Source organism: Siniperca chuatsi, linkage group LG5 (assembly GCF_020085105.1).
Source record: "Siniperca chuatsi isolate FFG_IHB_CAS linkage group LG5, ASM2008510v1, whole genome shotgun sequence".
Lineage (NCBI taxonomy): Eukaryota > Metazoa > Chordata > Actinopteri > Centrarchiformes > Sinipercidae > Siniperca > Siniperca chuatsi.
Window position 1 is genome coordinate 11,391,610 of NC_058046.1, and position 70,467 is coordinate 11,462,076.

Here is a 70,467-nt window from a genome sequence, read left to right on the forward strand (position 1 = left end):
GGAACCACCAGAGAGTATTGAAAGGACAAGCGGGTTGATGCACTGCAAATGTTCTTTTCAGTTTTGCTGTTTTATGTTAATAGTATCGATTAAAACAAGGGATTAAGGGATTGTGAACTGTAATGTGTTAATGATTATCGATGGAGTATCTTATTTCGTAACTGAGGAAATAGAACGTTAGTGCATTAAATGTGACTCCAGGCATTCTTTCAGACGGTTTACTAGAATCATCTTAATGCATTTCTTATTACCTAAAATCACCACAAACAATGTAATGATCTTTTACTTAGAACCTTGGCAATAGCTATGTACATTTCATGCTGTCTGCCAAGGGCTGCGCTCCAGTCTGTGCGTGTGGGATGTTTTTCTCATAAAATGTGCCATACAATAACCATATATATTGACAGAGCGGGGTTCTTCTGCTGTATATAACATTACTAAATATATGGCCTATACAAGATGTGATACAGTTATAGTTTATGGTGTGGTCTGGAATAAAGAGCTCTGTGTAGCACAGCAGATAACTCCTAGGAACCTGTTGTTAGTCACTTCTCTTTGTGGTGTTGAACTGAATTAAAAGATTTACTATTATCTTGATGATAATGTCTATGTTGTAATATGAGTCACAATCTTGACTGTTCTTCAAATCTTGTACTGCATTTTTGTTTGTTTTTTTTGGCAAACTTCATGTCTGCCTTGCTTTCTGAGTGTGTGTTAAACACAGAACAGATTTTTCGCTGTCACCTTGCAGGTCAGTTCATCGACATCATTCTAAGCTTTTAAAATATAATTGATTGGTCCAAGTCTCCTGTTAAAGGCAAAACCAGACTGTACTATTTCCACTTTAGTGTGGCATCCTAATTCCCCAGAGATTATAGCACTGATGATAGAGCTTCTACACAGTCAATATTTTAAAATCTTTGTGTCTTTCTGAGGTCAAATTCAGTGTGTTGCCTCTATGTGCATTATTCAGGGGGAAGTCTGAGATCACAACACATTTTAGATGTGCTTGTAGTGTTGAATAAATCAGTGTTGTGTTTGGTGCCTTAGATGTTAAACAGCATGGGGAGGGGAAAAAACACTGTTACACTGTTCATACCACAGTTTTGGCTATCTGTCTCAAAGAAGAAGTATATCAACTAAGAGGAAAGAAGAGGGCAAGATTGTTGCTGTCATGGGCCTTTTTTAGCTTTGATGATAATGTCAGGAGGTCAAGTGTAGGATGTTTTTACACCTCACAGAAAGCCAAACCTGTTTTCTACTCTGACAGCGTCTCACACAACCTGCCAAACTGTTTTCCAAGGGCAGTTTAGCCTTTAAGAGAGCTCTCAGAGGTCCTTGTCGACATAATTGACCGTGTGCTTCCGCTGCCTTAAGAGCTGACCTTAACAGACGTGTCAGTCCCCTCTCTTCTCCTATATATCCTTCCTTTCACCTGTCTTTCCTTTTAAAACCACTGAATGAAGTAGCAGTGTTTGTTTTGTTTGGAGGAACCGACCCAAGATGCCGGAGGTGTTGACGTACTCCAGCAACACTTGACAATGAGTGGAACTTAAATGATGCCGTTTTACATTGTTAACCAAGTAACTGTTAAGGGGCTGTGGGTGCTATGAAATGAAGCTCAGCTGAAGACAAATACTTAATGAGTACACAGGGCCAGACTCTCCTTGTCAGTGGAGCAGTTCCAGAAAGATTAGCATCTTGGCTCTCTGCATTTTAATTTAGAGAGATTTTCATATAAGCACAGGAATCACAGGAACAACATGAACTACATAGTTGGCCAGAGTATTCCCCAAGCTGTTGTTTTGAGCATTTAAATTCTCTTCAGTCACATTTTTTTGCCTGCCTTACTACTGTTAGAATAGGGCCTAATTCATCCCGTGTTGCCATGTTCTCATATTAAAAGTAATAATAACAGCTTTCAATGCTTTCTGTTGCATTGTAGAAGAAAGAACCCTCCCTGATGTGTGAATCCTTCTCCCCAGTCAAGGCTTGCAAAGATCAAGAGGCTGCAAAATGTTAAAAGACATGTACAGTATTCATCACATACAAGATCTACAGTAAAATGTGAATCTGCAAAGTCCATACTGAGCCTAAGAAATTGTGAAAAGTTATATAAGGTGTCGCTTATATAGATATACTACGAAATCATTTTTCAGTTGAAAATCGTATATGCAGTGATGTCAGACAAAGATTGGCCTTGTGCATCTTTGCTCCCTTCTGAGAAGGAACTAATCTTTTTGTTTTGGCAGATGAAAAGGTCAGAGGGAGTCAGACTGTTGCCTCTGGAATCTTAATCATGGTATTATACATACTAACATCTGTAGGACGCATTGAAACAGACAGGTACCTCATCTAAGGGTCAAACACATAGATCAGCTCAGTCGAGACTTCCTTGTTTTCTTATCTTTCTATTAAATTGTCCTAATGGTTCTGCCTTGAATCAGGTGCTTCCTGATTCATCAGATCTCTGAGGGAGGGTTTATTTCAGGGAGCATTTCCTAGTTTTACCTATTTATTAGTCTGGATATCATCATTCACAGTGTAAATGGTGTGTCAGCCAGTTCGTGAGCCAGACCTGGGTTACACATATGTAATCTTCCAAGATGAATTCAAGACACTCCTGTGTGTCTCCGCTTTTGAAGTAAATCTAGAAATATCTATTGTATACTGGCAGATATTTCTGGGCCTCAATTTCCTCTGTGTATTCTGTAGTATTAATAACACACACACACACACACACACACACACACACAGTTTTGCCTTGCATAACACAAGCAGACATAACAGCCGGGAATAGCAACCCCCAGATTGGTGGTTTTGTCATTGCATGGATGTGCAGTCTTCACAAAAAAACATGATTTGAAAATAATAAACTAAGATAGATAGATAAGAGTTTTACAAAAGAGGAACAAGAAATTCTTTCATGTCTATAATCTTGCCCTGACAATTTAGGATCTGGCCTCTGCGTCTGACCTTCCATTTTCTTTGGTCAGAAGAAAAGAGGTAGACCACAGCCTACTTTAGTTGCCTGGTTACAGTTTCCTCAGGGGTTTCAATGGGTTTCCTCCAAGCTGACACAGAGTGCCAAGCTGTTAAAGGCACTTTATTAAACACTGACAGAGGAAAGACGCAGGGCTGAAGCAGTTTTAGTGTTGCTGGCTCAGTCAGATGGTTCTCCTGCTTGAAAGAAGGACGACAAAGAAAGTGAGACATAACATTTATTGCTGGGGATACTTGATGACACATACAGTACCTTTCCTTTTGACTTGCATTGGCTTATCAAGGTGGTATAATTGTAAGCAGTCACTGTAAAGTAATGTGGACTTTTTTACAGCAGACATTTTGACATGTCATGGCAGGAAAAGCACTGGTGTAATTAATCTTAATGATGGCTGTATTTCATTTAGGTTTGCCTGGGCCATTTTACACTGGCATGGCTTACTAGGACACTTGAACGAAAGGCACTATTAAAGGCATAGTTCAACATTTGGGAAATATGCTTATTTGCTTACTTGCCGAAAATTAGATGAGAAGATTGATACTACTCTCATTTCTGTAGAGAAAATATGCAGCTGGGGCCAGGAGATGGTTAGCTTAGCATAAACACTGGACACAGGAGTAGACAGCTGTCTGAAGGTAACAAAATCCGCCTACCAGCACTTTTAAGCTAACTTAGCTAGGACATTATATCTCGTTTGTTTAAGGCGTACAAAAACATAGGTGTAAAATGACAATTTGTCGTTTTATTGGGGGTTATATGCTAGATTATCTCTTGACTGGGAGCAGTTGCTAGGCAACCAGTGGAGACTTGAGGAAATTACTGGTCCTGGCCAAGAAATAGTCACACATAATTCCCGTAAAAAGGTTTTTAGACTTTGGCTTTTTGTATGTAATAAACAAATGATATATAACATGTTAATTATTGAGCTTCAGAGGTCCTGGTAGGTGGATTTTGTTACCTTCGGACAGATCCAGGTTAGCTGTTTCCAGTCTGTATGCTAAGATAAACTAACCGGCAGCTGGCGGTAACTTCATATTTATTGTACAGACAAGAGAGTGTTATTGGAAGGAAGAGTTTGGCATTTTGAGAAATTTTAGCTTTAGCTTAGCTTATCATAAAGCCTGGAAACTGGGGGAAACAACTAGCCTGGCTCTGTCCAAAGATTACTGGTTACCACTAGACAGAGCAAGGCTAGCTGTTTCCCCCTGTTTCCTGTCTTTACGCTAAGGTAATCTAATCGGCTGCTGGTGATAGCAATTTATTGTACAGACATAAGGTATCAATCTACTCATCTAACTCTCTGCAAGCATATTTTCCAAAATGTAGAACTATTTCTTTAATGTAATTAGCTACACCTGTGCTTCCCTGCAATGAGAAGTCAGAATGTCTGCAGTTTAATGACCTAGCCTTCTTAATTAATTCTCACAAGTTTAGGGGCCAGAGTCTGCAAGCATTAAACACAACATTTATTTAGACTCCACTGCTCAGCACTGCAATTATGGCCCAATGTTCTCTTTTATTAGTTAATCTGTTTCAGACTGGTATCAGAGAGACTAATTAGAATAACCTGGTGGACCTTGCAGCTGTGGGAGTACAGGCTCAGCAGGGTCTGTATCTCCAGCAGGTATTTTCTTGATTATAGTGCTGTTTGAAATTATCAAATGCCCCACTACTCTTGTCTAAATCTAATAACCCAAGTTAGGGCTGCTTTGATGTTTCCACTTTTAAAAAATGTAAATAATGTTCCTTGCTGCAAGTAATGTTTCTGATATGATGTCTTTGATTTTAAAATGGAGGGTAGATGGGCACTGAGAGTTATTGTTCACAATGGTATTGATCTTGAGTAAATATTTTATGTCCTGCTGAGCTATTGCCTTTCGTATATTTATCCCTTATCAAATCACTTTCAATAAAAGACAATACTTGACCCATATGGTGTCGGGTGTATGTTCAACAAAAGTAGCTGCAATCTCATCAACAAGATGAAACCCACAGATGTGATTTTCTGTCCTGTGTGTTTGCTGAGTAACAGCAGAGTGACAGACAGATTGAACTACTTTGAAAAACACACTTTCCATTGAAGATAAGAGCGTGACCCCCCCATATGCTTGTCAGCAGGATATTACAGGCTGTTGTATCACTGTCAAATCCCCATGATGAATGAACTTCGATTCGTTATTCAGTTTGTTTAAGTTCCATACACTATTGGCAAACACACACATGTCCCTTGGTCAAATAATTTTCATGTTGCTTATCCAACCATGAATAAGCACTTTTATAATCCAAAGGAGATTGTGGAGTGTGCACGAAACAAGCCAAGCAAGCAATGAGCTATTATAATACGATAAATTGGTTTCAGACACATGTGCTCATGAACAAACACAATAAAGTACAGTAAATGACAATAAATTACATTATTGACAGGATCTGATCCAGGATCTGATCCAGTGAAAAATGCTGTAGATAAAATCTCAGCTGCAGTCAGAGAGATTGTCTAGACTGTACAAAGTTTGGATTTTATGGCAGATTATTGTATGAATCAGACAGGCACTACAATACTACAGCAATGAAGGAGTAGAAACTTCAAGGTTGAAGTTTCATGTTGTTTTCAAGTGCCATCTGGTGGCTGAACACTGAGCCCCTGATCATTTAACCCTTATGTAGTGTTTGGGTCAAAATTACTCATTTTTTTTTTTTTACTAAAAGAAAAAAATATACTAAATACTTAAGTCCTTCATCTGGTGTTGATTTGGTCAATTTGACATTTGACATGACAATGGCATTGCGCGTGCTGTGCTCATTGGCGTGGCTTACTGGGACAGTTATTGGAATTGAGCCATCGTGGACGAAATTTCTTTCACTTGTGCTTTTCCTGCTATGGCAATTCAAAATGTCTGCTGTGAAAAAGGCCTATTGCCTCAGCAGGCTGGTGGATTTTACCTTACTGCCTCTCCTAAATCTCTAATTAACCACGCACATATGTTAGATGGTGTTGGACATAACCAGTGGCAGAAGTATTCAGATCCTTTACTTTAGTAAAAGTACCACTACATTAATGTAGAAATACAAAATACTAATACTAAAATACAAAATCTTACAAGTAAAAGTACAGAAGTATTACCAGCTAAATGTACTTAAACTATCAAAATAAAAGTACTAATTTTGTAGAAAAATGTCTCTTGTGACTGATATATTATGTTTTACATTATTAGATTGTCAATACTGATACATCAATTTGTAAGCAGCATTTTACTGTTGCAGTTGGTTGAGATGGACCAGATTTTACAGTGGTGTGAAAAAGTGTTTGCCCCCTTCCTGATTTCTTATTTTTTTTCATGTTTGTTAAACTTAAATGTTTCAGATCATCAAACAAATTTAAATATTAGTCAAAGATAAGACAAGACTAGACTACATCGTCTAGTCAAAGATAACACAAGTAAACACAAAATGTAGTTTTTAAATGAAGGTTATTATTAAGGGAAAACAAAATCCAAAACTACATGGCCCTGTGTAAAATAGTGATTGCCCCCTAAACGTAATAGCTGTTTGGGCCACCCTTAGCTGCAACAACTGCAATCAAGCATTTGCGATAACTTGCAATGAGTCTTTTACAGTTATGTGGAGGAATTTTGGCCCGCTCATCTTTGCAGAATTGTTGTAATTCAGCCACATTGGAGGGTTTTCGAGCATGAACTGCCTTTTTAAGGTCATGCCACAGCATCTCAATTGGATTCAGGTCAGGACTTTGACTAGGCCACTCCAAAGTCTTCATTTTGTTCTTCTTCAGCCATTCAGAGACCCCACAACAACATCCAAAGAACTGCAGGCCTACTTACTTACAGTATGTATTTTTTTTAATTCTATATTAATTAAAAAATGGCAATTATGTCCAGGACAAACACCTTTAATGGATCCAAAAAGTGTTTAACACCCATGGGATAAGAGGATGGACATACAACATATAAAAAATACTGCATTAAATAATAATCTGTCAAATATTCTGTTAAAGCACTTAATTTTGCACAGCACATCAGCCATATTCTTAGCAAGCGATCCTGCACCCAAACATCTATGTTCTGAATATGAAACACTCTTTTGTGTAAGGGGGAGATATCTCATCATTAACTCTGTTCTGCCATGGTCCGTTTTGTCAAATATTAAAAAAAAATGTTTTAATGACAGTGGTTTTCTATATGAAACAGAAAGAAATATCACAGAATATCCAATATTTGAAAATGTTTACTTTAAATATAAATCATCATAGCAAAGGCTGTAGTATAATCTTTAATGTATCTAGTGTAGTCAGAAACACAGAAACATTTCAATTTTATTTTTAAGTTGTTGAAGTACAACTTACAATATTTTAAAGAATCAAGGAACAATTAGGAGTTTCCAATTGACCTGACCTACATGTTTTTGGTGTGTGGGAGGAAACCGGATCACACAAGGAGAACATGCAAACTCCACATGGAAAGAAGGCACTGATCAGAGAGGAACGTCAACAACTTCTTTCTTTGAGGCCACAGTGCTAAACACAGAGCTACCGTGCTGCCCATGAAGCTGAAGGGGAAAGAGGGAGATGAAAAAGTGATGGTGGATAGGTAAGGAAGGCAGATATGGAAAAGAGGTGGATGTGTAATGGAAGTAATATGAAGTATATGAACAAGGGTAGAGAAGTAAAAGGAAGAAGAAATGAAAATCAAAGAAAAGAAGGGTACAGATGAAGATGACAAGGAAAAAGAAGCATAGATGGAAGGAAGGTTAAGAGGATGGTGGATGTAAAGAAAGGAAGATGAAAGACAGGAAAGGTGGAGGAAGGTAAAGGACAGGAGAGGTGGATGGTTAAAGGAAGGAAGATGAAGATGGAAGGAAGAAGGCCAATCTCCCATCCACCTAGAAAGGGTGGAAGTTGAAAGAGATGAAAGGAGGATGGAAGAGGGAGGAAGATAAAAGGTAAAGAAGGTGAAGAGGTAAAGGAAAGGAGATGAAGGAGAGGAGGGGAAAATGGTTGAGGGAGAGGAAGGGTGGAGGGGAGCAGAAGGAAGAGGATAGACAGGAAGATATAAAGATGGGAGATGACCCTATCTCCCATGCAATAAGGGTAGTAGATAAAGAAATGAACGAATGAAAAGAAAGGAAGATGAAAGAGAGGAATGGTCAGTGGGTGAGGGAGAGATATAAAGGATAGAACTGATGGAGAAGTAAAGGAGAAGAATAAAGGACAGAAAGAAAGATAAAAAGGAGAGATTAGAGTACAAGAGAAGTAAAGGAGAGGATGACTGGTGGGGAGGAGGAAGAATATGATAGACAGGAAGATGAAGAGGGGAGGGGATGGGAGAGGGCCCTGCATCTCCTATCCATGAAGGATAGAAAGGATGGAGAGGTAAAGAAAGGATGTTGAAAAGTATAAAAGTTGGAAGGGAGAAGGAGGGAGATGGAGAGGAAGTGTGGAGAGGTAAAGGAAGGACAATTAAGGACAGAGGTAGGGTGAATGGAGAGGGAGGGAGGGAGGTGAAAGATAGAAAAGGTGGAGGGTTAAAGAAAACAAGATGCAATATAAAAAAAGAAGAGGGAGGAAGATGAAGGCAATGGGAGAGAGAGGAAAGTTGAGATAAAGGGTGGAGAGGCAAAGAAATGACAAAAAATTAAACATAGGAAGGGTAGAGGGGAAACGAAGGAAGATAAAATACAGGATGATTAAGGTGAATGGGTGATGGAAAAGAAGGCTGGAGATGAAGGAGAGGAAGGGTGGAGAGGTAGAGGAAGGAAGATGTAGGAAAGAAAGGGTGGAGAGGATGAAATAAAATAAGTGTAATCACATAAAGTAGGAAAGATGAATGAAGGAAAGAGGGAGTGGAGAAGGAGAAAGATAAAGTACAGGAAGGGTGAAGAGGTAAAGGAAGGAAGATCAAATAAAACAGAAAGAGAGAAAGAACAGAGAGAGAGAGAAAGCAGGAGAGGAAGTTGGATGGATGAAAGCCTTCCTCCTCCCATCCATGAAAGAAAGAGAAGGGTGTAGAGGAAAAGGAAGAAAGAGAGAAAGAAAAGGAAGGAGAGAAAGTGTGGATGGAAGAGGGGGAGATGAAATATAAAGCAGTTGAAGCAGTAAAGGAAGAGGATGGAGGAGAGAAAAGTGAAGAGGGATAGGAAGGAAGATTAAAGAAAAGGAAGTAAATTGAAGGATATGAAGGGTGGATGGGTGGAAGGAGGAAAATGAAGGACCGAATGGGCGTAAAGAGTAAAAGAAAGGAGATCAAGGATAGAATAGAGTAGATGAAAGATGGGGAAAAAGATGAAAGAGAGACAGAAAGATGAAGAAAGAAGGGAGAGGGACCTACCTCAGCACAGAAAGAAACATTAAGGATAGGAAGGGTGGAAGGAAGGGGGTAAAGAAAGACAAAGGGTGGAGAGGTACAAGAAGGAGGATGAAGTAGAGGAAGGGTGGATGGCAGAGAGAGCAAGAGGAAGATGGCTGGATGAGGGCCCTCCTTTCCTCATATAATTAAATGAAGGAAGATGAAAGGGAAAGCAAGGAAAATAAAGGAGAGGAAGGGTAGAGGAGAGACAGAGAGGAAGATTAAAGACAGGATGTGAACACAGATGTGAGAGGGAGATGAGCGATAGAAAGGTGTAGAGGAAAGCTGAAGGATAGAAAGGATGGAGAGGTAAAGGAAGGGAGATGAAAGGACAGGCGATGAAGTAGAGCAAGGTTGGATGGAAGAGGGAGGGAGTTTATGGATAGCATGGGTGAAGATGGAGGAAGGGAGAAGGATGAAGAATGGAGAGGAAAGGAAGGAAGATAGAGGGAAAGGATCTGGGCTATGAAAGAAAGGAAAGGGAGAGAAGTAAATTAAGGAAGATGAAGGACAAAAAGAATAGAGAGGTGAAGGGAAGAAGATTGAAGGAGGTGAGGAGAAAGAGGAAAATTAAGGGGAGGAAGATCGTATGGCAGAGGGAGGAAGAAAAAGAAAGTGTAGAGGAAAGGAAAGGAGACAAAGGAAAGGAAGGATGGTGAGGTAAAGGATGAAATGAAAAGCAGACAAATGCTAAATGGGAGAGGGAGAAAGATGAAGAAGGGTGGGGGGGAGGAGGAGGAAGAGAAGGGATAGGAAGATAAAGAAGGATGTGAGAGGGTTACTACCTCGCATCCAAGAAGGCTGGAAAGGATAGAGAGGACATGGACGGAAGGTGGAAGGAAATGGAGGGAGCGCAAAAGGTGGAAAGGTAATGCAAGACAATTAGGAATAGGAAGGGTGGAGATGTACAGGAAAGGAGGGGAAGAGGAGGAAGGGTGAGTAGGTGAAGGAGGGAGATCAAGGATAGAAAAGAGGGAGAGGTAGACGAGAAAGTAGAGAAATAGAAAGGAAGATGAAGGAAATGAAGGGTGGAGGGCACGTGGAAGGAAGGAAGATAGAGCAAGGGAGGAGAGGTAAAGGAAGAATATTAAGGAAGGGCAGAGAGGTGAAGAAAAGAAGATAAAAGCGGGAAGGTATTAGAAGAAAGATGGAAGGCAAAGTGAGGAGATGGGAGATAGGATATGAAGGACAGAAAGGATGGAGAGGAGAAAGATGAGGAATAGAAAGTAAGATAAATGGCTCTCACTCTCCCATCCATTTAGAAAGGGTGGAGAAGTACAAGATGAAAATAAAGGAGAGATGGGGCAGCGATGTACATGAAAGAAGATGAAAGAGAAGAAGGGTTGAGAGGAAAAGGAAGTTGAAAGAGATGACAAATGGGAGAGGGAGGAAGATGAAGGAGAGGAAAAGTCAATGGGAGCAAAAGGAGAAAGAGAGGAAGGGTGAATCACTAAAGGAAAGAGAATTAAGAAGGATGGGAGAGGGCCCTACATCTCCCATCCATGAAGGATAGAAAGGGTGGAGAGGCAAAGGAGGGAAGATTGAAGGAGGAAGGAAGGAAACAAAAGGAAAATGAAGGAGAGGAAGGGCAGAGATGTAAAACAGGGAGAATGAAGAATAGAAACAATGGAAAGAAACAGGGAAAAAGATGGAGGATAGATACAGTAGAGAGGAAAAAAGAAAGATGAAAGGGAAAGAAAAGAAAAGAAAGAAGATGGAGAGGAAAGGTGAGAAGGTACAGGAGGGAGGATGCAGGATAGAAAGGGTGGAGATGTAAAAAAATTGGAAATGACTGAGAGGAAGGATAGAGATGTAAAGGATAGGAGATGAAGAACAGAAAGGATGGAGAGGAGAATGATGAGGGATAGAAAGGAAGATAAATGTCTCTCACTCTCCCATCCATTTAGAAAGGGTGGAGAAGTACAAGTTGAAGATGAGGTACAGGAGGGAGGGTGCAGGATAGAAAGGGTGGAGATGTAAAAAAACAAAAACAAAAGGAAATGACAAAGAGGAGAGATATATGAGATATGTAAATCTTACCTTGTTTCTTCTTCTGTGTCTGTTCTCTGTTAACTGGACACAGATTCTGAATGAAGAAACAGATGACTGTACAGTAGCTGGTTGTAAATTTCCACTGAAGACAAGTGTTTCTCAGTCCAGGTTCTGAATCCAAGTGAGTGATCTGTGTAGAAGCTGAATCTTATAATGAGGAGCAGTTTTTAAACTGTGTTTTGTCATTTTAGTTTTCTCTGCCAGTGGATAAAAAAAAACAACTACTCACCTATTTTTGTTTCCAAAGTCTACATAACAATCTTGTCATTTGTAAAAACTATGAAAAGGCCATGTACAATAAATGACTCTTTGTTGAAACGGCAAATGAATGCTGTCACACTAAAGAACTTTCAAACGCACTAAAATACACTGTGGTCTTCCTGCTTACTAGCAGTTATATTGACAAAACCATGATGTACACAAGGCCATCACATATACTGAATGAAACAACGAAGTTCTCTCTTCTGCAGTTCATCATTTTGCACTCACTCAGCATGTTGTCTGCACACATCATCACCTGTGTTATGGACAGAACAGACCAGAGACACAGAGAAGATACTGAGATAATTTATTGGAACACAAGGAGTATGAATAGGTGAAGATGATAATAATAATGTCCTTTAAACTGAAAGTAGAGGAGCTCTGGGGTGATGTAGATTCACACAGGAGAGTAGAGTCACACGGGGCCGGGAGCTGAAGCGACACACACGGGAGACTGGAGAAGACAGAAGACAGGAGCCGGGATCGGGGTTCTGGGTACTAGTAGCCGTTTTGCGGCGACGTAGGTGAGTCCTTGGCGTTGAGGAGGCAGGATCTGGAGCTCTGTCCTTGTTTCAACGAGACCGGACACTGACTGAGGTGAGGGATAGTGCTTTATAGGGGAGTGGAGTGCTGATAAGGTGCAGGTGTGTAATGAGTGACAGGTGATTGGAGTTAGTAATCGGGTGAGGGAGTGCGGTGTGTGTAGCGTAGTGGCTGGTGAGAACATGACAGGCTGTGACAACCTGCAAGCCATTATACAGTTTATTTGTTTATTAATATCTCGATTAGCTTCTGCATCGCAGCCGCTATTCTTCCTGGGGTCCACACCAACTTCGTCTGAATCTATCATGATCTAACAGATAAATATAATCATTTAACATAGAATGCCCATGGAACCCTTACACACTTCTTCATTACTAAAGTTTCTTCTTAATGCTCTTTTAGCGATTTTTTATAACCATATATTATTCTGTTGTGTAATATGAGCTGGGAGTGAATTCCATTCTTGCATTGCTCTGTATATTACTGTACGTTGAACTGATGTGGTTTTGGTAACGTAAAAACATCCTCCAGCAGCGTGCCGGTATAAGTGTATCTGTACTAAAGGATAGTTTTTTGTTAAAAAACAATCAATGGAGTCTTTGTTGTTATAACATTCCTAATGAAAACCATCAATGAATACAGCAATCTATTTTTCACTTTAAACCAAAAGAGACATTCATGCACTTTAGTAACATTTGTTCTCAACCCACAAGAAAGAGCTATACGTGCCACTCTATTCTGGACCAGTTGCAATTTTCTCATATTACCTAATGAAGTATTGGACCAAACTACTGAGCAATAATCCAGGTGAGATAAATACAAAGCTTGAATAACTTGTTTGGTAGTTTGTTGTGTCAGATCTTTTGCACCTCTAGTTACCACTCTGTGTTTGTCCCATGATCATTTATTTTCCATGATAATGCCCAAAAGTGTGGCTTCTTCTACCTGCTTTATTAACATGTTATTTATACTGCAATCAAGCTTTGGTTTTGAACAGAATTATTACTATTACAACACTGGTTGTTTTAGAAATATTCAAAATAGGTTTACTGATTTACTGTTGATCCAATCTACAACCTACTTCAACTCCCGATCTAGATTTGTATTTAAATCACTCTATATATTGTAGTTATCAGCATACATTGCGATATGTGCCTTTTTTAATACTAAAGGAAGATCATTAGTAAAAACTGTGTACAGGAGTGGCCCAAGACAACCTTCCTTGAGGCACTCCATGTCACATGTTTAACATCTGAATAACTTCCATTACAGTACACCATTTGCCATTCACCATTAATTCATGATCAATGATGTCAAAAGCTGCAGAAAAATCAAGCAAAACTACTCCTATAATTTTCATCTTTTCTATTTCCATAAACCACTCAACTCAACCATTTGAGTCAAAGCAGTGGCTGTCAAATATTTTTCTCTATATGCATGTTGGAAATTAGTGATTAAATTATAATTGAAAAAAATGAGATTGAATCTGTTCTTACACAATTATTTACATTGATCCTTAGCCAAACCAAACCAACAAATCAGGTGCCAAACAGCACAGACTTATTTAGAGGTAGAACAGAAAACTTTGATTAAAGTAAAAGTAGCTTGTATTTCTGATTTGGATCCTGTCAAGCAATAACCACAAAAAATATGATGCTAACATAGTATTTTATTGTAGAATCAAAGAATCGTCATTTTTTTATATGTTCTATGTCCATTTTCCCTGTCGGTGACACTGCCCTAAAAGAGAACAAGAGATTAAATGTGTTGAAATGAATTTAAACTTTATCAGAACCATGAGGTAAAGCCTCTGGCAGTCTTGACAGTTTGACAGATGCGTCAACAGAATAAGTAAACAGAATTACAAATGAGCAAAACTTACGAGAAATCCTTTCATTCTGTAAATTTTGGCAAGAGGTGATTCCTCTGCACAACCCAAAACACTGCAGGGTGTGTCAACGTGTGGAAAGCCATCAACTATCTGTGGAAGAAAAAAACATCACAATGAATATGTGCAAAAGGAAAGAGGAGCAACCAATGCTTAAGAAAAGTGTGAGGAACCATGAGACTGATGAATGCTTACATTGCCCAGAGTGTCTGAAAGGCTGTCCAGTTCCCTCTTCCCTCCTGGGCTCAGTCCATATGACCAGTGCTGGCAGCAGCCCTGTGTCACTGTCCCCACAAGTAGCAGCCACAGTGCCAAGGTTTTTGTAGACATTCTGAGGGGGGAAAAGCTTCATATTGCACATATAAGCACATTACTGATCTTTTTTAAAATTTCTTTAGTTTAACCCCAAATATTGTCAGTTCTCAGCCCTAACTGACACTGCTCAGATTTACAGTATTTAGCCCATCACTGAATTGTTTTTACCTTCTGTGCATCAGGCAGGCAGGCCTCTCTGATTTGTTCTTGTCTGCTGTCCTTTGTGAAACCTGCTACACACTATTTGCCAAGGTTTATATAAGCCTATGCTGCTTCCCTTCCTCTTAGCCCAACACTACACAACAGGGGGTGACAAAGTGGGATTAAGCAACACTTACTGGCGACCCACAGAGTTGTTTAAAAGATTACACTCGGTGTGTGTCATTTTTGCCCTTACACAAAAAGAACAAGTTACATGGGACAAGCTTTGGCCACAAAGTATCAACTGTTTTCAGCTATTTCCAGTGAACGAACAAAAACACTTATTCATTCACAACTGAGACACAATAAATGATTAAAAATCAAATGACAAAGACTTTCTTCTTCTTCATAGCAGTTTATTTATAACAGTCATTCGTGGAAATATGTTTCCACGGTCGAGTGCAATAATAATAGATAGGGAGACCTACACCACTCCCCGTCTCAAACACAAACCAACCATTGCCCCATATTGCATTCAGTGAGATGTATTATAATAAATAACCATAACTCTTCCATTGATTTTCACGCTCAAGGTGAAATACACAACATGCCTTCATCATTCATCCTCACAGGCCAGGTACCTACTATTGAACTGAGTGAATAGTATTGCATCAGAGCAGCTTTGAGCTACAGCTAGAGAAACTTCACCAGTCCAAGACGAGTATAGCTCTTCACACATGCAAACAGACACTGTGCAGTAGAGAACTGAAGTGAGATCCTTGACAAAAAAGCTGACAACATCTGCCTACTCTGATAATGAGTTTTTTTGTGTGTGGAAGTTTTGGAAACACTGGATTTGATTTACATATGATTACAAGCACCAAACAGTTTTTGGTGAAAAGGTATAACATGTTACAAGTTAACATACACTTGTGCAAATAAGTTCAAAGCATGATTAAGTGATATACATCGATACATGGAGTATGTTTCCAGGCAAACCCACTTTGACAACATGAACAATGTGAAAATGTCTTTCTTTTAAAGCACACCAAGTTGGATTATTTTCTCATAATGGGAATCTGAAGAATAATGAATCACATATACATTACAATAAGCAGAGCCACAGTCAAATGCATGCAATTGTGGATCACTCGCACACCGGATTAAAAAAAGAGGTAGATTCACTGAACGCAAAACAAGTGAAAGCTTTTTAAGAACAAAATATTTAAAAGTAGGAAACGAGAAACCTCACAGCTATAAACCATGTATTGCATACCCAAGCTGTGTTTAAAACTAGCCTGTCGCATAGTTTTATGGTGCACTAACAGCACTTTTAGCCTTTCAGACTGTGCTATTGTTATGGCTTTGGCTTGCATTGCTTCCTTTATAATATGTTGAATCCAGCAAAATTAAGTTACATACTTAAAGAGGAATATATAACGACACAGTTATTGTGTCCGCTTCTATTTCTGCTACAGCAGCATTCAGTGAAGCTCAGTGCTCTGAACTTTACTGCACACAGATAATTGATAAATGATTTTGACTCCCATTAACATGTCAAGTAATATAAAGTGAATATAAATTATGTAAAGCATTAAACGAGTATAGTCATTGGATTGCATCCAGACACATCTACATACACTAGGAACGTTATTCTGTTTTGGTGATATATGCAGCTGAAAACATCCTACCATACAAACATACATAGACAACCCTGAATAAATTCTAGTGCAAGATTTAAAGCTAACATAATATAGGTGGAATGCCAGGGATGTGCATACAACTACCTGTACTGCAGGCAGGTAAAGAGGGATTAAAAGTAGGGAATATACTGTAGGAGAGGCTGGAGGAAAAGAACAACAAAGAAGCCAGCTGTGGCCCACACCGGATTTGTAGGTGTGTGTGCTGAGTTATCTGACACTCTGTGACATGTGTAGAGGGGTCAGCATCTCTTCAAAAATGGCTCCTTTCACATTGGACCCTCTCAGATTGGCTTCTTGTAGATCGCAGCCAGACAGGTCACAATTCTGCAAAAAGGCAGCAGGGACAAAACTGTGGCAATGTAACTGTAAAGTGTTATAAATGATTACTTGTTTTGTCCGATCAATAGTCTAAACATAATAATAATATTCATTTTTCAATCATAAAAGACCTGGAACCAATTTAAATTTTTGGCATTTTGCTTAAAAACATGACTTAAATCAATTCTCCAAATTGTTGCAGATTACTTTTTTGTTTACCACTAATTATTTCAGCTCTAGTGCTATGGCTTAGTCCTGTTACTTTTTGTAAGATACCAATGGCTTTCGTAAACCCTCAACATTTATGATTGAAATGCTGTTATCCTACAGGAAAAAGAATTAATGACATTTGATATATAAATTGATCATCACACACACACACACACACACTTCAGGTTCAAAAAGCTAAAGATGTACTTTGAATGCAAGGCACCCAAAAACATACTAATCTTACAGTCTGGCTAAATCAAACTGAAATCTCCAGTTAGGAACACTTTTATTTACTTGCAAAATTATATTATATTCCAATTAAGATAAAAAGATTAGATTAATTGTACTCACTGTATTCACTGTTTATTTATTTACAGGAAGGTTCACCCTTGGGTTAGTGTAAAATGATAACAGTCATTTTGGCAAAAGATGTGGGATGCACCAGAAATATATAGTATATTAATGATCTATAAATCAATTTAATAATATCTGCATTGTTCCCATTTTTGGCCCTAGAAAGTTGCCATAAGTAAGATTGCCAGCTGAGTCAACATGAGTGTTTTTATTTATAATCCCTTCTGATAGCCCTAACTCACCTCGAGATCAGTCCCTGCTAAAGTGGCTCCCCGCAGGTTACAATTCTTCAGCTTTGCATTTTTCAGAGTGGCCACACGCAGGTTGATACCGGTCATCTGGCTTCCTTCCATGTCAACTCCTTTCAGGTTAGCACCTGATTACAAAAACATTTGGTTAAAACATGACTACAAAAGTGAAACTTCCTCAATTACCTTGATGAATTGTGATGGATTACCTTCCAGGTTGGCCTTCAATCCTGATGGATCCTCAAAATTGCATCCTTTGAGAGAAGCTCCCTCGGCATTGGAACAGAGCATCTTCACCCCTTGTAAGTTAGCACCCTTCAAAAGACAACGCAAAAGTATTCATAATGTTCTTGTAGGTTCATATTGCGTTTCGCCCTACAAGAAATGTGTGTAAAGTTACCAGATTAAAGAAAAAACAGTCTGCTTTGTTGTTTTTTTAATGAGGTGAATGTGAGAGTAGGTGTGTGCCATTGGCAAACATGTTTAAGAACAGAATGGCCCTTCCTCCACACAAGTGAGGGGGCAGCAGGTGTGAAGTGGCCAAAAACCAAAAGCCAAGTCCATTGTTCACCATCAGAAAGGCCAACAATTAAAAATAACACAAAAATGACACACACAACTCAGACAGAAGAAGGAAATGTTTGCTTCCCCACAGTGAGATGGTGGGATGCATTCTGCACTCATAGTGCATCTATATGTGCACATGAATCATTTAGTGCTGACAAGTTAAAGAGTTTTCAGACTTACATCCAGGTTGGCTCCAGAAAGATCAGCTCGCTCCAGATTGGAACAGCACAGGTTGGCATGTGTCAGATTGCAGCGGCTGAGATTAGCCATCTTGAAATTGATGTAACGCAAATCAAGTCGGGACAGATCAGCGCCACTGAAATTAAGACCCTAAAAACAGAGTAATAGAGTCAAAATAGTAAACTTGATGGTGAACTGAAATGATGGGTAGATGAAAACATTTTCATTTAGCTGTACCTGACAGCGGAGCTCTGATTTGGTGGGTGTTGCCAGAAGAAAACGAACAAACTCCTTGCGAGAAATGGGAGAGTGATCCTCTGGTGGCTGTGAGTTCTGTTTTGAAAGAAAGCATGTGGTAAGTCATGATGCATTCAAGGGAGTGATCCCATTACTGAATGTGAACTATTTACCTACCACACTTCACATTACCTTGATTGCCACTTCCAGTTGTTCAGCAAGCTGCTCTATTCCAAAGAACCGAGCTTCCTCAAGGACACCTGGAAGACATTTAGCACAATGCTACAAATTGGTGCTTATTTTCAAATTCAATCAGGAAATTGCAGTGGGATTTTTCTTTAATTCTTCTTCATCATTTAGGATTTGTCAAAAAAGCTTACCTCGTATATTTATGCCTTCATTGATAATGAGCTGACCATGTCTCAAGTAGTTGAGAATAGGCTCAAAGTATTCAGGGCTGCGGTCGATTAGGTAAGCCCCATGCTCGTCCCGCTTGTTCCCCCACACATCTGTAGCAAACACAGAGGTTGACAAGGCCCATTCAAAAAGATGGCTCACATAAAACAAAAATGAAATGCTTACTGATTGGCTAGTCCGCTCTGTAGACATAACTTACCTTTCTCTCGAAACATGTGAGCAAGCATACTCTCTGGCTCTTTGCTGACCAAGGTGCTCCTGAATACAAAACGGAAACATTCAGCAAAAAAGACAATGTATGAAAATGAAACTTTAACCGAGAAAGATTAACATAAATATACACTGTGGTATAGCAATATCAAGTCTTTTGTAATGTGTTTATTACTGGTCAAAACAGCATTAAGACTACAGATACCTGGTGGTTGTGAAGGGACGACCACCAATATTAAGGGTCAGCCAATCAGTGTGTGCTCCATGCTGATCAGATGTAACCCTGGCTTCATGGTGAGGGTCTGTGATATATAAAATATATAAAAAAAGGGGAAGAAGACAGAGTCTCTGAGACAATATTCACACTTTCACTGACAGTGGATGAGATTCCTGCAGCAGACATGACAGCACTCACCAATAAATGGATCTCCTTCTGACACATACAACACGTCGTCATCTCTGTTAGAAACGCAAGATACACAGACAAGTCACAGAATGAGTTGACATGCTCATAAAGCGCTTGGCAACATTATTATTATCATCGTGTGAGCTTACCTTATAAGGGCAATGTCATCTATGAGACCACCCTTTCCATTGTATAAACTGGAGGCTTTAATTCCTAACTTATTACTTGCTACGGAAAGTAAGTCGGACAAGGCCCCGTACACTGCTACAACCTAAAAAGAAAGATTAAAAATCAGTGGGGTGTTAAGGATTTAAGTTTAAAACAAAATGGGTCACTCCTGTCTAATACAAGATGAAGTTATTGAGTCGCAGTTAGCGGTGTGAACGATGTTGGGCAAACTGTTACGTTTATATTACGTGTGGAAATAATGTCATAAAGACCAACGTTTACCTTGTCTTCATATGACTATTGTTGATAATACGTAGTAGGTACAATCTAATTTTAGAGTTAGTTAGCTATAATGAAACACGTATGTTCAGTGGAAAAAGCCAGTCATTCTGTGGCCCACACTGAACAGCCTGTGTTATTAACGTTACCTACCTTGCCATTTTTACATGTCCCGTTAACAAATAAGGTAACTCTTCTCATTCTTTAGGCGCTTTGGTTATAAGTACTTTGTTACAATTTCAAAAATAATGTGACGTTTGTCAGGTAAAACTTGCTTGCCGATTCAAGCTGGCTAGCTAGCTGCATCAGACAACAACACGAGACAAAAGATGCCTTCAAGAGCTATCGTGGAAAAAAGGCAGTCCCAAGAAGGTATGGCTAAAAGTCATAGCTAAAAGTTTAATATCTCAACTTCTCCCGCATTTACAATTAGTCTCAATTATTCAATTTATTGTCAGGATATCACATACATAACTTGTACTAATGGCAATGTGAGACATTAAAGGGAACGGTATTAGTCATATCATCAACAAATAATAAAAGTAAGTAGACAAACCGACCAAATCAGTGAGCACCTAAAGGGTGCCTTCTGACTGCAGCTCTGCAATTGGTCGGAACGTGTACACGTAGTAGGTACGCTTGTTTTAAGCGTCGGGTGGTCTGGTGCAAACGTTTTGTCAACCTGAAGTTTTTTTCGTTTTGTACATAACAAAAATAATGGCCATTCGCGAGGTTTCAACCTGTATCTGAATTTTAATAATTAATTAAATTTTTTGTTGTCATTCGGTTAAAAATTGGCCTCTTAACTTTGTTTTTGGGCTTGTGTATTTGGAAGCCAGCTGTTGGTGGAGGTAATGCACCACAAATTTGTCGACCACTAAAGATAGAAGAAGAAACACGGAACTGTTAAACAGCATCATGTTAATTCATGCCTGTAACTCTTAAACTAGTGTTCAGCTTTAGGACTATTTTATCCTGTTTGTGCCAAGCAACACAATGGCGTCTGATAGGCACCATTGTTCATGTTGCTCCCATCCAGTCTCCTCTCCCAGTGTTTACCAGACGCTGAATGAAATGGATTTTGAACGAGGTTTGTGTGTTAGGCATGTAGTGGAGTTAAACCATGGTACTAATAGAGTAACGGAATGCAGAAAATATATGTATCTTCTTTCACTAAAGGCGTTGACATCCTCCAAATTCAAACATGCATATTTTACCTTTCATTAAATGACTTGGGCTGAAAGTTATTTTCCTTCCTGACTGATCTTTTTAAGTTATGTTGTGTGTCATTCTTCTATGCAGGTATCTGGTCTGCTGCAATGGATGGGGACTTGGAGAAGGTCAAGTACTTGATCCAGAAGGGCACAGACCCTAACTTGAGAGACTCGGCTGGATACACATCTCTGGTGAGTTTACTGGGAAGATGTTTGGCTGTACGTGCTGTAGTGTCCACTGTTCTCGTGTATCTAAATTCCTGCGTCATTTTTGTGTGTTTTGTCTCAGCACTATGCAAGTCGCAGTGGCCATCATGCTGTATGCAAGTTTCTTCTTGAGAGTGGTGCTTGTCCATCTCCACAGACACCAGGCGGTGCCACACCGCTCCATCGATCAGCTTACTGCGGTCATCTGGATGTGGTTAGACTCCTACTGCACCACAGAGCAGATCCAGTGCTCTGTGATGATGATGGTGCATGCCCTTTACATAAGGTACAGAATTGCCAAAAATAACATAATAAAACCATTCCAGAGAGACAGTTGGATGATCATTTATCCACCTGCCTGTATTTTTTTCCCCTGTTAAATGCTTGAGCAGGCTGCAGAATGCGGTCATGAAGAAGTGTGTCAGCTGCTTCTTGAGCATTGTCCAGCACTCTGCAGCCAGGTGAACAAGAGGCTCCAGCTACCCTACCAGCTGGCACCTCAGGGAGATCTGCAGGAGCTCTTAAAACCACCTCGGTGACAACAAGACACACTATATGCATCTATAGCATCTATGCTATAGAAACCTGTAAAACCTTGATGTTGTGTTGCTGCAATTGTTAATGATCTCACTGTGGAATTAGCCTGACATACAGAAGTTCAATACAAGAGCAGAGCAGGCGTACAAGTTAACTACAGACAGACAGACAGGTACAACAGTCAGTTATGAGTGCAGAAGTTTCACTTTGAAATGAATGCACTTAAACCCACAATGTATGGAATTTGAAATGATCTGACTTTGAAAGGGCAGAAAGCAACGCATAAACACTAATGCCATCAGAATCTTTTGAAAGACACCATAATGACATAAGATTTCTACACAAAGCGCAACATTTTGAGTCAGAAAGCTCCTAGAGCATCCTGGAAGCTCCTTATAAGTGGCTTAGGGTTGATGGGTAGGAGTCACATGGTTGTTAGTCACATATTACATTTGTTCAGTGCAGTGCAAACACCAGCATTTACTCCCACTGCAGCATTAATGATTGTTTACTTTGAACACGTGTTAATGTGTGTGTTTGCCAAGGCAGTCTGTATTAAAACTGGAGGCCAACATCTTGCCCGCGTTGGGTTGTTTGTTCAGCTTTGTCTGGCAAATTTATGTGTAGTGATCCTTGCTGGGCTTTTTAAATCTGTGCCAGCAGGGGGAGCTATTGTTTTAAAAGCAGCATGTGTTTTTTTCCAGTCCAGCATGTGAATGAGCTGGCAGCTTACACACAGTGACCTCATTCGATCCTCCAAGCACACCGTTGGAAAACTAAACGGGGGTAACTGTTAGGAAGAGAGAAAAGCATCATTGTAACTGTTACAGCTGATGGTAAGACATCATGGATGGACACCACTGTTCAGCCAAGTTATGTTTATGCCAATGTACTGGGTTATTTACTGTGTATTAATGAAGTTATCAATCAATCAAACACTGCAACAGATTTGTAAATGTTTTTAAAGGTAATTTTGACACATTGATATCATTAGACATGTTTTAAAATTTGACATGGTCTTTAGGAACACTCATGCTAAACCTACATATTTTGCTAGTGGAGTGTTGTACTGTAGCAACATGTCTCAACTGCTTCTACTGTACTAGTTTTATTTCTCTGTAAGTATTTTAGCAAATTTTTGGGACCTACTGCTTCTAGTGTAAAGCATTTACACTTTTCTACACTGAGAACAGATGTTGATGGTTGATAGTCTTTGTATTTTTGGTTAAGTAATGACCTCAAACCACACAACTGTCCACCAACCTGGACACTCTGGCTGCTAATTTGTTATAACCGCAGTTACTGATATTTCTTTGTGTATCACTGTGATCTGTAATGTAAGATTAAGCAAAATTAAATAATAGCGTCCTCACAAACATTGTTTATAGAATTTTTTTTTTGTTTTTACTTTCAAACTTTTTTTGAAAGGATTAGGAGTTATTAGCTTTTGTCTTGCCACTTTCACTGAAATGACTCATTCTTTCTTAAGTTATCAAAGGCAGGACACATTACTGAGTGCTTTTTTAACCAGTATTAATATGCAAAGGGACCAAAAGATGGAAGCCTGGAGGGTGAATAAAGGATGTTGATATTTCCATATCTACTGAAACAGATGGAAATACTTTCAACTATTGTCTCATGTACTTACTTATTCAAAGCATGTTCAATAAGTAACACATGCACATACAAGAGTCAGATACCTTTTCCTCTCAGCCTTCCCCAGATGTGCAGAGCAGAACTGCACTACTTCTGCGCTCCTGCAGTCCGCACAAACACGCGACAGAAACCTCTCGCTGCAGTCTGAGGAACTTTCATTGGGTCCGCTGGTGGGTGGTGTTTCCAAACTACCTTCAAACCACATCCAGTGCCGTGACTGGAGGGGTGCCAGGCCACATCTGGAGCTCATTGCAGCTGACGCCACACAGCACAAGGAGATGGGGTGTCGGGGTGGGGGGGGGTGTAGTGTAGATGGTGTGGGATGGGGGCATTTTAGCTTGAAGAACTAAGCCAAGAGAGCTGTTTGTGCTCAGTGACAAGTTCCTCCTTCCACACAGCTGAGGAGCTATAACTAGGATCACCAGTTTTGAGTGCCACATGTCGCTGCCCCCCTCGGAGATTGGTTAGAAGATATGTTTAGTTTGTTTTCTAAATGGCAGGAAAAACAAAGCACATTATGCTATTTGAATCAGAACAGCATTTTGACTAGCACACAGACTATCACACCCGCCCACAGCACCTTCTGATTGTTCCCTTGCCAGGTTCTATGTAACATAATCAAAGTTGATGTCTTAGATTTGCTAGCAGTGAGCGAGGTAATGAAAACCCTCTGTGTCACTGGGTAAAACCAGAGGAATATTAAAGGGCCTCATTCTTTTTGGATAATTTTTCATGAGCTGGTTTGAATTTAAGAGCTGCTTTGCCCTTTTATGTGGAAACGATCAGAAACTGGCCTGTGTTGGGTGAAAATTAGCAGCTTTGTCAGAAAAGAAAGACCTTTTCCATGCTTAAAAAAAAAATTCTTTCGTCAGTACAAATGTCCACAACAAGTGATGTCTAGGCTACGGTGTGATTTTTTTTTTTTTTTTTTTTTTTAGGCCTAGCTTTTGAGAGCTTTCTCGTACTCTGAGGACTTGGAGAGGACTCCACAAGATGAGGAATTTGGATTACAGCTCTGTTTAGTAAGATTTATTTGGAAAGCAATGAAACTCCCTGGCCCTGGAACCCACTTCCACCATAATGAGCCCAAGTTAAACCAGGACTGGATGTTATTTTCCTCAGAAATAGAAGGTGGTCTGTGTGCCATGCTTGCATGGATGATTTGAAGTCAGTACTTGGGACTTTATTTTAAAACTGTGTTTATTTCTCCAGTTTTAGAATTATGTTTAAGCTGCAAAAATAAGTGTTTTTTGTGGCTAGAAAAAAAATCACCATTGTATTCCACTGTGCCCGATAGCAATTTCCTTCATTTTGGTGATATCTGGATGCTTGATTTCACAGATAAAAGGGTCATCTTTCCTGTGTCCACCTGTACAAAATTAATGCCATTCTCTGGCCAAGTAATCAACTAAATGGCTGGCAGATGGGCACACATTAAGAAGTGGAGTGCCAGACTCTGACATGGAGGACTGCCCCACGTTGTCTCATCTGCATGGGGGAAGTAGGAGTGTGGGTGTTGGGTGAGGGAGGCGTGTGTAATCAAATCTACGGGAGCTGCTCCTCAGAGATGCTACATAATCCAATTTAGGTCCACTCCCACTTCAAAGCAGCATGTTGTCTGCTGGTTGAAGTGATGTTGCAGATCTTACGCTCCCACTTTCCAGGTCAGCGGGTGATGCGAGTCATGAGTCCAGAGGCCACAGCTCAGCTCTTCCAGGCAATCAGCGCTGTGACTGTGGGAAATGTCAGCCTTATCAGGTGATCCAGCCAAACACAAATCGGACCATGTGATACATGTTTTTTGTAGATGTAATCAACATACTTATTAGCTTTATATTTTGATCTGAAAGACAGTGTTTTCAACCACATTATAGATCTCCCAGTCATTTAAAAATTGGATATGGAAACCATGTCAGTGGAAATTGGGTTCCTGCAGCCACACTTGGACCAAAATGCAACCAACACATCTGGACAATGTTGAAACGTCCCTACCGGCAACCATAATCATGTAAAAGTTTCCCCAGGAAATTGTGCTCAGTGAACATGCTGTGATTTTTGTGTTATTGTGGGTATATTTGAGGGGGAACGTTTATTTTCCCAGATGTTTTTTTTCAGACTCTGTGGTGGATGGTTAAGTTTCTTTTTATTGATTATGGAGATGTAATCTTCTCAAAAGCAGGGCCAGACAAACAGCCCATAAGCTGTACCATATGAGTCTGAGGACAATTAATGAAGCTTTTGGGATCATATATCTAGGTCCCATCATGTTGTTAGAAATCAGATTATTATGTATCATCTGCCACATCTGCAGTGGAACTCTGCAAATCGACTATTTATGCATCTTGTTCAGTGCAATTGAGCTTTTCCAGCATGTTTTTCATGTGTACAGGTTTACTTGTCATCCACCCTATGGAGTTTTAACCTGCATGCCTATTTTTTATGTGTTCTGTTTTCCCTGTGTAGTTTATAGCGAAGGCTTGACAATTGATCAAGTTTCTTCAAGAGACTTCTGTTGATACAGTATATACACACGTTTTACACAATATATTTCCTAGTGCAATGCTCTGATAACATTTTCAGTAAGGTTAGTTTTACACAAGGATGGAGCAGTTAAGACTCTGAGATAACATAAAGCAGAACAGTTACCCAAACTCATCCTAAAAGTCGCTTATAGTGCTGAATCCACAGAGAGACTAGCTGGTGATCATAGTGGAGCATTTAGCAGCTGAGCCAGATATTTCCCTCAGGAATGGAGACCAAAAACAGCTAAAAAGAGAGTGAACAATGGACTTATATTCACCAGGTGGGCAGAAACATGACCAATGCTGAATACTAATGTCGTATCTGCTTCATGTGTAAATAGGTAACTGTTTGCTGCCCCCAAAGAGGCCAAAATAATCTGTTATTGCAGGATTAATAAAAATTATAGCAGTATTTTGTATTTAAATATGCTGATGTGGTTTAATGGTCCATCAGCCACACCAGTACTGGCTATCTAACACGTTTCAATGTCATTCAACTTCACTATGTTTTCATTAGTGTAAAAGTGCTAATAAAAACATACAAAACAAGTCACATATTTTGCATTATAGGTGCATTAATTTTTTTTATACTTAAAGTGAATTTTGCTGATAATATTTTACTTTTACTTTAGCAACACTTTAAATGCTTAACTTGTAATGGAGTATTTTTACAGAGAGGTATTGCTACTTTCACTGAAGTAAAAAATCTGAGTAGTTCCTCCACCACTGGTGATGTAAAAGGAAAGGATCAAGGAAAATACTTTAAAAGATGTTTTCTAATAATAATACGTGGTCCAGACAAAGACTTTGGGGAACTGAATAAGAGTTATATCCAAAACTGACATCTTTGATATATTAGGTCCGCTTTTATTCATTCATTGTCAGAAATGGACCATAAAAGGCAGACTTTATGTAAAGATAAGATCCTGCAAGCCCTCATTTTGTATAAATCAGATCAGATAAATCAGATTCTTTATAGCCTTCAGACATCATGGGAAATATACTGCAGTTGGAGCACAATAGAAGGGCAGAACTAAATAGCTGCATTTGGTGATGATTATTCACAACTACAACAATGCAGCTGACACCACATTTGTTAGGATTTCCTCTACAATAACAAACAGCAAAATATTCACAACTGCAGTGACAATACTCCCATTCAGTGTGAATGACTGGGGAACGCAACACCGTGCTGCACGTGTAATTGAACAAGATGGTTACGCTGATGAACTAAGACTCATAGAGGCACGCCGTCCCTCTGTCAGCAGGTGCCGGCACACACTAGCCCATTCATATGCGCATTCCTGTCTCTCCACTCGCAGCCCAGCAGGTTCCTCCCGGCCACTCAGGACAGGGGCTGATGCACACAAAGGGTCTTCAATCTGCCTCAAGACAACAGCCAGCATAAAGGCCCGGAAAGCGTTATGTCAAAGAGCAGGCTGGGGGTGGTGAGCTGTGCGTGGGGGGGCCTGCATAGAACAGGGGCACTGCTGATGGATGGATGAGGGCTGGGCTCAGGCAACGTAGTGGAAGGCCTGTCCGATGTTTTTGTGCATAAAGGAGGATATTTGTACTTGCCCAGTAACAATGGAATGCAAACACAAAAAGCGAGGACAATAAAACACCACTTTGGGGCGATGAAGAAGCTGCTAGGGAAATCATCATGCAAAGCATCCCTGGGGGAGATATTGTTCACTCTAAGGATTGCATGACTTTCTGTTTGTTCTCATGCTGATGTGTGGCTTAGCCTGCCTTCAGTTTGCTTTTGCATAAGGTATTCCTGGCTTTAACAGTGTCCGGCACATTTCCTTATGCTGAAAGGGAGCGATCAGAAATGCCCCACCTCATCTTAAAACAGACTGTGTTTAGACTGAGCTGTTGTCGGCCATGTCTAAGCGAAGGTTCAACTGACTTTAAAGCCTACGCAGTACTGGTGGTCCTATCTCAGATAATGTAAATGAGTAATTTAAATTATTTCATCCTTTGTACACAACCTGACAACATTTTTAGAATTTCCTTTCAGGTGAAAAGAAACTGCACTGTGTAATTATTAATAGAAATCATAAACTTTATGCCTTCACTTTATAGCCTTTCTGTTAAGCCCTGTCGGTAAGCTCACCTATATATTTCTTGAGCTACCATGGCATGTACACATCACAGGGACAGGTTAATGATTAATGACTGGAGCTTTTTCAAATTAGCCCCACATAAAACAAGTTCTGCTTTCATTCTCGTATGTGTGCCAATGAACCAGCATAGAAATATAGACAGTATGTCTCCCCTGTGCTGCTACAAACAACCGAAGACCATCTTTTATTGGTCTGCAATTGCTTTGTCTCATTTAGTCTCATCTGTTTTGCACACATTTTACCACCCTTAGCTGTCACTGTTCAGAATGGGGGGAGTTTCAGATATATCACTCACCTCCTATCATCAGAGCAAAACAATAAGCAACCAAATTAATAAACATGTTCTGCCAAGGCTTTCGTGTCCTGTGTAGAACTTGTTTTTATCATTAACAGCTTGATGCACATCTCAAGGGAACTTTTTATCAGTGACACAAAAAGAAAAATAAATGTCTATAAAATGTTTGGTTTAAACTGTTGTTGCATCAAAGATCTTCTCAGTCGTGTGTTGATGCTCTGAAATTCTAAGATGTGGCTGACGGCAGCACATGCAAATTAAACTCTCACTATTAGTTACCCTAATAAACATGCTTGCTTTTTCTCTGGTATGTATGCGGTTGTCAGAGTCACACTCCATCTGCTGCACGGTTAGCAGCTCTCTTTGAAGTTGCAAGTTAATTTGAGCTCAAAGTGCATTTGACAAAAAAAGGCAGTTTAGAAATGTTAAAAGTTGTAACATAAAGACAGTATGCCCTTTGGCATCACAGTCAGTCACTATAACTTAAAGGAATAGTCTACATTTTGGGAAATATGCGTAGTCACTTTCTTGCCAAGAGTTAGTTTAACTAACACTTTATATCTTGTTTTTTAATCCATACAAAAACTGAAGTGTAAAAACAACACGTTTGGTGTTATGTGTTATGAGCGCAGTCACTTCCTGGAGTCTCCCCTAGTTGCTTGGCAACCTCACAGTGATGACCAGACTCGAGGAAGTCACTGCACCCGGCCAAAAATATTCCAGCAGATAACCTCCAGTAAAACCACACAACAACCCCTGTTTCCAGTCTTTGTGCTAAGCTAAGCTAACTGGCTGTTGGCGGTAGTTTCATAGTTAGCGGACAAACATGAGAGTGTTATAGCACTCTTCACATCTAACTCTCGGCAAGAAAACGAATAAGCGTTATTTCCCAAAATGCTGAACTATTTTCCTTTAAATGAGTACCTCACCAATTTAGCATTGCACTCCTGTAACATGTTCAGACTGGCAATGGACAGTTTTTTTAAAGTCTCAAAGTCACTACAACAGAACCAGAGATATTGTCTTTTTTATTCCATGATTTCTGCTTGCAACCTGGCACCTACATTACCCAAAATGCAACTCGACCACCAACAGTTCGGTTTGAGATTCGGGTGTGTTATGCTAGTAGCGGTTAATGTAGCCTCGAGCCGCTAGCCTTAAGCATAAATGAGGAGGGAGCTACAGAGTTCTGGTAACCTCACTTCTTTCTAAAATGGGTGGATTTCTGCTTTAAGAAAAGTTAATGAAACTGAACAGAGGTTTTAACAAACTTACAAGCACAAGTATGTAATATTAAAAATGTGCACCTACATGTAATGTGCATTTAATTACGCTCCTTTTATTGAGTGCTTGAGTATGACAAAGCTTCTGTTAACAAAAAAAAAGGACTGAATAAAAAAAGAGTACATTTTAGGTAAATTCACAATATCACAGCATTTAGTATTTCAAGTATCTACATCTATCTAGCCCCTAAACTCTACTGTGTACTGGACTCAAAGGCAATGTTTCTGTCTTGATGCATTTTGAGACTCAGGATTGCTTTTGTTAAGTTTTTATTTCTACAGTACAGTACTTGCACTTTAAATTCATGATCTAAAATTTGAATTTCAGGTAGATCGATTACAGTAGGCCTATCAACGCTTAATTTAATCTGGATGAGTCAAAGAAGTCATACATCCTGTAACATCATGCCAAGATCCTCCTGTGTTTGCTGATAGGAGCTCAGTTTGGGGCTTGTGTTACAACCAATACAACAGCAATAAGATAATGTTTGCTTTCTCAACAGAGGACAGGTAGTAGATTAGTGCAGCGCTTTGTGTGAGGCTCAGTTGTTCTGTTTGTATGTGACTTTAGTACTGATCTTCAAAACACAGAATTTGGATCTCCAATAAACTAAAATAATAAAGTCACCTCATTTTGTGAACGTTCTTAACATCACAAGGTTAACATTGGAAGCATAGAAGATGAAAGGCTAACACATGTTGAAACACAAATCTGTTTCTTTGTCATCCCATTCTTTAATCTAACTACCAAGCTGGGCTTCATGTGTCTCTGCAGCTTCAGTCGTCAGTCATTTGTCACTTGTGACATGAAATCAAAGACCATATGAGCTCTTCAGATATGAACTATGTGTTTGATCAGGCAGAGCAAACTTGTTGTTTGTGCTGACTTGGCAGATACATTTGAAATTCTGATGCTCTCTGAAATGCTGCCAAAGCATATGATCTTTACGCCAGAACAATAAAGGCTATTTTATAGTTCCCTTGAACGGGAAGTTGATGAAAGTGCTTACTTTCTGTCAGTGAATTTGCATTCATGTTGGTTATCTGAAATCCTGCAAAGAAAACAATTCTCCCTCCTCAGAGACACACTCATATTAATGCCCACACATTCTGTCAGTGAGCATCTCTTTACTAGAGACGGTATAAAACTCTTTACACCTCTGATAAACCTTTGTCTTCTCACATCTACCATCTCTTGGTTTTAATGAACCTTTTTAGAGTACAATATACTTTTAATTTGGAAAGTGAAGTTGTTAAAGTTTTCACTAACAGCGCAACTTCTTTGTAAAATGCAACATTTTTATTATTGTTCTTTTATGTCTACATGGGACTTCTCTCAGTGATTCTAGAGAGTCCTTCCAAAGTAAAAGTGGCATTCAAATATAGTGTTTATGGTGTGTCTGTCGAATTTCATGACCTTATAGGGATCATGTGGCACTCAATAGTTTTACATTTATTTGATATTTCTTATGTATTATCATGTATATTTCTTATAGTGGTTTTGTTGTGATCCGGACTGAGTTTGTAATTTGTATACACTATGGTAGCTGAAATGTAACGCAGGAGTACTGTAATTATTTAGTCACCGTATAGGGCAGACCTGCGTCAAGTTGGAAAGTAACAGGCTGAATAATGTCGGACCTCCGGCTGTCTGATATTCAAAATAAAAGCTGCACTTTCGTCACAGAGGGAAAATATTCTGCATTTGTATGGAGCAAAACAACAATCATACTGAAATAGACAATGCATTGAATGCATTAAAAACTATTCACACTGCAATATGCTACACAGTATTTTCAGATTAATTCAGAGTTGAGGTTTTCATTAAATAACTTTAATGGAAACACACTATAGAACAACTTTGAAAAACAACGAATGAAGTCCAACTTAAACTCAAGTAAAAGTAAGAAGTAAGTAAAACATAAACCAATTTTTGTGTAACAAAATAGAGAATATGTTTCTTCTCCATTTCCTCATTAAAAGCATCCTCCCTGCATTACCATTCCCCAGCCATTTCCCCTAAATGTCTAATGTTTAAAACGTTTTTACCTTTAGAGGCTGCACAACTAAGTGGTATAGAATGGGAGCTGAAGATCACCTGGGCCTGCCTCGGTAATATTTAGCCAACTCTATTCACTTCAGTCCAGTAAAGTTATCCAGCCAGCTGCTGTAAAGCAACCATAGTTTGCCGGGTGTTGTTCATGTTGGCTTTTATTTCATAATTACAGACCGGAAGTTGTCCATGTTAGTGCCTCTGTCTTGACAGTGGTCCGGACGATGTGCACATTCTCAGATTTAAGGGGGGAGGTTTGGAGCAGCCCGGACTCTCGTTGTTTAACAGCATTGCTCCGCCAGGATCGGTCCTACTTTCTAGGATTCATTTATGTACCACTTTTGTTAGAATATAACACTGAACGACATTTCGTTTTCGGATATTTTGTTAGAGTGAGTTGAACAACTTTAGGATACAGTTTTCGGAGGTGAGGGGACTTGAGTTCATCGCGAGTTGAGACGTTTTGGGATAAAGGGACTACCAAAACTACCGCATAGGCTGCACTCGCCTAGTTTGTTCGGATCTGTTTAGGTTAGCTAGGTAAGATAAAAGAAGCCTGTCGCAGAGGAAGTCAGAACCCAACGCTCTGATTTAAAAAAAGCAAACTTAACGCTATAATACATGGAGTTTTTTCCGCTCCGTTGATTATTTGGGGTTTTAAGGAGTGGGGGACGCACATTCTTTTCTTCTGTCGCACAGGTTTGGCAAAAATATGCGCAAACTTGTTAGCCAAACGCTGATAGTTTGGAGTAAGTGAGCTTCGTTAACGGGCCACACATTTAAGTCTGGATATACAGTTTTTCGGGAAGTTTTTTTTTTTGCATCCAATCTCATCTCAGGAGTCTTCCTTATCTGACCAACACTGGCTGTTTCACAGCCCCCCGCCAGTAAGGTGAGTGTGTCTTCTTATTCCTTCACTCTTTGCTGAATGTTTACGTGCTAATGGGGTTAACCTAGCTATTGTTCCCCATTGTAAGCATTTGATTTTATTGATGAACCTCTTGTCCTGAAATGAGCTAATTAAAGAATTGTGGCCAAAATTGACAAGCAGTTATTTAATTTCATTGCATTTAAACCACCTGTTTTTCTTAATAAAGAAATATTTTTGTGCTTAAATTAGTGCATAAACTGTCTGTTCACGTACGTATTTTGCTGTCTTGAGGGACCTTAGAGTATGTTTGCGTAGTAACACCTCCTTCTCCTCCATGCTTGAAAATGAAAGGGTAGCCTACAAACAGTATCGTTAAAGCACAAGGCCCAAATGTTGCCTGCAGTCCTGCTAAAAACTGCTTTGGTTTTCTGTCTTAAGTCTCAGCAGGCGCCTTTAATCAGATTAGATCGTTTACTTGCAGAAATAATGGCCAAGTCAAGGGTAAAGCCTAGAAAGCAAATGTTTTAAACTGCACATGATGGCGTTGTTCCTTTTTTAAACAGTGGAGATTGGCTTCATGGATCCATAGCACCTTTCTGAACTTCTTTATTGGCTTGTGAGATATGTTTGTAGTAGTGCAATCAATTGTGTTGTATTTCTGCAAAAGTGATCCTGCTCCAGGTCACCTTATCCATCCTTAGTTATGTCTTTAACCCTGTAGCATTTATGTCACATGCTCAGACAAAACTATCAGACATAACCAGTAAAGTTCAGTTCACAACATTTCTTTTTTTCTTCTTTCAAATCATGTTACAGATGACTTATTCAGAAATGCAGTAAAGTTACATCCTTAAATTCTCAGAAGACGGCCATCATTACTACGTCTGTCATGAAGTCTGGGTCTGGAGGGGCCAGTCTGATGTTATGTAAAGCTCTAAATGTTATGATATAAAGGGAGAGGGAGAAGATGGATGGTTTAGAAAAGCAGCATGTCCTCAGGGAGTTCACCAGGAGGAAAAAAACTTTTCTGTTGCACCATATAATGGGAAGTGAAGAATAGTCCTGCCCTTTAATTTACTAGGCTGCTCCCCTGGCACAGAATTATTGTTAATTGAGCTGTATGATTGTATTTTACTATAACTAGATCCACCAAGAAATGTGGTGTGGAATTCAAAGTCACCTTGCAAGCTTTTGTGTGAGTCTAAATTTTAGTAAGGAGATTGTAGTTACTCATCCTTCAGTTCAGAGGTTTAGGATTTAATTTGATTTGTGTGCAATTTGTGTTTTGGGATGTTTTAGGCTGTTTTGAATTCACTGTGCATGTTAGTAACATCCAGGGATAGAGTTTTGTTTCTTAGTGTAACCTCCCTTGGGAAAAGATACACATTCATACTGAAAAGGACTGAAAACAGCACTTTGGATTTGTAGTGTCAGATGGCTTGACACTAATTGTCTTTACATTTGAGTGTAAACTCATGACACCTGATCTCCCTCCATGGCACACTGGTGGCGAACCACCGATTCAGATTGTGAGCTGCAAAGAAAAAAACAGAAGTGTCTATTTTTGTGAAAACAGTAGCCTTAGGGAAATGGTCTGATGCTCTTATGTCCGCTGAACTGCAGCCGTGTGCAGACTGGCCTGTTGGTGGCTGGGAGTGCACTGAGTTAACTGGGAAGGGGGCTACAGAATTTGGGAGCGAAGGAATTTTATGCATGAATGGCAGTGAACAGTAATTATGGTGCAGGCCAAGTTATGGGTTAGGCCTGTAACCTTTGTCTTTGTATAATGAGAGAAGCTAAATGTGTCTTGTGTGTTCTAATCTGTTTAGTTTAACCCCTTTTTATTTGCCAGATTTCCAGTGAACGGTTACCATCTCTTAAGAGCTTACAAAACCAAGTGGGATTTTACCAAACATGTGATTTTGTATGGCAGCAAAATGTCTTTATCCTTTCAAAATATATTCTTTTCTTTTTTTAATCACAGTCACTGTTTATTAGTTAAGGATCATTCTGGGTTTTTCTTGGACTTTTTTAAATTCCATTTTGTTTCTTTCTTCTTTTTTTTCTTCAAAATTGCTTCCTGAAAAATGTGAGCAACAAAACTCATGCCTCACCAACAATTTTACCAACAAGTATTAGCAATAATGAAAGATCTCAAAATGTAAAGGTTTTGAAAATGAGAAAAAAAACAACAACAGGGTTGTGCACTAAAAGAAGCATTGTAACACCAAATCTATGGATAGGTGTTGGTCTTGGTATTTCAGTTTCAGTCTACTGCTGCTAAGGGGGTTAGACTTGTCGGACAGTTGGTTAGTCCCTACACAAGTTAAGTCTGAAGCGAATATAGACCATTTCATCCACCAGAACCAGTAGATAAGCTTTAGTTGCTTAGAGGCCACAATAGAGGACTGTAGTTTTGGAGAGCTCACAGGTGTGAGATGTGTTTTTGTGTAATTTGTCTTAATTTTGTCCCTTGTGTCATTGCTGTAAATCAGAATGTGCCCTTAATGATTTGGCTGGTTTAAAGGGGGGAGGACTTGGTTTGAACGTGTTTTGTCCAATGTAGAGTCCAACTGGGACTTCATTTGTGCCAGTATTGCTCGAGTTTAAACAGTGTATGTGTAAGCAATACACATGAGAGAGATGTCTTGATTTATGAATATCAGTAACTTGTAAATTACCTCAAGTCCAAGTTTAAGTGCTGTCTTTACTTTAGTGTCCAAGTAATACAGAATTTTTGAGTAATGATATTTCTGATAACAGTATCACCTGCTGTATGCAGGTGTGCAAAATTTGTGCAACATTTATTTCCCTAGGAAGTATATTTAATATTGAAAAATAAACTATAAAAATGACAGTAGATACAAAGTAATAGTAAATTTGGATTAGTAAACATCAATGGAAATGAAATTACTGTACATAATAACTACAGCCCTACGGATGGTGAATATTGATAGTGATATTTGTGAGTTTCAAAAATCAACAATAACAACAATCTTGATTCAGATCCCTGATTTTTTTTATTTTTTTTAAATAGAATTGTGAAAAGAGACATGCTGAATGGGACATTTTGCAGTTGAAAAAACCAAACTATATAATGGTTACACTGTTTCTAAATTACCTAAATCTTAGTTTGGCATTACTGGATGGCAATGTTTTTAGATATGTATCGGCCGACATATATACCAAATCAGTATATCTGCAATAAGCAAATGGCCTGGTCGATTTATCAGTCTCGCTCTAATGGTAACTATAAGTAAAAGTACACTGAATAGAAATGAATCAGACAAAATAGAATCAGAATCCCAAATATTTTATTGATCCCCGAGGGGAAAGTCTTTTGTTACAGCTGCTCACTAACATGTCAATGCACACTTGAGAATAGAAGGAATAGGATTACTAAGCAAATCAAAATATAAAACACTATAATACAGGTAAGATAAATTAAGTACAAAGTGGATATAAATATTAAATCTTATATCCATATATAGGGGTCAAATAGAAACAAAAATGCAGCCTATCATTTTTATGTACTGCAATTTCTTTTGATAATATTTATGGTAAGCCAATATCAGCCAACAGTATCAGCCTGCCAATGTATCGGTCAGCCTCTGTTAAGAACTACTCACAAGTTCAAGATGAGTGTGCCCTGTGTGTGGATAGTAAGACACACTGTATGTTTAAGTCTTGCTCCCATGGGAGCGGAGAATGACGAAGCTTTGTGTCATACTTTTTGAAGAAGCTACTTCCTCCTCTATCAATTAGTGACGGTTGTCGTAGTGACAAGGGCCAAGAGAACGTGGTCGGCTGCTCTCTGCGGTTCCTTCTGTCTGGCAGCAGAAGCACTTTCTTGGAGCCTTCCCAAACACTGACTCACCGCTTACAGAGCCGCGATGACCAAGCTTCTTTATCCCCCTCGGAGCCCCCTGACCCAGCTCAGCTGCTGGAACACTAGACCATTCTTGGAAAGTGAAATTGAATTGGTTTTGAGGAGAACACAATGACTGTTTCAGTGAAGAACACACACAAGCGATTACCTCTTAAAGGAAACCACAGCTGCATCTGAACATGACTTTGTGTGAAAACGTTGAGGTCTCTTTGACCCAGATGTGACGCTGTTGTTGTTGTTGTTGTTTTACAGAATGGACTTTTGATATTTTGGATTCAATTCTGACTCCATTGAGTCTTCATTAACTTGATTAGAGTAAACTCTATAAACCCGCATTTGTTTGACTCTTCTTGACAACTCAGGAGCAAATGGTTGGGTCAATTTGGGCTTGGGGACCAAAACCAACTGTTAGGTGATAGATCTCTCAGCGTGGAAATGATGGCTCGGCGGTCTCTCTCGACAAGGGTGTCACGTAACAGGCTGTAGTTTTTTTGGCCTTAAACAAATTCCTCAAGGGGGGCTATGGGGGTTAGGGGCAAGTGTTAATCTCTGTGTCCAGATGCTGCAGAGGTGATGATGTGAGCAGATGTTCATGCGAGGGTCACCCACTGCACTGTTCCCCATTTCTGGAGGGTACTGTACATCCTTCAACCCAAACAGTGGCATAGCAGCAAAAACAAAAACTCGCATTGTCATTGTGTTCTGACACTTGTGAGTTCAGCCTTTGAAGTTTTGAAACCAAAACATTTAATTTCTAAGAAGTGAGCAAGATGTATCCACTGTTTGTTTGCTTGAGCCATCCGAGCGTGCCTGGTGCTCTGCAGTTTCTTATCAGTGTTTTTGTACAAGTAGGCCTGAATGTTGAAGTACCTACCTTGAACCTTGTAGACATACAGAATCTTCTCTTATTCTTTTCTGACGAGTGGGGAATTTCCTTGTCAACAAACCATTTGTAACACCATTTGTAAAAATGAGCAGTATTACAGAGAGTTTATTCTTCTGGTTTGTTTCCCTTTTGAAGAGCCACAGAACAGCTGTTTGAAGATTTTAATTGGCCCAGTTTCATTTTTTCATGTCAGAGTTTATTTTCCTCTAGCATAGTCCAAGCAAATGTTTCTTACAAACTTGTACCCTGAATTGATTTTGACCTATTGTTTTTCTTACTCATAACATACCTTTTGAAAGCATAAGTCTTGCTCACGTGGTCATGCATTCATTAGTTTTGTATTATTTCTTTTGCTTGTTTTTAGTTTAGCACTGTGAATGACCCGCTGCTGATGCCCCAAAGGTCTGAATGGAGTTCCAGTCGCAGAAAAGCCAACAGTTGTAGCCCCCTCAGCAGGATGCTGATGAGGCCAAGTATACTTCTGTTTCTGGCTTTATTCGCCCAAGTTTTAAGGACCCAGTGCCGGCCTGCCAATACTGATGAAGGTAAGATGGCTTGATAACTTGGAGCTACTCAGACTTCATTTATACACTGCTTTTTTCCTAGTAACATCATGTAACACTTTGAACCTATAAACTTATTCAGTCTAACTTATCTTCACTCTTGTCTTGATAATCAAAGCTTTGTTCTTTGTATGGGAATGTAACCCTAACATTCTCCAGGCTTTGGTGAAGTATGTGCTTTGTAGCGTCAGTGTTTCCTCCACCACCCCAATTTGACTGAGTCTGATGTTGTTTGAGTGCACTTTACTGCGTCAGATGTAGCACAACTATGTTTCTGACTATTAGTAATGCCCTTTTTCTGATTTTCCTGGCTAACTAAACTAATTCATACTCTGAGCTTGTTAGAAATGGTTTCCCATCAAATCTAAACTTTTGGTCTAATGATTTTATTTTGTTCTTAAACTGGACAGTACAACTTTAAGATTTCTTACAAAGAATTTATCCCGGTCTGGCTGTTGCACAAGTTCTGAAAAGGGGAAAGAGGCACTGAAATTGAATCCTTAGAAATGTGTCTCTTGGATACAGTCCAGCAGTGTAATAGCTGCCTGGACTTGTGGGTATGGGTTTGGATGTTTACACTCTGCAGTCGGAAGTGGCAAGCAGCTTAAGAATATGATAAAGCTCAGCATTATAATTAGAGTAATTAAGCAAGAGGGTCTCTCTTGGGCTGTAAGCCCTAAAATAAACTTGGTGCGGCTGTGTTTAAGCCAACAGTGGGACAGGGAGGAGTAAATGACTCCCATCTGTAGCCCAAGGGCAGCCCCACTACCTAGCAGTCCCTGCTTCTCTCCTCCTTTGTAATGAAAAGGTATTTGTTGTCACTGAGAGGAGTTAACTGCCAGGGAAACTATAAATTAGCCTGCTTTCTGAAAAAAGGAAAGAAGATGCTACTTTGAGCCCTCCCTTATCCTCAAGGATAAGGTTTCTGAGGAGAATGTTTGTCTTCTAAGGTGAGCCATAAATTTCCAGCAGGGTGGGGGAAGTCTGATGCATTTTCACTCCACCCAGTTCTTAATCACCAAATGGCCAGGTACTATCTATGCGCCTCTGTGCTTTTTCTCCTGCTCCCCCACTGACTTTTGCTTGGGAACGCTTCACTTTCCCCTCCGCTTCCCTGCTGGGTGACGGATGGCTTCAGCTGTCGACAAACAATCACAGCAGAAGCATTTGGTTGCATTCCTTTTGTCTTGGTTGGGGAAACAAAATAGTTATATGGAAATGGTCATGTTTTATGCGTCCTTCTTTGTTTGTCTTAAGGCTTTTTGTTGTGTGTTGTTCACATGAGAAAAGAATATTCTCTGAACAAATTTATTTCATTGAATTTCTTCAGGGGCCACATGGACAGCCATTTAAACGATTACAGCCTCTTGAAATTTTTCTCATCTGGAGAAACTTGACTGTGTTTGTGTCTTAATCGTTTCAATGTTGGTATATTTTATTTGGTTGTGACAGTGAAATGTCAGTTATTTATATGGCGTTCCCAGAGGATTTGTTTGACTCAATGCTCTGCTGTCAGTCAAAGTAGATGAGCCACTGACCCTTCAGTGGAGGGCTCTTAAAATCTGGAGCTGCCACAGTCCTGAGAAAGACTCTTTTCAGACAGTGATGGAGGCCCAGAGGAGCATGGCTTTGCTGATGCTCTGAGAGCGGAAAAAACAAGTGAACTGACTTGAAGGATAACACCAAACTCATTTTACTTTTTCTCTGTCAGCGTTCGTTTCCACGCAAGGATAACCAACTGGGTATTTATCGTAGAAAAGGTTTCAGTCATAGTCATCTGGACACAGACAAAACAGTGTCCAGATGACTACGACTGAAACCTTTTCTACGATAGAACACTCCTGGACGAATGAGGGACTACACCGTCCAACTGGGTATTGCTCATTATCTGTCAGTGGAATTATATTGTGAAGGTGCACTGTTATGGTGATAGTGACACAGATCAACTTCTATGCTTTATTGTTTAGTATAAAGTCTGTTTTAGCGGGAAACATAAGAATAAGAGGTATAAGATTCATAGATACATGCTATTTTACTATTGAAAAATTCAACATCAATGCTCAAAACTACTTTTAATTAGAATTTTGAAATAGTACTACATGAATAAATCTTTAATACACCGTTCAAAACAGTAGCTACAATTTTAAAGATGAAAAGAGAAAATAACATTCAACAGATGGTTAAAGCTATACAGTAGACATGCAATTTCATGCAAAGATAAAGTATTATGACCATAAAGCTATCACATAACACATATCCATCTGAAGATAAAGGAACAATAAGTTATTGTTGTCAAATAGCTACACTTCAAGCAAGTGTCAAAGCTTCCACATACTTCAGAAAAGGGAAATAATTCACTAGGTATGTTGAGTGTTTTATTGCAAAGGACCTGCTCCTGTATTGCACTCATAGAAGCTAAGAAACAAAATATTGTCATGGCCAAATCTTGTTGACCAACGTTTATGCACGATTATGCTGTGAATCTGGTCATGGAAAAAATATTCTAAACAGAGTTGATTAACATTTGTGAATTTAAATTCAAAAAAACTAAATATGTAAAGAATGAGCAGAATTTGTAAAGCAATTGAAATGTTTGGAAGAACTTCACTCTAGTCTTACTCTTGATGAATGAAGCTTTCTGATGCAATTAGAAACAATAAAATGATTCATCAGTTATCCTGATAAGTACATATGGGAAAAATCAGGCAGTGATATAACTAGATCCACATAAAGTTTCATTCATTCAACTTTATTGACCTCTTAAAAGAGGTCCTGGTTTTCATGTCTTTTGTCAATTAAAGCCGTAATGTAAGGCTAAATGTAGCTGAACTAATTTGAATGACATTGGAACAACTTTGCACTGCACAGTAATCCTTGTAGCTTCCAAGTGTTAATCCGTGCTGATTGTCAGCGGCCCATTTAGATATGAAAAGGTCCTCCACTGGAGTGCTCTCAGGAGGGACACTCGCTCAGTGAATTTTTTTTGGGCTTGCTAATAGGCATTGTCCTATTCTTTTGCTTCTTGCCAGTCCTGCCTTTTGTCTCTTATCAATCCCTTCTACATGTCACCCACCCCTTCACTCTGCTGTGGTCAAATCAACAGGGGAAACTTGCCACAGTTTTTCTCCTTGTGCCACCACAGAGCCTCAACCAGCTAGACTTTACTGCATTCAACCATCACTCCAGTGAGAGCAGGAAATCCCAGAAGTCATTCACGCGGCATATTGCTTCCTATCTTGTTGCCAGAGAAGGTTCCATAGACTGGCGCCAACTCTTCCTTTTAGCTGGTCTTGAATTTACAGACTAGTGAGCCCCCCCCCCCAGTTTAAAACCTCTCAATGCTTTCTTCTTCACAAAATACCTTTCATGATTTATGTAATTAGGCTGATTTTGAACTACGTCAATCAGTTTTTCCAAATGGTTGGAAGAACACGCGAGAGACTGTTCCAGGTGGGTTGCTTTCTGAAAATATGGCCCTTTTTAATCCATTTTAATCCAATCATAGCAGCAGGAGGATTAATTGAGATGAAACATCCTCAAATTCAAAGGAAATTTTGGAAACTTGGCACTTATCTGAGTGTGAAGAGTTAAAAATAAATTTACTGTGAGCGATTCAAGTGTGTTGGTATTTGTTAGCATCATATTTCTGCACTGAGTTGATCAGAAAAATAGTAGCTCTGTTTCTTCTTTTTTACAGTTGTAGGGTTGATTTGACTACATGTTGACTACACTACTGTCATATCTCACTCCAGTTTTAAGTAGGTTGTCACAGAAGCACAAATGGTCCTGGCTGTAGCGTATAATAAAGCAACAAGCACATTTTACAGCTTTTATGGGTGTTTTATGATGTCTGCAGCCAGATTAACAGCTGGGATGTTGACACAGTTTTATCAGTGGCATCTCCATTTAGAGGGCAGGGACAGAAACATACTTGCCGGCTCCCACACACAGCGCAGAGACCTTGTGTTTAAGGCTGTGTCCAGGTTGGATAGCTGTGGCCCATCACTAAATGCCTTTTCTGCTTTCCCCCCTTTTTGGTTTTGTTTTTGAGGAGAAAGTTGATCCTACCCCCTGGCCCCTTTTCCTGCTGGGATTAAGGGCCTGTCAGACATATGTGATCCAGGAAATACCTTTACTAGGCCCAAGTGGGGTCACCATAGCAACTGGCACTAGAACCTGCCGCTGCAGGCCCTCTCTCGCTTGCTCCTGTGCACATGCTCACTGGCTCGCTCTCCCTACTCCCTCTTCCCCTTTATTGTTTGGAGGCCTTTGTTGTGATGGTGGGAGGGATTAGTCAGGTTTGCTGATGTCGTCCCGAGGTTATGCTGTATAGATGTGCTTCCTGTTGTGAGGAAGTGCGTTTACAAACACAGTGTGCTTTGAGAACAGTTCAGAATAATCTCATCTTGAGGGATCGCTTACCGCTGTGGCATTTGATTATCAAGTTTTTCTTGTTATAATGCCAAAGGGACTATGTAGGAAATGGGAAAGGAGGATGAGTAAAATGACTCAGATTTTACATTATAGTGCTGCCACAGGAGATTACTTTGTGGTGCTACTTGGCTAAAACAACAGAACTATGTCAACTAAAGCAGAAATGATTAGTCAATTAATCAATTAGTCAGTCGACAAACATTTTTAATAATTGATTTAAGCATTTGAGTAACTTTTCAAGCACATAACTTTTTAAGCATTCCAGCTTCTCAAATGGGAGGATTTGCTGCTTGTCTCTGCTCTATCATTGTAAACTTAATATCTCAAAAAGTTTTGTGCTTTTTGAACAAAACATGGCATTTGAAGATGTCATTTTGGGCTCTGGAAAATTGTGTGCCATTTTTGTCATTTTACAGATAATTGAGAAAATAATCAGCAGATCAATCGATACTGAAAATTATCGTTGGTTGCAGCCTTAATGTCCACAAAATCAGGATGCTAATTGGAACGGTGTACCGTGTGTGCCTTTTTGGCATGGCTGTGATCCTAGAGCAAGAATGTCAAGCAAGTTGGCCAGTGATGATCTTTATCTTTGTAACTAGACAAACAACACCATTGTGATGGACAACGTGTCAGCATAATTGGGTTACCCCCTCCCCCTTGCGGACGATGTAGTCATTTAGAACAGGGGGGCTCAGGTGTCTCGCTCTGTGATGCCTCCCCTCTCTTCAATCCTCTAATTGAATTTCACCTTCCTTTCCCAAGTAGCTCCTTGCCTGCCTAACGATAGGGCCTTAACTAATTTGGGATATGATTTAATTTGAGGGAGAGGTTAGGCAGGCGGTTTTGCCAGGAGGAAATCAAGGAAGGACTTTTGTGCTGTCTCTTGGACCCTGTTTTATGATTGAAGTACTTTTTGATGTGTCCACAGTACAGATACAGCCCGTTTTGTGTGAGAGCTCTCTGAACATTTTAGACACTCTGTTCCCCATCAGTTACTATTTATTTAGTCAGATATATTGCGCAGTTTATTTGAATAGAAACAATCCTGGTGGTTATCCTACTGTGAATGACTTGCAGTATGTATTATATAGTTCATTTGTGATAAAGATATTAACTTTTTTATGTGTTCATGGAGCCATTATTGTGTTTTATAATTACATGAAGTTACTGAGTGTTGAACAACCTACTGAGCTGTTGAAATGTAATCATGTCCTACTGTTTTTCTTGGTAGTCTCTGTGGAAACGCAGGGAGAGCTGTTCACGCTCTATCTTGGGGAACGTCTGGATCTGAGTTGCTCTGCCAGGGACTCCTTCCATGCTGTCAACTGGACCAAAGACCACGTGGCAGTAGTGGATGGAGAACACACACGCATCCGCAACGGCCAGCTGGAGATCGAGACTGTGGAGCTGACAGACTCTGGTCTGTACGCATGCACCACCTTCGGCAACCACACTGTCTACTTCAATGTCACAGGTAAAGTCATGGAAACAGCGCTGATAAATTTGTTTGTCTTTTAAAGTCTTTTGTTATTGTTTTTGTCACTGAAGAGTCCCATTCTTTTAATCTTAGTGTAAAAGTAAATAATTCAGATAATGGTCAGGAAATGTTGCCATTACAAATAAAAAGTGAACAGTAAAGAGCTTGGAAATGTAAATTATTAAGGATTTATCACTAAAACAAACAGTGGGGATATTTTGACTTTGAAATTTTCAAACACGTTTACATGATTTTACACACCTGGATAAGTGTCACCTTTTATTAGAATATTCCAATTTTGAAAGTAACATCTAATCATTTGACTTGAATTTGTAACTTGTAATTTGTAAGTAAAGAGAGTATCCACTAGTGCAGTCTGTGCATCACTTAATGTACATACTGCAGATATTGACCCTTGTCTTCAGTGTATACATACATTCTCAAAGACTGCGCCCATACTTGAAGAAAAAAATGTCACTGAAATGTTGCTTTTTTTGTACATGTCTTTAAAAATTTGTATCACTGACAAAATACTGTGTGGATCAGTATGAATGGAATTGTTTGTCCTCACAATAACTTTCTGTTTCACTAGTTGATACCCTGGCCTCATCTGAGGATGATGATGAAGATGAAGAGTCTTCGTCAGAGGAAGCCAAACTGTTGGGCAGTCAAAAACTGCTGCGTAAGTTTGCTGATCTCTTCACGTTACTAATGCTACTGAAACAAATGGTCATTACTCGCTCGCACAAAGTCCCAGGGTTATGAGTAATTGTCATGGTCAGTGAATTGAGAGCTTTATGATTCAATTATGGTTCTGCCACGTGTGTGTGGGTCACACTTGGGTGAATGATTTCACTCTGAATCAGAGGGTTTTCACTACCTCAGTGACAGCTTTTACATAAGGAATGTCCCTGTGGTGACTAACCGTGGTTAACCTTAGATGTCTTCCAATTTGTCTATAGCGCAATTAAGACACTCAGGCTTCATCATCTGGCTCCTACTAGCCACTCTGCCCACAAAGAATCCAGCCAAGCATGGCAAGAATGCAGACCTTGAGCTTGTACTCTGACTCGCAGAGCTTTATCTCCCCCTGAAATTTACATAACATGACTTTACTTAACTGAGGCACTTTTTAAGCCACAGCCAAAATGTTTTATTTTATTTAAAGAAACTTGCATTATGTAATCCATACATCCATTTTCTGCTACTTATCCGAGGCCTGGTCACCATGGCAGCAGGCTAAGCAAGGTAGTCCAGAGGTCCCTCTCCCCAGCAATGTTTTCCAGCTCCTCCTGGAGGATCCCGAGGCATTCCCAAGCCAGATTAGAGATATAACCTTTCTAGCATGTTCTGGGTCTACCACGGGGTCTCCTACCAGTTGGACGTGCCCTGAAAACCTCCAAAGGGTGGTGCCCAGGAGGCATCCTGATCAGATGCCTGAACCACCTCAACTTGCTCCTTTTTTGACGCGAAGGAGCAGCGGCTATACTCCGAGCTCCCTCCGGATGTCTGAGCTCCTTACCCTATCTCTGAGGGTGAGCCCAGCCACCCTTCGGAGGGTGGCTGGGCTCACATTTCGGCCAATTGTATCAGTGATCTCATTGTTTTGGTCACCCATGATAAGGTGGCGATGAGGGGGCATTATGTAATGTCCTCTATAAAAGGAGCTTGAGGTTCAGGGTACTTACACTTATTTACTTTACACTTATTTAAATTTTATGCTTATATCCACTTTGTACTTAATTCATCTTACCTATATTATATTTTGATTTGCTTAGAACTTCTATTCCTGTGTGCATTGACATGATAGTGAGCAGCTGTAACAAAAGAGTTTCCCCTCGGGATCAATAAAGTTTCTGATTCTGAAAATGAGTTTTTTGAGCTATTGGTTTTAAAAAATACATACGTTTTTGCATCTATATCAAACACATAATTGTATTTGTTCGTCATCTGCTAATTGTTTTTTTTTTTGTTGTTGTTGTTTAGCAATGGCCCCACGATGGGCTAATCCAGAAAAAATGGAGAAAAAGCTTCATGCTGTCCCAGCCAGTAAGACTGTCAAGTTTCGATGCCAGGCCAGCGGAAACCCAACTCCCACTCTGAAATGGTACAAGAATGGCAAGGAGTTCAAGAGAGACCATCGCATTGGAGGCTTCAAGGTTAGTAATTAAAATATTTTAGGAAAATTGTTTCCCTTATCTTCTTCTTAGTGACACTACGTCCTCATTAGCATTTCTTATTGAATCACTCCAAACTCATTCGCTACGAGTGGAGATGTGTCTGTGATCTCATCTCCACATTAGATCACTACCCCCTCCCCTGGAGTAAGAAACGCCTCCTGCAAGTGAAAAGCAGAGGCAAGTTTCACATTTGACCTGAGAAACAATGTAAGATGAAACCCTATGCCACAAAAAGCAATGTTGTGCCATAGTAATTATACCTTTCAGACGGGCAATCCTAGCCACCCGTTTAAATGAAGAAAACATTGGCTGTCCTCATTCTAGGTATCAGTGCATCGTCTTTCTGTAATTACATCCATGCAGCAGTAAATTTACCATGATACCTACTGTATCTGTGATATATGAGGTGTGGTGTGTGATTTCTATTCTCTCTTAGAGATAATCTGTTTTTAAGATTTGGTCTGAGCTTTAATTCCATTCCTATTGGGCACAAGGAAGTTATGAAAGCCAGTCAGTGTATTAATCCGCATATGGTAATATGGTCATTAGGTAATATGGTCATAGGTAGTATTAGGAGGCTGTAAATATTGCTCTTTATGTACCTTTTACATTGACATGCAGTGGCAGTTGGAAGGGATGTATTTGCTTGTTCACAGAGACTAAGAAACAACCCTTCTCCTTTCCTGCATCTGCTCTTCCCATCAAGGTGTAGTCTAGTCTAACCTTGTCTTGTGCTTCGCCAGCCCATCTCCCTCCCTAGCTGGGACACATTTAGGAGTTTCCTCTCAGCTGCCTGCTCCCCTTCTCCCCCACCCAGCCAGGCAGCATACTTAACCATCTGGCTGCTGTTTTTTTTTTTTTTTTTTTTTTTTTTTTTTTTTTTCAGTCAAGGTGCAACGGTCTGCATCAGCGGCCGGGGACGTCTCTCATCCCCCCCACACTCTTGCTTTTATGGCCGAGCTTCTATTGTTCATATCGTCTGCATCGAGACGTGCAGGAGGGAGGGAATAATGTAGACCACATGTACATGAAGCCAAGCACAACACATCTGGCAGCAAGCAGCTGGACTCCCTCAGCACGTTTTTAGCTAAATGAGGGAAACCGTATGGCTCAGTCTGTGTATATGCATGTTTGATGTTGCCATTGCCTTAGAGGTCCGTTGGTTAATCACACACTGCCGGTCTTGGCAGATTTATGGAAGAAAAACTATAACATGTCTTGGGAAAAAAGAGCCAGACATCAGTTGGTGCTAATAAGACAGGTTGGGGCAGATGTATATAAAACATGTACCCATTTTCCTGTGGTCTTTGTTAGGTAGGACAAAGATCCGCTGTTGCATTGGGTGTTGTCACGGGAAAATGTAGTGTGTTATCTTGTTATCATCACATCACACATCATTGACCTTGTTAACCGTTGCTTTAAAATGAGCAGAATTTGATTTATGGCAGTTCATATTGGGAAAAATCAGATAGAGAAAAATTCACGAGTTCTTTCAAGTGTTTTCTGTTAAATGCAGTATTGCAGTCTAGCTCTATCTAACTTGCCTCGATTGGCTTCCTACCGGCCTCATTTATGCTGATTAGATTTGATTTGAAAACATTTTAGTGTTGAATTCAAGAACTGACAGTACAATTCTTAAGAGCTATTAAGTGTTGTGTTGCTTATTCTTGCCCTTTCTGTTGTGAACTAAAATGACCTGCAGTGAGAGATTTCTTTTGTCAGTGAAGAAATCCATAGCCACTAACAAATTAACACATACAATAAACGCTGTCTGGTAATACTCATTGGCCTAACAAATACAGCAGATTTCACTATGAGCAGAAGTTCTATGTGGAATGTATGATATTTGTTTTTGGTTATCACATCCTGTTCTGTACACCATCCACTGTAACTTTGGCTTTTTCCCAAACTTTTAGGTCCGTGACCATGTGTGGACCATCATCATGGAATCTGTAGTACCTTCTGACAAGGGAAACTATACCTGTGTGGTGGAAAACCAGTACGGCAGCATCAATCACACATACCAGCTAGATGTGGTCGGTAAGTGTTAACCGTAATCGTGTTGTTGGTATGTACCTTACCAGGTAGCTGATTAACAAATCAAATGCGATCCTTATCCCAAAAGCACAATGACACAGTCTTGGAGCCTTCATGCAGGGTGAACTGGGTCTTTTTGTCAGCCATTTGATAGATTAAGCCTGTTTACTTGTGGTTTGAGTGATGGATCCATGTAGAGGAGAGAAGTGATTACTCCTCTAGGACCTGCCCTGTGACTCGCTCTTACACCATTGGTTCTATAAATCACAGTCCCACTTCCTCCATTGTTGTCCCCTGGGCTTCGCCTGAACTCAGTAGAGCTCTAGACCCTGATGAGCAGTAAGATCGCTTCAGTGAGGGGAGAGTTTTGTCTCAAGTGCTTGCTAATTCCCCACGGACGTCAGAAAAGCCTGGACAGTTGACATCCTGCCAGATTCTTGGCTTGTAAGTTTACTTTGGAGAGTTATCAGTCATCAAAATGGAGCTGCAAGAACATTTCATTTCACAGTAACAGCTCCAGATCAGACACTTAACTTGCTTGCCCATCTATTGTGGCCAACTCTAAATAATTACACAAGCAGCATATAGCTGGAGAAGTAGCTGCTTAAATTCTCCATATGTGAAATTACACAGTATCAGATCAAATTATGCTGGTGACCTTGTTTGCCATCTGCCTATGCCATTTCCAGTAACAAAGCCGCGACGTGACAGAGGTTTTATTTGGCTTGTGTTTAAAAACAAGCCAAAAAGTCATGTGAATTTTTTTTTTGTGTGTTTGTCTTTTGATATTGCGTGTTTACTTCACTGCTCACCAAACTTCTAAACTAACATTCGTGTGTGTTTTGGTTGTCCTGCAGAGCGCTCCCCCCACAGGCCAATCCTGCAGGCTGGCCTGCCAGCTAATCGCACCGCTGTGGTGGGCAGCGACGTGGAGTTTGAGTGCAAGGTGTTCAGCGACCCTCAGCCTCATATTCAGTGGCTGAAGCACATTGAGCTCAACGGGAGCCGAGTTGGTCCTGATGGTTTGCCGTATGTCCGTATCCTCAAGGTAGGCGCTTACTGTGACCAATTCTGCCGCAACAAGCCAGTTAAAATCTATTTTGTAATGCAAAACAGGAAAATGGAGGAATTTGGATTAAATATTGTCCTTTATTGCTATGTCAGTTTTCTTAGATACCCAGTACTGTCTGTAAAAGGGATCCAAAGTGCATCCTTTAAAAAAAAAAAAAAATATATCAACTTTATCTTGCTATTGTTGTATTGCACACAAATCAAAAACTGCTTTTACTGAATTCTCTACTCTAATTTTATCCTGTGTGTGCTACTTTTTTTTTGTCTGTGCTGCACATGACATGTTTTTATTTCCAGCATTCTGGGGTCAATAGCTCGGACGCTCAGGTGCTGACCCTCTACAATGTGACTGAGGAGCACAGCGGAGAGTATATATGTAAAGTGTCCAATTATATAGGAGAGGCCAATCAGTCGGCCTGGCTGACTGTCACCAGATATGAGCCCACAGGTAACCACCACGCAGCAGTACAGGGACGACACAGTGGAGGTACTTCTAGGACCACCTGGGAAAAACTAGGGCCGTATAACTCGAGACAACCTCAGCTGTTTCTCTCCTCCCTCCCTCTGTTTCTCCCTCCCTCTCTCCTGCCTCAGTGCTCCTGACTGTAAATGACGCTATGGAAAATTCCCAGCAGAACAGTTGAAAGTGTTTAGTCTCAGGTTTATGTTGGACCTGTTCTCATTCCTGCCCCATGCCTGTGCTGTGCCCTCCTAATAAGGGCCTCTCTTGCCATCTTCTTCTATTACTCTCGCTCCCTTGCCCTTCAAAGTCCTCTGTACACAACTCGCAGGCTCTCTCTCCTCTTTGTTTTGTTTTTTCCAGCTGTCCTTCTCTGCTTAACTATGTTTTACTGACCTCCTGTTTGTCTAAGGTTCACATAGTTGGCAGAAGTGTGTGATTGAGAGTTTGATTGTGCCCTGTTCTGCTGTGGAGTTTTCCATGTTGCCCATCTCTTGCATGTAGAGATGAGACTGAGGTATTGATGTGGTGATGGGGTGGCCCAATATGGGGTTCAGCAGCGCAGACTCAACCTAACCAGCGCCTCCACTAACAGATACTGGAGGGCTCTTTCTGACAGAGTCCTCTGCAGGGACTCTCGTGGTACTTTTTGGGTAGATGGTGTTGGATTGAGGAGGAGAACGCTCCTCCATCCCCTTTCTCTTTCAGAATCCTTTACTCATGGTTCCCTTTCCCCTCTTGGGCCTCTTGTTGGGTCTGCTTCCTTTGTTATTTTCTAGACCGCTGGCCTTAACACCACGGACAAGGAAATGGAAGTCCTCCAACTGAGAAATGTGTCTTTTGATGACGCTGGGGAGTATACCTGCTTGGCGGGCAATTCTATCGGGTTCTCTCATCACTCTGCATGGTTGACCGTTTTTGAAGGTATCAGTGGTTCTGTCTCTCTCCTATATTTCCATTATTTCCCTTTTCCAATTCCAGCCTGGCTGTCCACCTTCACATTTGCCAGAAAAGGGCCTTGTCTGACTCTAGTTCTGTTGAAAAATGTGTGAGGAAGCCAGGGCAAGTTACAAGTACTAAAACTCCCTCCCTCTGTCCTCAGCATGGCTCCTGCTCCATCTAAACTCTTTAGATGGCAGAGTATGGGCCATGCTCTGCTGTCTCTTAAATGAAATCAGCAAATGCCAAACAACCCAAGAGCTGTCTGCTACCTGGTCTACCATGACAAAGAAATCAACATATTTCAACGTATTTTTAAAAACAAGATCACATAGAAGTATAATTAATGGTCTCAGCCAGGTAGAACTTTTATAGACGGGTTGTTTGGCAGCTCTGATCAGATTTCACTTTGAACTGACTCTACCATTCTGCTCTTTAACTGGTGTTTGCATTTGATTTGGTGTAAAGCTGATTTTCTTTGACAAGCGCTACAAATGACATGTATTCCTGATGTCATTTCCTGCTGTGAACACAGCGGCTGGCTTTGATAATTGGCTCACTGTAGTGGATGTGTCTCATTCCTGAGGGTTGGAATGGGCATTTGTCCAATTATCAAGCTGCTTGTCAGTCAGCCTCTTCACACAAGTGCAGCTCACTTGTGTTGCTGGTGTTGGTTAGGGGTGTAATGGTACGCTTCAGTTGGTATGGCACCCTTGGTTTGGGATGTATCGTTATACATGTAGTGCATCTAGCACAAATTAGTTGTATGTGATATAATGCCATATAATATGTCCATTACTTGCCATGCTTGGAGACTAATGAGTGCAAATGTGCATCTGAAGTTTAGATACAAATCCAAGCATTTTAGTAAAGTTTGAAAAAGCAAATGGGCAATTAGAATAACTCCTTACATAATTTATGTCTACTCCTGGAAAAACTAAAGCTGTCTTGTTAAATGAATGAAATTGTGCATTGAAAAAAATCATATTCAAATCAATCAAATTCATGTGTTAATTTCTTCAGAAGTGTTCTTTAGCAATACACCAGACAAGAATGACAGCAGTTGCATGGATTTAAATGGCATTTTTCAGTATTATACTACATTTGATTTTGTAGAAAATTGAATTCTGGTGTAAAGAATAAGGAAAAGGCCTAATACAATTAACTCCATCATTAATTACCTCAACAGGATTTAAGGCCATCGATAGACTTATGTTATGAACAAGAAATGCATTCAGAACTGCTTTGTGAGATCTAGCTCATGTGCACAAGCCACATCCCAAGCCAAGGTATGCACCGAACTATCTTTTTCACTGAAATATGGAATCCATTACACCAATCCATTCATTGGTATGAATAAACGTTGGTGTTTTCACTGAATGGGAGGAAAAAAACAAGATCTGAATTGGACAGTTTCTTTTAGTAATTTTCTTTTATAATTTGTGTAATATTTTTATTTTTTAGCAATTTACCACATGAATATGTTGTTTTCTTATAAATCATTGTTTGTATTACCAGCACCAACACACAACTCTTAAAATTGCATTACAAATGGAGTCAGAATTTGATATTTTATTGATCAAGTCAGGCAGTCAGCCTACTGTATTGAGCTCATGCTTTGTGGTATGCTGCTTTTAGACCTACAAGTAGACATGTAACGTGAATTAGACTATTTGAAGTAGAAATGAAGTGCAGTGTTGAAACATTGTGTGTTTGAAGTGTTGATACTGTATAAAAGTCAGATCCTTTGCACACTGTTACACTCATATATATCCATTACTTAACCATATATTAACAAAATAATATATATTTATGTATATATAAAATTAAAAAAAGGGTACGTCCCAACTATTTCTCAGTGATTCAAGAGATTATGACCTCTTCTCATATTAGCAAAAAATGCAGAGGGAAACTGTGGTTCAAAGAAGTTTTTGTCCTGTCTGTGTCAAAGGCTCTGGTTTTTAGACAGGGCAGCTGAGTGTTTTGTGTGTGCTTGGGTGGTCAGTTTGTTTTATTTGTGTTGCTGTGTACTTGAAAGCATGGTTATGTTTGGTGTGATTGGGTATATAAAGTCAGACCTTTCTGTGATAGTTTGATTTCATTGATGACAGCTGACCCCATCCCTCACTGCCCCCTGTCACCCTGCATTCCCCCCCATCTAGCTGTCCCGCACTATCCTCCAGCCAACCACACTTACCTGGAGGTTGTCATCTACTGTGTGGGCTTCTTTTTCATCGCTGTCATGATTGCCATCGCAATTATTGTCAAGATTCGCACCTCCTCAAAGAAGAGTGACTTCAACAGTCAGCTGGCCGTCCACAAGTTGGCCAAAAGCATCCCCCTGCGCAGACAGGTAACAGAAAGTAGATAGGGGGTTTGGAATATTAATATCTTTTCATCTCTTCTGTCTCTCTCCGCATGCCATTTGTTCTGTTTTTTGTAATTTCAAAGGTTTACAATGTATTTGAGCTGTTTGCGTAAATGTACAGATGAGCCAGAGTTTATGTTTATGCTAACAGAAATCTAAAAGCATGCATTCAAAGAGGTTTCAGGTACATTGTAGCTACTTGAGGTCTTGTACATCAGGTAAGTATGAGTAATTGAGGAGTATTTCTTCTCCAAGGGTACACCTGAGTGGTTTGGGTGGTTTTTACATGGTCCTATATAGGAATTTCAGCAACTACTAGTTTTGATTTTCTTTTGGTCACTATTGTCACCTGTGTCTTTTCCATTATTAGGGGAGTAATGTCACTCTTCTTTACCTCAGGTGTCTGTGGACTCTAGCTCCTCCATCCACTCTGGAGTGATGCTGGTTCGTCCCTCCCGCCTGTCTTCCAGCGGATCTCCAATGCTCTCAGGGGTGTCTGAGTATGAACTGCCCCAGGATCCCCGCTGGGAGCTTCCCCGGGACAGGTATGTCCTGGACAAAACCTTCAGCTGCACAAGGAAAGTGAAAGTTTCTCTCACTCTTCCTCAAAAAGCTGATGTTGAGGTGCCCTTACGCAAGGAAACAATGTGGTTGTACAGAGCAGCAGTCTGTATAAAATGTAACTTAACCTAAAAAAGGAGACTGTCTAAAATTTAACTTAACACAACATAATACAGATTTAGAGTTAAACTCCACTGACTGTTAATGACCGTCTCATGTGTCTTCTCCTCACAGACTTGTTCTCGGAAAGCCACTGGGTGAAGGCTGCTTCGGTCAGGTGGTGATGGGAGAGGCGCTGGGTCTCGACAAAGAGAAGCCAAACCGTGTGACCAAGGTCGCAGTCAAAATGCTGAAATGTGAGTTAGCTGTTCTTTTTAAAAGTTCTGTCATGTGGGTAAACTGTAGACTTGGGTGGATTAGTACTGAAACTAATGAGATGTTCTGGAATAAGTCATGGATTTGCAGAAAGGAAAGCTCTTCAGAGTAGAGTAATAGTGTTTACAGAAGCCTCATGTCCAGGCTCCAGGGACGAGAAAACTTCTAACACCAAAACGGTGATGAACGGATACTAAGAGACGTCTGCCATTGGATCCCAGCCACTGTGCAAATGGGAAAGCAGAGTAAAAATTTATGAGAACCCTTGACATCCCATATAAAACAGTGTTCATTAAACTGCACGGAGGAGTGAGGATGTAGGGAAAGTAGCATTTATTGTCTGGTACTTTTAAGTGCCTTTCCCCAGGGAGTATTCTCCAAGACAAATGCCAGCCTAACTCCGCAAGAGCTGCAGTGTTGGTGTATATACTTTGCAAGGTGATTATTGTGAGGCCTTTTTTGGGCCTTTTCACCAACAGCCAACACGGACTAATTACTCTAATATGATTTATTTCCCCTCCCCTCCAGCTGACGCCACAGAGAAAGACCTGTCAGACCTGATTTCAGAGATGGAGATGATGAAGATCATTGGGAAGCACAAGAACATCATTAATCTGCTGGGAGCCTGTACACAGGATGGTAGGACCACACAGACCCCCCAACACACACACACACACGCACACACACACACTCTTGTCCCTCAGACACTTATACTTACTTTGAGAGATGAACAGCATGCGTAAATGATTCTGACACCAGCTTCCGAGCTCACAGTTTGAATCGACCACTGCTGCTGCCATTTCTCTCCAGTCATCCCTGATGGAAAAACTAAGGGAAACAAACCTCTAATGACCCTGCAGTGCACATCACTCTATTGCTTCCACACTGAAACACAAAGCTCTTTGTTCACTCCGCTTTATTTACCAACTGTTAGTTAATTTGTAAAGTATTTATAACCTCTACCATTACATTCAGCTTATGTTAATTTACTTGCCTATAACCCTAGGATCTTAAACTATTCAGTCTTCCATGTTCTCACTCACAAAGAGAAGGGATTGATTTTGATGACCTTGTGACCTTTACTCTTTTTATAGTGATTATTTTATGATGATTTTATTCTGGCATTTTTTCCTATTGTTTCTAGGTCCTCTGTACGTGATAGTAGAGTATGCATCCAAGGGCAACTTGCGGGAGTACTTGCGAGCTCGCCGCCCACCGGGCATGGAGTACTGCTACAACCCAGACCAGGTTCCTGTGGAGAACATGTCAATCAAAGACCTGGTGTCCTGTGCTTACCAAGTGGCCCGAGGCATGGAGTATTTGGCCTCTAAAAAGGTAACCACCAAGTACAACCAGCCATCCTCAGCCCTCCATATTACAATTACAGAATCAGGGGGAGCAACACCTCTATGAAAAATTTATTTGACTTTGGACAGTAAATATTCTTGCCACTGATTCCTAGAACTTTGGCTCAGTTTTAGTGATTCCTATTTTTATTTGTGCAGTGCATCCACAGAGATCTTGCCGCTCGCAATGTCTTGGTAACAGAGGACAACGTGATGAAAATAGCTGACTTTGGCCTGGCAAGAGATATCCACCACATTGATTACTATAAGAAGACCACCAATGTAAGTATTTTTATCATTTGTTTAATGTTAAATGTGAGACCATATAGGGTTTTTGCATAGTAGGGGGAGGTAGTCTCGCGTAGCCATGCTGTGAACGGCCGTGAGCAACCGAACTGCGCTGGCATGGTGTGAATGTGGTGTGGTGTGAATGCATGGTGTGCTGTGCTGTCACTGAACAGCACAGCAAGGTAAAGTTGTTTACCTTGATAACATGTTGGAGGTGTGCTAGTCACAAACCACAGTAAGAGCCTGTCGCCTGCAGCCCTTTTTTTTTCTTTTTTAAATATATTTATACCTCGCTGCAATATTTATTTAAAATTGATATGCTGACCAAATAGCGCAGTAGCGGTGAGACTGTAGTTGAAACGCATGTCATCACTGCGCAGCTAGTGGACTGACCCGGGCCCATGGAAGAACCCTAATACAGTAGATAGTAACATGCATACCTTTTCCACAGGGTCGTTTACCAGTCAAGTGGATGGCTCCCGAGGCTCTGTTTGACCGGATATACACGCACCAAAGTGATGTGTGAGTATCACGTGTCATTGCTTTTCCAAAGAAAACATTTTTAGTCATGCAGAAAATCTAGACTCCTGTCTGTTTCTATCTGCAGCTGGTCATTTGGGGTGCTGCTTTGGGAGATCTTCACCCTGGGAGGCTCTCCGTATCCCGGCGTCCCAGTGGAAGAGCTGTTCAAGCTGCTAAAGGAAGGTCACCGTATGGACAAGCCCACAACATGCACTCACGACCTGTAAGGAAACACTAGAACCTAAAAATCTAACCGGTTGCATGTTCCTCAGACTCTTGTTTCGGTTTCAATATCTGTTTTCCAGCATTTCCTTATTTGGAAAGGTAAAACTAATGGAGGGGAATATTTAATGGTACAGCATGACCAGATGCATTGTAATTGTCTTTAAAAAGATATTTTAAACTTAGTTTTGTATATGGAGTCAAATTTTAAGCTTGAGGAGTGACAGAAGTTTTTCCTCCTTTTTTAATTAAGCAACAATCCCAAGAACATCTTTAGCAAATCACCTCCACCTCCAAAAAGCAGCTGGTTAAAAAATCACCAGCTGCTTCCAAATTCTCCTTGTTTCACACTAATAGTGCTGAAATTGTAATGTGTAATTTTATATTAAGTGTTTTGAAAGGTATGATTATGTATACAATGAGAACAAAAGTATTGCGTGTAGAACAACCCTGTAATTTTGACACAGCTATATTTTTGGTTGTTATCACACTGGAGAAGATTCTTATCTAGCAGGTGTTTGACGTGTCGTTCCAAAGAGAAAATATTAAGTCACCAACATACATTTCCATTTGTAAAGGTATATGTAGCCTGCGCACACAACCTGAAAGTAGTTGGCACTTTAGAAAATGGTTTTAGGCTTTTAAAGGCTTTTAAATCAAAGCGAAGCTCAATAACTGCTGTGTCTCATGCTTGGCCCAAACCATTGGCATTAATATTTACATTACCCATGTTGTTGTATATCAAAAAAATTCCAGGTGCTTAGCAACGTAATAATGATCCTGCCATTGTTTGTGTGACGACCAATAAAATGAAACACTCAAAAGGTTGAGTAAGCTCCAAATGGAACATATTGTTCAACTTTGTTTTTAGACTGTTACCTTCCAGCTACAGCTGGATGTGAGGTTTCTGACTACTCCTCACAAGAATTTAACATTCTTTAACATAATATTTGTCTTTTGTTAGAAATTACTGCTCAGAGATTAAAAGCAACATCATCTTGACTGCTCAATTTTGAATCTCTTGATCTCTGCAGGTATATGATGATGAGGGACTGCTGGCATGCTGTGCCCTCTCAGAGACCCACATTCAAACAGCTGGTAGAGGACCTAGATCGCTGCCTTGCAATGACATCCAACCAGGTCAGTCCTCCTCTTGTCATCACAAAAGGAAGAAGCAGAAATGTCTGTTTTGGAAGTCAGATGTTGATTTCTCCCCCCCTCCCTTGTTGCCTACAGGAGTATTTGGAGCTGTCAGTTCCTCTGGACCAATATTCCCCCAGCTACCCGGACACCCGCAGCTCCACCTGCTCCTCAGGCGAGGACTCTGTCTTCTCCCACGATGCTGGAGCTGAGGAGCCCTGCCTGCCAAAGTTCCCTCCCCACTCCAACGGAGCAGCCATTAAGAAACGCTGATACCTCATCTCCATTCAGACAAGCATTGACAGTTCCTCCGCTTCCTGCCTCATGGGGTTGGACTCTTCCCCACATTCCCAGAGATGAAGCTAAAAAAACAAACACTGGTGCTCTGTGAGAAAGGAGCTTGGAGACACCTCGTAGAACTTGTTGGATCACATGGACTGAAGAGTGCAGCCGCTTCCCGGTTCTTGGTGGTGACGATGTTTATGGGGCACTTTGTATTAACGGGAGTGGCAATTTGTCACAGTGTCAGAAAAAAGAGAAGACTCCCACTCTTCTCTCCACTTTGGGCATTCCACAGGTCAGGAGAATCGAAAGTATGGATTATGATTATGTCAGGTTTTTCTTTGTTTTGTTTTTTTTCCCTCCATGGTTGTTTCATCAGTAGTGAAGGACAATATTCTGCTTTTCAGACCAAATCCAGAGAATATACTACCAAGGGACATGCAACTCCGTGATCCACTGCATCATTCACTCTCTTTTTGTAAATACAGTTAGAAAATTATAAATATGAATATATATTTACATTGTACTCTTATTTTTATTACCATAATTGATTTATTTTCTTTTGTACAAGGATGCTTTTGTTTGATTTTTTTTTTTTTTTTTAATATAGTCTGTAGGGGCAGTTGTTACATGAGAATATCTTTAAATTGCTGAGGATTACATGGCCAGTTTAAAAAAAAAAAAAAAAAAAAAAAAAAAAAAAAAATATTGCTGTATCACAGCTTTGATTCCCCTAAATTTACTGCATAATCATCGATGGAAAAATATATATTGGGTTTTCTATTTTTTAACTGTAAGTGATTTTCATGACAACCTGCAATACAGTGTAACTCAGTGTTTGGGGTTTCTCTCCATCAGAAGAAATGGATTTATGAAAATATTTTGTGTCTGTGTGTGCGACTGTTTTTGTGTGTGTGTGTGTGTGTGTGTGTGTTTGTGTGAAATCTTATCTTGTCTCATTCAAGATTGTTCATTTACTTCAAGGATGGTCACAACTGTAAATATTCCTGGTTGTACATCATGCAAATCCAGAGTAATTTGCTTCAGTCAACATCATGCACTTTCACTGTGCATGCCTTCCGTGTGATGAACGTATCTTCTACTGTAAAGGCTTTAACAGGCGTTACATTTGCTGCCATATAACTTCTGATGAAGGGTCACAGAACACGTATGTCATCGTAAAAGGATTACATTAAATAAAATGCTATCGAAATACCACCTGCCGAAGCTTTCAGAGTTTGAACTTAACTCCATAAACGGGTCTATAAATATTGAGATTTTCATGTTTGTGATGTAAATCATGTTTACAGAGATGGAACGATGGCCACTTCAATCTCCCACCCATTTAACACGGGTTGCTGGGGGCTGATTAGATATGATAATGTGCTGCTGACATCAGAAGAAATGTTGGCGAGTGCAGAGAGTCACAGCCGGCAGTAAACATGTAATTTATGGCCGTGGGAATGGCTTGGCAAGTGCTGGTGCTACACTTCCATCCATCAGCCACACCAACCTTGATGCCCGTGTCTGGCTCTGGCTTCCTGCCATTGGCTGATGCATCACCTGGATTGCAGTCTCCATGCAACAGGCAAAAATCAGCCACACTGGCTCTCGACCTTTTTTAAAAGCCAGGTCTTACAGCTTGGGTCAATGCAGTTAGCCTTCTGTGTGTACTGTATTACAGCAGAGGGGGAGAACAGTTTATTTGTTAATAGAGAACGGTTCCTTATTTTATCCAAACAGTTATGTGAATTCAAGCTGATTGGATTTATAAATGAACACCAACATATACTGTATGCTCAACAATACATGTCATGACCATAGACTGTACAGTCTTCAAGGATGGAAGGTCCCGTCTGGCTTCCTGTTAACAAGCACCACCAGATTTCCACACACACTTCCAGGATTCAAACAAACATATGACCTTATTGATTTTGGGAGAAATATCATCCACTCCTGGATACGGGGAGTAATAAAAAGTATAATTTGAGCTGTGGTTGAGGTGATGATGAAGAGCTCTATTTAAGAATGGAAAGAACAGGAGAGACCTCACTTTATAATCTGCTAATGGGGCAGAGGTGCCATTAGGTGAAGCATATTATCACTTCTGACAGATGGCACAAGAAGCGTTTGGTAGAGCAAAGTTCATAAGCTATCGTCCAGTATAGCAACAGTTAAATTGCCAGTGCTCTGCTGATAGCTGTAAGTTATGTAGGGGAAGGTGTTTATTGTCAGCATTGACTGGGGAATGTGACAGTATCTAATTAAATGCTTTCTAATCACAAAGATGAAAAAAGAAGGGACTGCTATGTCCTGTTTTTGTCTTCTCAGAGAAATTACTATCTGATGACTGATTGGGGAATGTAAATTGATTTGGGAATACTGGAATTTCAGCCATCCGAGCATTACACAGTAATTTGTGTATGTTCAGCTCCAGCAACACCCTTGCTCTTTTCTTCTTTTGGTCAGCCTAATATAACATGTCCCATTATACCAGCTGCTTATTTTTAAGACATGGTGCCACATATGATAAGGTAAAAAAAAATCCTTAAATTAATTGCAGGACGCACATTTAGAAAGTAAAGCTGTTCTGATGATTTACTTCTGATGAAGTAACCTTTTTTCATTTAATCTAAATAGTAATAACATAACTTCATTATACCAAGGGACAGAAACATGGGGTCCTATAGAACATATATATGTATTAATATCTCGCGATTATACAATATTCAGTGTAACACTGTATTTCTTATTCTTAGTTATTACTACTATTATTGCTGGTGGTGATGACAATGCTGATGATAATATATTATAATATAGATTTGTAATAAGGTTAATGAAGGTCACTAAACTATTAAATGGGCGAGGGATTGGAAGATGACACATGATTTGATTTCATAAACAAAGAAATAATTACAAACTGACATGTTGGTATACTTTTTTCTCCTCGCCCATGTTTTACTCAGACCTGACTGATTTAATGTTGTCTAACAAGCTGGATGAGTGTAACCACCCATCAAATAAGAAGAACAGCATTAAAACCCCATACATTTGTCAAATATTCATATTTCTTTTTACAATACATTGAAGGAGGAACAACAAATTTTGGTATTTACTGTATACTTGTCATAATATTAAAGGGGACAGGGGAATCTATTTTACTATGTCTAACTATGAGGTTGATATTTGTGGTTTTGAGGTAAATGTCCCAAAAACTATTGGAGGAATTGCTATTCTTCAGACATTCATGTGCGCCTCATGAATTAATATCTTTTGTGAAAATCAGATTTTTCATTTAGCGCAATTTGTCCAATACTTTGGTTTATGACCAAATACCTGCAAATCTAATGACAATCCCATCAGCCTCAGTTGTACTTTGTGTTTAGTGCAAATTAGCTAATGTTAGCATGCTAACACACAGATGGTCAACATGGTCAACAATATACTTGCTAAACATAAGCATGTTAGCTCACACTAATATTTAGCTCAAAGCACTGCTGTGCCAAAGTACAGCCTCAAAGAGCAGCTAGCATGGCTGTAGACTTGTCTAAATCTGTCTCTTGTGAAGTTGGAGAACTCACCAACTTGAAGTGCGATACTAAATGGCCAGAGTAACCCTTCAAATGTTAAATGTGATTCATTTTACAACATATATCACTGTCACTGCCTGTTCAGGTTTTTATGTCACTATCATCTTCTCTTAGGTTAATTAATCTTCTGAATTTATTAAAGTTAATTAATTGCATACAGTTGCAAGAATTGGTTGCCTTCCATGGGCATGAATGTATCCTCACATCTTGAAGATATAACTTTAAAACTTAACATATCATCTGCAAACTGTACATCTTTTAAGTCAGTAATATAAGCAAGATGAGACCCATGCATGTTTCTTTGGTGGCCTGTTAGATCAATTGCTTTGTGTTCTTGTTTACCAAAGATGGTTTGATTTATTCCAGTTTAGGATTATCATCTCCAGGTCTAGAGAAAAGCCTGAGCCTCACCATTAATCTCCACCATGTGTGTTTCCTGTCAGCGGTGACAGATGACCTGCCCTTCAACTCTCTGCCACCCTGTGGAGGAGACACGTCGTCAATCAGAAATCATTTCTCAGCCGCAGTTAGGAGAGAGGGTCCTGGGAGGGTGACGCCAGTGGTGATGATGGTATTGGTGATGGTGTGGATGTGTGTGTGTGTGTGTGTGTGTGTGTAATTATTTAAGCCTCCAGGAAACAAGGAGCGGTGACATCAGCCTGTTGTTGTGCACCTCTGTCTCCTCACAAATTAACTGATTATTTATGGGAGCGAGGGAGGAGAGTTTAGTGGAGGGGAGCTGTCAATGCACATGAGGGGACAGAGAGGAGGGTTACAGCAGTGCAATACTGGAGCTCATGAATATCATTCTGGCCAGTGTCCATGAGCGAAGGTGAAGGAGACATGTCGCTTGTCCTGGCATTCCTCCCTATGCCGAGTACATAAAAAGAGACCTCAGACATTAAGTGTGTGTGGGTAACCGCAGCAGACAGGCTTTGCTCCAGTGCTCCATAGATTGTTGATTTCAAAACAGAGGAGGATTTTAAATGTTCTGTTGTTTGCTCACTGTGACAGATTCCCCACCCTCGTTAACAATAGTTAAGATGATGAACAGCTGTTTTGTTTCTAAATGTGGCCACTGTGGTTTTGGGTGTAGTTCACTCTTGAGGACATATTTAGCAACAGAACCAAATATGTAATACTTTACATACTGATATTTTGTCACCCGATGTCGAAGTCTTAGTACTGAACCCTCGGTTGGCCTCCTGAAGAAGAAAAGACAGACGGAGGCAGTCGGTGTCTTCTCCTCGACCGTGCTCTTTGGTTGTTGATGTTTCTGTCTCCACAGAGGGCCCGGGCCCCTGTTTGTGAGATGGCTGTCTATATGACAGGTCCCTGGTGCCCTGGCTACTCTGTGGGACAGACATAACAGAAGGGGTGAGCCTGGGGCACGGCCTGTCACTCACTGCATGTCTCACTATTGTCTTTGAGTCGCTGCCCTTTTCCTTCTTTTCTCCACATCACAAAAATCATAAGCAAATAAGTTTGTGGGGAAGTATCCGTTCCCTACACAACAAGCAGTATGTTAACATCAGTTCGATTTAAATGGGTAACTCTTTAGATTACAACCCGCAGATTACAGTGTAATTATGAAGTGAGGTATTTAGTGTCTTTGTGAAATTACAAGGTAAAAATAATCTAATACGGAGTACTTATTACACTTGTTACAAACTTAAGCATAAAGAATACTGTGACAAGGTATTCATAAATTTAACAAATGACATATTCTTAACTTTCTAACTTTAAAAAAAAGCATGCATGAGGAATTTCAGCCGCGGTAATTAATGTTATTTAATTGTAATTCACTATGATCAGGACAAAGCACTGAAAATCTCATTCTATCTATAGACAATGCCCTTATCACAGTGTAAGTCCGGGGTATGCAGGCTGTAAAATGAAGTGGTCCCCTGTTCACCCCTATTTCACTGTAATTATAGTGTAGTTGGCTTGGTACACTTAATAAACAAATAACAAACAAACATAAAGACAGGTTCAATCCAGCATTGAACATGGAAAATTACAGTTACAGAGTATGTAAAATAAAGTGGTCTGTTGTTCACCCTTTTTTTCATGGAAATTATGTAGGCTGTAATATGTAGCATTACATAGAAAAGTAAAAAGCTATTGACATATAGGCTAAGCCTTTTGGTGTCTGCACATTGTCTTGGGAGCAAAATATATATCTGGCATGATTTGTGGAAAGAGTATTTATGGCGTCTGGAGGCACGGGTGTGGTCAGGTAAATGAGATGGGTGAGGGTGTTTGTTTGGTGTCGAGCTAGCAGGGGGGTGGAGAGGGGTTAGTGGTAGAGGTGTCTGCCCGACAAGGTGTGTGTTGGCGTCCATACAAAACCTGATGCCTATGGGCACGGCCCCACCCCTTTCCCACCAGATTGACTTTCTTCAGCGCAGGAATGAGACACAGACACCTCCTCCAGGCTGAGACATATAATCTGGGCCTGTCAGGGCCTTTATCAAACAGGATCAACTGGTGCGCTGGGCCTTTCTCCACAGTCCCCACAGGCAGTAGGATACCTGCACACGCATTCCTTCGACACATCCCTGTCCCAAGAGGCATATCACCTGTCTTTCATGGCAGCTCAGCTCAAGGATTGCGGGGAGGGCCGGGGTACAGTTGCTCCTCTGCATTGTCCCAATTGAAAACTAAGATAGCAGCATGGCCTTTGGTTTGGAGGATTTTCCTGATCCTCTGAGTCTCAAAATGTCAGAATGCTGATCAACAGAAAATCCCTGTCTTGGAAAAAACTGATTTTGTGCTTGTTGTGTGACTGCAGTCTGTCTTCACTGCAAAGATAATGACGATATGACCTGTTGATTGTGCGATATTAGTTCAGGAGGCCTTTTATAGTCCCTTGAGGATACTGCAGCCCAGCTGGGGGAGCCCTCCTTGGCGCAGTTGTTTCAGCTCAAAGATAAGAGAGGGTATGAATCAAAGCAGCAGCATCGTTGGCACAGGACTCTAATCATATCACTCGCCCCTGAGCCATATGTCTTTGTACTCTCTTTAATTGAATTGAGCCCCGGGATGAGATTGGCTGACATACCTTCCAGTGACTGAGCCGCACAGAGAGCAAGGCAAGGAATAAGAGCAATTTGGGATGGTTGTTTTCTTGGCACAGTTTGGTATAAACTTCTAAAGGTATCCTACAGCCTGCCTTTGCCCTTCATTTCACAGGTTTCATTGCTGTTAATAGACTTGTCCGAGGCCTCAACCTTTATTGTCCAATATGAAATAATTGTGAATTTTATTGGCATGTTTGCTACCCTACAATTGCTTATTAAAGACTGACTCATCTAACATTCTTCTCCTTTTCTTGGTCACGTGTGAAGGCATTATTTGCTTCTGACTCACCAAGGAGGACATCTGATGTCAACTTGTCCTCAGAATTGGCCAACTAAATTACTGGCATCTATCAGCCAGTGCCCTCATGAAGACACATGAAGATTAAGTTAATGATTTATTACCTCAGAATAGCTTGTTTATTTGTGCCCTTGTCTACCTCTGTTAATCACTTTGTGTAAAGAACTGCAGAGGAGGTGCAGACATACTGCATTCATGTCTCCAACAGTACAGTATCTACAGTATGGAAACACCATAACGTGTGCATACTTGTCTGACTGAAGTCTCAACACCTTTGTGACTCCTGTATGAAACACATTGCCTGGAGCAGCTGGGATTTTCCCTGAAAAGAACTGAGGAGAAACTAATTTCGTCTTTCTACCTAGTTTGTTTTTCCTGCTTCCTGTGCAGGCAGGAGGCTAAACCGTAAAAACCAAACAGAAATGGAAACAGACAGAGAGAGAGGTCTTTTTTCAGGCTCCTTGACCCATAATCAGAATGGGGTGTGGGTTTGAAACTGAAGTGAAAAAATTCAGTGTTGGTGGCTGTGACGCAGAGTTAAAGTTGTCCAAACAGAGTTGTTTACCGGTGAAGCAGGGCTGGCCGATGAAGAGGTGAAAAGCTCTGAGTTTAGAATACATACTGTACGTGCCAGTCAGCAGAGGATATAATGAGTCGGTGAGAGTCTGGCACAGGGGACAGGATCACTTTGTGATGTTTGATGACTAATTTTTGCCAAACTCAGCATGGCCAAGTGCTCCTTCTAATGTTGCGCTCTAAGAGTGAGTGGTTGCTTGGCTGAACTTTCCTTTATTACTTGAAAAGTTGATATGAAACAAGGCAGCTCAAGAGGCACAGCTGTTAATGCTATACAGGACCTGACTGAGAGATGTGCTGAGACTGCACTGCTTATAGAAACACACTGAATCTTCAAAGTGTGTCCTCTGCTGCTGCAGATCAAAATCTGATGTGTTTCAATGAAAAGACATACTTGTTAATATAATTCATGTTCTATGAAACATTGAAATATATAAATTACGGTATCTATTTGCCTTAAAGCAGCTAGAATGGGTATTTTTATAACATATTAATAATGTTTCAGATCCCTATGTGAAAACTATGTGACAGTGTGAAAGGGGTCACTCGTAGTGATGAACCTTCAGAGAATTATCACTCAAATCTGCAGCTCCCCTCTGCTTTACGGAGCTTTGTAGAGTTTCAGCTCATTGTTTAGCTGTCCGGCACACGTCACTGTTTTGGTTCACTCTCACCGCTCTCATAGCATCGTTTTCAGCTGCAGCAGTGACCTGTTTTCAGTGGGAAAAGCTCTAAAAAACCCACTGTACACTACCTACTTAGCACCAAACAGCAGACAAACGAAGAAGATAGTGAAGCATGTAGCAGCTAAAGAGCCAGATATTTCCCTCGGGAGTTGGTGGAGACCAAAAACAGAGCTAAAAGAGAATGAATATTGGACTTACATACGCTAGGTGGCCAGAAACACGACTCCAAATGAATGATCATGTTACTCCGTAAATTAGCAACTATTTGCTAACAAGTTTACCATATCAATTTAAAAGGTTAGATGTCGATATTGTGTTCACAACTTGTTTCCGCTGCCCCCAAGTGGCCAAAAAAAGTCAGGAATTGCAGGTTTAAATAAGAATTCAAATAAATTTAAACCTACTCTAAAAAATAACAAAAATAAGTACATTAAAGGAATAGTTGGACATTTTGGGAAATATGCTTATTTGCCATACGTTAGATATCCCTCTCATTTCTGTGTGCTAAATGTGAAGCTAGGGCCAGCAGCCAGTTGGCTTGGCTTAGCATAAAGACTGGAAACACGTAGAAACAGCGAACCTAGCTCTGTCCAAGGCTAAAACAAATCCACCTACCAGCACCTCTGAAGCTCATTAATTAACACATTTACACTTCGCTTTTTGTATGGATTAAACAAAGAAGATGTTACAAATGAATGAATGAGCATTAGAGGTGCTGGTAGGCAGAACTTGTTCGGACAGTGCCAGGCTGGCTGTTTCTTTTGCTAAGCTAAGATAACTGGCTGCTGGCTCTCACTTCATATTTACCGTACCGGCATGCAAGTGGTATCCATCTTCTCATCTAACTCTCTGCAAGAAAGTAAAATTGTCCAAATTGTCCAACTATCCCCATAAGAGTTGCAACCAAAGTTCATTCAAAATGCACTACTTAATATTCATTGCACTACTGTTCTGCCCAGTCCAATTCATTATTGTACATATCCATCAGTATACTTCTGTTTATAGTAATGTCATCTGTATATAATGTCCATAGTACCACTTGTAAAATATTTTAATTATATTGCTCTATCCTGCACATACTTTATATCCCGCACTTGCATATTGCACTTCTGGTTAGACCTAAACTGCATTTCGTTGCCTTGTACTTGTACATGTGTAATGACAATAAAGTTGAATCTAAAGATCTAAAAATACAAAACAGTTGCTTCTGAAGATGAAATCATTCATTCTTTGATGTGATAACTGGTTTGTTTCACCCAACACATTTTCCAAAACAGTATTTTAGACTGAAACCTGTGATTTAGTAAGTAGGCCTATACTGTTTTGTATAGAGAGAATTTTGCGGATTAATCTCAGCAGCATTTCAGATTTCTCGGCCTCACACAGGGCATGTTAGGGTTTCCAGCTGCTGTTTCATGCTCCGTTCTCTATGCCATGCAATTATGCTGGTTCCCACCGGAGGTTTGGATTGGGTGGAGCTCAGCAAGGAGTAAGCTCAGGCATTAACTGCTCCTCACTGAGCATAACTTACATAAATCCACAAATACAGTTAGAACAAAAAAAAAAGCTAAGATGCACACAAACACACTGCACCAAAGCACAAAAGAAAATAAACCATAAAAATAGCTGCTGTACAGGAAATGGCATTCCTTAGCTGGATAAGGCACAAAGAGACACCACCCATAATTCTGTAACTGATTCACATGTGAAATCCCTCTCTGTTAAAATGTCTCTTGTGTACAGTGAGGCTTTACAGATTTGAGGGATAGACAGATTTCTGTTCAAAAACACTATCTTTGGAACCCTTTCACTGATAAACATCAAACTGTCCCAAGGCAAAGAAAACATCTAACAGTTTTCAAATGAAGCCTCTGAAGACATTCTGAGCTTTTCCTCTTTCATCCATCAAGATAATGCTTTTTATTTAATTTCATAGCTTACTATGGCATACATCAAAGAACATGGGGCTATGACTGAAAGAAAGATATATATATATATATATATAGTCTGTATAGTTGTCATCTGCTTTAAAATTATAAAGCACAAAGTAAAGTAGTACAAGTAAGGAAGTACAAAAACTGCTTTGGATCAGATGTTGAAAACCACATGCTGTATCTCTGCTGCCTGTCTGGGTTGGGAACAATGTTCTGAGACCTGGACAGACACTATGTTGCAGGGTGTCTTTGCTTGTGACAACAGGGTTGTTGTGAGGGAAGGCTGGTAATGCCTGGCACTGAGGCTGCAGCTCTGTCAGTGGCACTTCAGACACTGCACAGTCGCCTGCCCTGGATGGACTTTATTTGTGGTCAACAGCGCCCTCTGGTGTCATGGGCCTGAGTCACTGGGCAGAATTGTTTTTAAGTGTCATGGCATGTATCTGTTTCTTATCTTCTGTTTGTGCATGAAATATTTCAGTGCAAGAAAGCACAATTTGCTGAAACAAATTTCCAAATCAGTCTAAAACTGACAAAGTAAATTCTCACACATTGTGTTTCTGATGGCATCAAAAATTTAGACCATTCTTTTTATCTAAAAAATATATTAAAGGAGCACTCAGATTTTACACATGAAGATCAGTGTACACGTCACGAGGAGTCAGCCTGTGAAAACAATTAAGTATAATGTATAATGTCTTCTGTGGCTCTGACAGAGCTTTTTAAAGTCAGAAAATCATCAGGGTTATCTCGGATAGGACTTGAGACTTCTCATTTTTTTAATAGAAAGCACATGTTACAAACTGGAGGCAGAAGTGTGAAAGATGTGGGTGTTTACCAGGCAGGGAGAGTCAAGATGCTATTGAGTTGCATTATGGGAATTGTAGGATCCAATGGATCTTGACCCATACTAAAAACTAAAAGTCAGGCTATCTCGGCTTCTGCTGCTTTGATTTAGACCATTTTCGGGGGGGTTTCCTGTCTCTCCAACTTCTCCATGGAAGTGCAATACAAAATCACTGAATATCCCTTTAAAGGTGTTCATCTTCTGTGTCATCTGCGAGGTAATGTTTTTAAAATTAAATGTTATTTTAGCTATTTTTCTGGTACAATGCTCGTGTATTTTGTTCACCATTTTGTTTTCAAATTGGCTTCATCAATAGGCAGTGTTCCTTTTTCTTTTTCTTGTACCTCCATGCTTCGAGAAAGTCTGCCAGAATATAAACACCCTCCCACACACACTGACACATGAATGCATGCACACACATTTTTTCCTGCATGCTTGATGCCTCCTTGTCTGCTCTCATGACTGCAGCAGCTTGACACGACTTCACACCTGATAAGCACTCCACAGAACATGGCAGTATAATCTTCCATCAGCACTGATGTGAGCCTTTGACCCCACACTTCCTCACCCCGCTCTGCCTCCCTGCTGTTGTTTTAAGATTTTCTGTGTGTGCAATAGTAAATAATTCATTGTCAGCGACGCTGCCTACAGGTCCTAGTGCGGAGAAAGCAGCCTTGCTCGTCATTCCTGCAGTGTGCACTCTGGCAGCAGCTCCTGAGAGAGACAGAGAGAAAGACTGCACAGATCCAGGAGAGCTGCAGAGCACCCACACCCACCGAATACACAGGAACACCCTTACTCCCCCTCCTCCCTCCTTTCCTTTCTCTCTCTCACCCATCCCCTCTCTCTCATGCTGTTTCTCTCAACTCTGCGACCAGCACTATCAGAACTGCTGGGATTGTAGGCAGGCTGACCGTCGCCTCTCAACAAGCCACTTGCCACCGAGGAGAAACTTCAAGCTCATTCACACGGCTTCAATTTCCTCTTGCCCAAGGATGCTGGTGCTCGGACAGAGATGGATGAGGCTGAACTGCTTGTCGGTTCTGTGTCTGTGTCTGTGTCTCTGCCTGCCGAGGGAATCAAACTCCAGGAGAGCCCCCAAGATACCCCGCTGTCCTGTGACCTGCTCCTGCACCAAAGACAGTGCCTTCTGTGTGGATACCAAGGCTATCCCCAAGAGCTTCCCCCCTGGAATCATCTCTCTGTGAGTCCAACATTTGTGTGTGTGTGTGTGTGTGTGCCTTTCACTCACCAAAAGCATCTTTTCATAACCTGTATGAAGTCTCAGCAATATGCAGGCTGGTACAGATGGCTGAATCACTGATGTCACCCTCCATTATATAATGCATGAATCCCTACTTGTCTTTTAATGACCTAAAAGTGAATATAAGAATGTTTCCTACGGATGTTGTCTTGATGCAATGTGTAGTTGCATTGGCAGTGAGATGTATACCAGACAGCATTACATAATAATAATAATAATGTCCCTTTACTGTACCATATGCTGAACTTAGTTAGGGAAGCACAGCAGTAAAATCCTGTTGAGCTCCAGGGAGGAATACTAACAATAGATTCCCCTGTCTCACTGCAGGAGACCTGCTTCTCCTCTGAGAGATTTAATCTTGAGGAGAGTTCAGAGATACGCTCAATAAAAGGAGCACATATAATGAAATGGAAACTTTAACACACGATGGGGGAAGATTATGTTTTGCAGAGAAGGTTACAAGGTGCTCCCTTTCATCTGATATTGACCCCCATCGCCCAAGGATTGAATATTGAGTTTTAA

At 40.3% G+C, this 70,467-nt stretch overlaps 6 protein-coding genes across 12 annotated transcripts in view; 4 read left to right on the top strand and 2 right to left on the bottom strand.

The window, feature by feature from the left end:
• The window catches only part of npy8br (neuropeptide Y receptor Y8b), an 8,950-nt gene extending 4,015 nt beyond the window's left edge, over positions 1-4,935 (top strand). For both annotated transcript variants that reach the window (XM_044197296.1, XM_044197297.1), the window contains one exon: positions 1-4,935. This exon is cut by the window's left edge and continues 1,722 nt beyond it. The gene's annotated coding sequence lies outside the window, so the exon portion shown is untranslated.
• An 8,932-nt stretch (positions 4,936-13,867) lies between these two features.
• Positions 13,868-14,818, bottom strand: LOC122876370 (progonadoliberin-1-like). 2 transcript variants are annotated; one of them, XM_044196625.1, is made up of 4 exons: positions 14,588-14,818; positions 14,300-14,450; positions 14,099-14,197; positions 13,868-13,956 (listed from the first exon to the last, which is right to left on the bottom strand). In XM_044196625.1, the coding sequence occupies exons 1-4, from the start codon at positions 14,596-14,598 to the stop codon at positions 13,897-13,899; spliced, it is 321 nt and encodes a 106-aa protein (XP_044052560.1). In that variant the 5' UTR covers positions 14,599-14,818; the 3' UTR covers positions 13,868-13,896. The 2 variants fall into 2 exon arrangements, with proteins under 2 accessions (XP_044052560.1, XP_044052561.1); XM_044196626.1 differs by having other exon boundaries at positions 13,879-13,956; positions 14,300-14,435.
• Positions 14,819-14,959: 141 nt separating this feature from the next.
• kctd9a (potassium channel tetramerization domain containing 9a) lies at positions 14,960-20,208 on the bottom strand. Its single transcript, XM_044196621.1, has 12 exons — positions 20,011-20,208; positions 19,560-19,681; positions 19,420-19,463; positions 19,210-19,306; positions 18,994-19,052; positions 18,758-18,886; positions 18,570-18,637; positions 18,378-18,473; positions 18,141-18,290; positions 17,603-17,708; positions 17,388-17,521; positions 14,960-16,587 (listed from the first exon to the last, which is right to left on the bottom strand). The coding sequence occupies exons 1-12, from the start codon at positions 20,056-20,058 to the stop codon at positions 16,471-16,473; spliced, it is 1,170 nt and encodes a 389-aa protein (XP_044052556.1). The 5' UTR covers positions 20,059-20,208; the 3' UTR covers positions 14,960-16,470.
• A 275-nt stretch (positions 20,209-20,483) lies between these two features.
• Positions 20,484-22,389, top strand: ankrd39 (ankyrin repeat domain 39). Of its 2 annotated transcripts, XM_044196623.1 has the most exons (5): positions 20,491-20,708; positions 20,808-20,947; positions 21,160-21,263; positions 21,361-21,564; positions 21,671-22,389. In XM_044196623.1, exons 2-5 carry the CDS (start codon positions 20,854-20,856, stop codon positions 21,815-21,817), a joined length of 549 nt encoding a protein of 182 aa, XP_044052558.1. In that variant the 5' UTR covers positions 20,491-20,708; positions 20,808-20,853; the 3' UTR covers positions 21,818-22,389. The 2 variants fall into 2 exon arrangements, with proteins under 2 accessions (XP_044052559.1, XP_044052558.1); XM_044196624.1 differs by having other exon boundaries at positions 20,484-20,947; positions 21,436-21,564.
• A 9,597-nt stretch (positions 22,390-31,986) lies between these two features.
• Positions 31,987-58,885, top strand: fgfr1a (fibroblast growth factor receptor 1a). Of its 4 annotated transcripts, none has more exons than XM_044196391.1 (18): positions 31,987-32,645; positions 37,764-37,944; positions 43,631-43,873; positions 44,469-44,558; positions 45,863-46,035; positions 47,973-48,096; positions 48,951-49,141; positions 49,462-49,612; positions 52,726-52,922; positions 53,331-53,476; positions 53,727-53,848; positions 54,396-54,506; positions 55,012-55,202; positions 55,373-55,495; positions 55,953-56,023; positions 56,109-56,246; positions 57,280-57,385; positions 57,482-58,885. In XM_044196391.1, the coding sequence occupies exons 2-18, from the start codon at positions 37,791-37,793 to the stop codon at positions 57,656-57,658; spliced, it is 2,508 nt and encodes an 835-aa protein (XP_044052326.1). In that variant the 5' UTR covers positions 31,987-32,645; positions 37,764-37,790; the 3' UTR covers positions 57,659-58,885. The 4 variants fall into 4 exon arrangements, with proteins under 4 accessions (XP_044052326.1, XP_044052327.1, XP_044052328.1 ...); XM_044196392.1 differs by having other exon boundaries at positions 31,988-32,645; positions 52,726-52,916; XM_044196393.1 differs by lacking the exon at positions 49,462-49,612 and adding an exon at positions 50,404-50,548 and having other exon boundaries at positions 31,989-32,645.
• Positions 58,886-69,319: 10,434 nt separating this feature from the next.
• The window catches only part of lgi3 (leucine-rich repeat LGI family, member 3), a 6,500-nt gene continuing 5,352 nt past the window's right edge, over positions 69,320-70,467 (top strand). Inside the window, exon 1 of the mRNA XM_044196981.1 lies at positions 69,320-69,885. Coding sequence (XP_044052916.1) covers positions 69,677-69,885 — 209 coding nt within the window. The 5' untranslated portion in view covers positions 69,320-69,676. The remainder of the gene's footprint in view (positions 69,886-70,467) is intronic.

Coding starts and splice junctions, on each gene's coding strand:
- LOC122876370 (XM_044196625.1), bottom strand. Junction 14,198..14,299: donor TTTCAGACACTCTGGGCAAT/GTAAGCATTCAT, acceptor TTTCTTCCACAG/ATAGTTGATGGCTTTCCACA. Junction 13,957..14,098: donor ACAGAATGAAAGGATTTCTC/GTAAGTTTTGCT, acceptor GTTCTCTTTTAG/GGCAGTGTCACCGACAGGGA.
- kctd9a (XM_044196621.1), bottom strand. CDS start 20,058: ATGAGAAGAGTTACCTTATTTGTTAACGGGACATGTAAAAATGGCAAG. Junction 18,474..18,569: donor AACTGGAAGTGGCAATCAAG/GTAATGTGAAGT, acceptor CTTTCAAAACAG/AACTCACAGCCACCAGAGGA. Junction 18,291..18,377: donor AATCAGAGCTCCGCTGTCAG/GTACAGCTAAAT, acceptor CTCTGTTTTTAG/GGTCTTAATTTCAGTGGCGC.
- ankrd39 (XM_044196623.1), top strand. CDS start 20,854: ATGGCGTCTGATAGGCACCATTGTTCATGTTGCTCCCATCCAGTCTCC. Junction 20,948..21,159: donor TGAAATGGATTTTGAACGAG/GTTTGTGTGTTA, acceptor TCTTCTATGCAG/GTATCTGGTCTGCTGCAATG. Junction 21,264..21,360: donor CGGCTGGATACACATCTCTG/GTGAGTTTACTG, acceptor GTTTTGTCTCAG/CACTATGCAAGTCGCAGTGG.
- fgfr1a (XM_044196391.1), top strand. CDS start 37,791: ATGCCCCAAAGGTCTGAATGGAGTTCCAGTCGCAGAAAAGCCAACAGT. Junction 44,559..45,862: donor GGGCAGTCAAAAACTGCTGC/GTAAGTTTGCTG, acceptor GTTGTTGTTTAG/CAATGGCCCCACGATGGGCT. Junction 55,203..55,372: donor AGTATTTGGCCTCTAAAAAG/GTAACCACCAAG, acceptor TTATTTGTGCAG/TGCATCCACAGAGATCTTGC.